We start from the raw sequence: 70,332 nt of genomic DNA, 5'->3' as shown, positions 1-70,332 counted from the left end.
CCCAGACTCTTTACTTCTGTGAGGAGCTGGCTGCCAATGCTGGAGTTCAGGGAAGACTTAGAAAGACTGCCTTGTCCAGCTAGTTAGGAGGAGCATGCTCACTTTACTAAAGGAGGAAGACAATGGCATCTTCTTCCCAGAGGTAGCTTTCTGGACAGAGGAGAGTAACATCATGCTTTGTCATAGTAGGCCAACAGACTGTTATTAGCTTCATTTTTACTTTACCTTTCCCTTTTCACCAAAATTTTCTTCTCTTTGTCCTATATAGAGTGAAAGTGCTGCCACGATGGAAGCTGCTACAGAGATGGCAAACTCTGAACAGGATGCTACAGCTGTAAGTGAGGGGAGTGCAGCAGTGCAGACCTTACTAGGGACATGTTTTTATCCCCTCATCACTCCTCTTTTATCTACCTCCTTATGCTAGTTTTCTAATCGAAATGTTTGGTAAATGATGTGCCACTTTGGTATGTGCTGCCTTTCTGTGCTCTTATTTGCTCAATGAGTTTAAGATCAATAACCTCTTCTCACTTCTGAATATCTAATCTTTATGTAAAAAATGAATTTGAAGTGTTCTGCAGAAACTATGATCACATAGTTAAAGAGCTTTGGACTGGCTTCTGCAACTCATTGCTGTGTCTCCTCCAGGAAACAGAAACAGGCCAGGATACCAAGAGATCCTCGGGTGACTTCACCACTCAACATGCCCTCCGTCAAGCACAGATGTCCAAAGAGCTGCTTGAATTGAATAAAGCCCTGGCTCTGAAAGAGGCACTTGCCAAAAAAATGACACAGAATGATAGTCAGCTGGAGCCCATTCAGTCCCAATACCAGGTAACCTCTGCTGAAATAGTTCTTGTAAGATATGTTCAGTTTATTTTTCCCAATTAATGCAGTCACTCCATGCTGAGGAGGGAAGGGAGGAGATCTGTCCTCATGAGCATGTTCTTATTGGGTCTATCTGTTTCCTTAAGCTGGGTCACTGCCACCTTGGGCATAGCGGGGGGAGTTAACTACAGGTGTCAGTAGAGAAGGCTGGGGGGGGATGACTATGCCCGACTATGCCCAGCTATCTACAAATAGCTCTACCACCAGAAGATGGTCTTTTCCCTGAAATAAGCTATTAGCCACTACCTGTTCTATGTGAAATGGGCTTCTCTGCTTTTTACTCGGAGGTTTGCTTGGCCACACCAAGCCAAAATGCAAGTCCTTCATTGTTAACTCTCATAGTACAGCCAGCTGATCTGCTTTCCCCTGTTCACTAGTTGTGCTGGGATCTCCCATCTCTGAAATTGTTCAGTCGTGACTTTAAGTTTGTTATAATGGTTCTGTGGACTGACTAAGATTTTGGTTTATGGAGGACTAGCCCTCCTGACACTCATGCTGCTTTTTAGACAAGGTGGTTTACAGCCTGTTGGAAAGGAACGTGGCTTCTCGAGGCCTACTGTCTTAAAGCTTTGTCTCGGAGTGGAGTTTCAAGACTTTTATTTGGAGGCTTACTACTCTTGTCCTTTCTAGACTAACATCAAGGATCTGGAATTGGAGGTCACCAGTTTGCAAAAAGAAAAGGAGGAGTTGATCCTTGCTCTGCATATGGCAAAGAAGGATGCCAACCAAGCCAAGTAAGGGTGACTGTGCAAGCCGTGTGGCTTATAGCACTGAAAATTGTGTTAATGCGCCTGTGAAAATTCATTGTCTTGCACTCACTTCTACTATTTGTAAAAGCTCTTTATTTTAATGCAAATGCATCCCTTTAACATGCAATGTGAGTTGTGTGAATTGCAGAGAAGCCTGATAGTGGGTTTTCATCAGTGGGAAAGACGATAATACACAATTGCCTCATTTGTCATAAGGTGTTGCTAAAGTTGGAGAGTACTTGCTTGAGAATAACCGTTATCTGGGGGGACTGTTTTTAAAGTGTGATTTCTTTACAGACTGAGTGAACGGCGTCGGAAAAGACTTCAGGAGTTGGAAGGGCAAATCAATGAGCTGAAGAAGAAGCTGAATGAACAATCAAAGCTCTTAAAGCTGAAGGAATCTACAGAACGCACTGTCTCCAAACTGAACCAGGAGATCAGGGTAACTAAGCCTAGCATGCAGTTCTCAGGTTTGTGCAGGCAAAGCAGCTTCCAGGCATAAGGCACTCGCTTTCTGTTTTGTTAGACTGAGAACATCAGTTTTTGGCAAGATTCCTTTGCTACATGACCACAACTGTAATACAATAGGCAGGTGACTGCTGAGACTTAGAGGAATAAAAGAAGTCCAGGTGTCTTCTGGCTATTCTGATAATTTATTACCTCAGTCAAATCACTTGACTGCACTTTGATTTCCTTGCGTATACTGTGCAGGTGTTTGTCTTTCCTTTATCCCTTAAAAAATGAATTTCTGGGTTTTAGTACTTTGAGAGTGTCCTTAGGCATGTAGTCTGAGTGGGCAGTGCACTGTAATATTTCCCATCTGCCACTCCCCACCCCTGACAGACATGCTAGGGGAATGTAGGTTGAAACTACCCAGAATGCAAGTACTGGACAGTTCTTCCAGCCGTTTCTGTTTTTCAGGAAATGAAAAGCCAAAGGGTACAGCTGATGCGCCAAATGAAAGATGATGCTGAGAAATTCAGGCAATGGAAACAACAGAAGGACAAGGAAGTGATTCAGCTGAAAGAACGGGTGAGCAAACAATAAGCCCCCAAACTGTACCTCCCTCCGAAGAGTGAAACAAATCATTAAAGTGTTTGCTGCAAGGCTTTGTTTAACTTGCAAGCATCTGAAAAACATCTGGGGAATGCTTTGAAGAGAACATTAGTTCATATGGTTGCCACCTTTCACCAGCTGTCGAAAACCGACTCGCTTGCTTGTGTCTGGCAATCTTAAAGCTATCAACGCGGTCATCATGATTCGGCTCTAAAGCAGAAGGCAAATATATTTAATATTTTTAAGTATTTAAAGTTGTAGGGTTTGGCCACAGAATGGGAGGTATTTAAACTTTCAAAGGAATGTTGAATCTGTAGGTAAACTGAGAATTGTTAATGAAATCCAGCTGGCTTGTAGCATTCAAGTGTAATGGGCAGCAAACATCTGTACCTCTTGAGTTCTGGTCTCACAGGAATTCTTACTGTATGCAGCTTGCTCCCCAGTGCTTTGGGACACTAAGTCTTTAACTTTTGGTTTGCAGCTCTTGCAACCTTTGGGCTCCTAAACCTTTCTGAGAGTAAGTGTAGAGCCCCTTCTAGCCACTTTAAACCTAACAGCCATTTGTTCTCAGCAGCACTATGTGGCTTAAGCTTGTAATGATCAGTGAAATTATTATCATGAAGCATTCGCATTGCAGAACAGTAGATGTAATTATTCTGTTCCAAGAAGCGTAAAACTGGCCATAGGTATTAATGTGACGTGATTTTTTCCATCTGTCTTAACGCTGTTTCCCTGCAGGATCGCAAGAGACAATATGAGCTGCTTAAGCTAGAACGAGACTTCCAGAAGCAGGCCAATGTACTTCGGCGCAAAACAGAAGAGGTAAGGAGCCAATATCTGCTAGAAACTCCTGATCAGTTCCGAAAGGTTTGCAAAGTGTGGTTGGAGGTTGTAATAGGATATGCAGAAACTTCTTAAACAGGGTTTGGAGGTCTGGAAATAAGTGCTTTTCTCTCTGTAGAAAAATATCATGCTTCTGTCATGTAGCCTTTGCGGGATTCTGGTTAAATCTGCTCCTTAAGGGGTAAATTACCCTTTGAGCATCAGGCTGCTGTGGCAAGTCTATAGCAGATACAGCTAGAAAGTGTAAAATGAGCTTGAGTGGATAGGCTAGATTGCAGCTCAAAATTCTTTCAGGATGACTGTATAGAAGAAATGCATCTTGAAACCATTTTGGATGCTTTCTTCTACCTTTAGGCCTAGAAGCAGATTTTTTTTTTTTTAACTGGGAATCTCAGCAAAGGAAACTAAGTCAGGGCTTCTCTAGTCTTTGATTAATCCTGAAGTTTTATTAACCTTACGCTCTCTTTGCCATGTCTGGCTTGCGTTGTGAATACCTCATGTTTTCAACTGTTGCAGATTAAGTGAAGTAGCTACCGTTCAGCTTTTGTGTAAAATATTTTACAGGCAGCAGCCGCTAACAAGCGCCTAAAGGATGCTCTGCAGAAACAACGGGAGGCTGCAGATAAACGGAAGGAGAATCAAAATCGGGGAATGGAAGGAGTTGCTGCACGAGTAAAAGTGGGTGACGATGTGCTGTGCATTCCAACAAACAATGGGCAGACGTAGCTTTGCTAACTCATTAGGTGCTGCTGGGGTTGATGGCTGGAGAGCAGAGGGGAGGAACATGGAGTTACATATTAAGGGAGGCAATGTGATTATTCATTTTATGTGAAGGCGTTCCAGAGAAGGATCCCGTCCTGAAGTTGAGACTACAGCGAACCACTATACTGTTTTTTTGGTGTTTTGATGGTTTTTTGGTATTTTTTCTTTTCTTCCCTCCAGAGCTGGCTTGCAAATGAAGTAGAGGTTCTCGTTAGTACTGAAGAGGCTCGACGGCACCTTGCAGACCTGCTGGAGGACAGAAAGATCTTGGCACAGGAGCTTCTTCAGCTTAAAGAGAAGAAAGAAGCTGGGGAAAACCCACCTCTAAAGCTCCGGGTAAGAGAGAGAGATGCCATTTCCCCTGTCCCACGCCTCTGGCTGTTCAGCAAGTACTGTCACTTACTATTATTTGCTCCTATTTGACCTTTTCCCTCAGAAGGTAGGGATGGAGATAGTTCCCTTTCTGGAAGGAAGGGCGCATGTTGTTACTGTCCTCTGGCATGTCAGGGAACAGCGTTGCTGAAGTAACTTGTGACTTAAGGCGGTGTATCTGATGGATGCGAGCGGGTCACACCCCTTATCAAAGACTTTGTGCTTTTGGGAAGGAGCAATGGAATTTAAGCTACAGAGAGATACTTGGAGGCTTTTATAATAGTACGGCTCCTCTTTGCTGAAATGTCTAAACAAAAGCCCAGCCCTGCGTGCATTTCTTCACCTATTGCTCACTTCTGCCCATTGCTGTAATTCTTTAGAGGCGCACCTACTCCCTCGCAGATTTGCAGGCATCGGAGATGGACCTTTCCATATCAAAGCAGATAGAAAGCCTGGAAACTGAGATGGGGCTCAGGTAAGGCAGTACGACAAAGCTGACTTGCACAGCCTTGCCTTTGTTTTTTCTTCCTCATCTCTATCTACAACTCTTCTGTGAATCGGAAGAGAAAGTAAAATAACTTACACACTGACACTAAAAGTTATGAAATAAGACCGTGTGGTTTTCCTGGTTTGAATTTTTCCAGAATGTGGGGATATGAGGACACTACTCGGTCACTAAGATTGCTTTGTTCTTAGCTGTTTGTGAGCATGTCTGTGTGAGGGGAAACACTGCACTTCTAATTGGAAGTGTGGAGGGGAGGAGAAACTCCCAAGTATAGCATTGCAGACTCCAGCTGTTGTACTAAGCAGTCAAAATTTTAACTTGAGCTGTTTTATCTGATATTCTGGTAACGGTAATTTTAGCTCAGACACTAGCCCAGGTTTTCTCCTGTGTTGTAACATCAAATACCTGCGCTCTTCCAAAGGAGTGCCCAGATAGCGGATCTACAGCAGAAACTCTTAGATGCAGACAATGGAGATCGTGTGAAACAGCGCTGGGACAGTATTGCAACAATTCTAGAGGCTAAATGTGCTTTGAAGTATCTCCTTGGAGAGGTAAATTCTGAATTTTCCTATTTTATCACTAAAAACAAAGGCTCTCTAAGTGCTTAGCCAGGAATGAAAGGAAGTGACTAACAGGCTGATAGCAGAGATGAATTCAAGTGAAGCACTGCTGTACCAGATGAGGTTTATTTCCCTCGCAACTTCTGATTAAAATATTCTGATGTGTTGTAGATCATTTTGGGGAGTGAAATCCAAAAAGAACAGGGAAGAGGGGAACAGAATAGACGCAGGTCTGGAGATGTCAGCTAAAGCTGTGCTTACAGAAGGCTTGCGTGGGATTAGTAAAGGGGAAGAGACAAACTTCAGAAGTGGAAGAGAAGAGAAAGTACCTAAAAATACTTACTGTACAAGTAAGCAATCTGCAGGGAAACAAGGGGACCACTCTGAGGTCAGAGTGGAAGCAGTGGAATGGATGTTGGGATGGGAGAAGCTTGAACAAGACTGGTGGTAGGAGAGCGCAGGAATTAGGCTAATGTGAAGTCAAGGAAGGAGCAACCAAATGGCAGAATCATATATCAGTCCCTGGTGCTTGGAAACTAAAGGAAAAGAATGAAGGAGCTAGTATGAGAAAGCAATTCATTTTTGGGGTTCCCCCAATACTCAGATTTAAAGTGCTGCAGGAAAGGAGATTAATCTAGAACTGTTAACAAAACTTCCTGCTATCTGGTTTGCACTTTGTTGTGGAAACCAGGACAACTTCCATACTGGCTGTCAGAGGTCTTGCTCTGTCTCATCCAGCCTCCTTGTGGCTGATGGCAAGTCCAATTCTTAGGGTGGTTGGAAGCTAGGCAGAAATGCTTTGCCTTCAGACTGAAGCATGTCTGCCCCAACAGACCTTATGAAATGTGGAACTCGCTGACCCAAGCAATCATCTTGCTTTTTTTTCTTCAGCTGGTCTCCTCAAAAGTGCAGGAAAGCAAGTTGGAGAGCAGCCTTCAGCAGAGTAAAGCCAACTGTTCAGACATACAAAAGATGCTGATTGAAGAGCGAAACCATGTAACGGAGATGGAGGCTGAGTTCCAAAATCAGCTTTTGGTGCAGGAACAACAACACCAGGAGAAGGTAAAATATAAATTATAGAAACCTTCTATAGAGAGCTCCTGTGTCTTGGGACTCTGATTCCCAGATCTGCTCAGAGATAAAGGCAAAGTGTTGTGCTGAAACCAATCTGTTGCTGTACCTCTGATCAAGATTTGTTAGGCTCTTGCAGGATAGCTAACAAAAGCTCAAGAAATCTCCTTATTCATCTTCTGTCCTATGCAAGGTGTTTTATTCAATAACTTTTTAGCAGTGCTTTAAGTGAGGATGCTATGCCTGAGCACAAGATAACCTTTAAAGCAGATCAGGGCAGAATCATGCTGGAAGTGGCACAAAGAATCTTTCTGCAATTGTCAAGGTCTTTGTCTGAGCTGCCAGATGTCTCTTTTTAGAAACTCATGCCTGTCTGCCTCTGCTATATTAACTTGCTTTTAGGTTCTGTACCTGCTTAGCCAATTTCAGCAAAAAGAAGCAGCAGAGAAGAAATTGGAAGATTCACTAAGTGAGCAAGAGAAACAGCTACAAGAGCGACTCAAGTTCCAGGTAGAGTGTCCGGATATGGCTTGGGGACGTGTGCTCGTTACAGCTACCTGTTACTTGGAATACTAGCTCTAGAGTGAGGAAGGTGCAGAAGGATTGAGAGCAACTCCATTTGTAGATCTGGTTGCTTGATTTAATGGGTTATAGGGGACAGTTGCTATACAGGCTTGAATAAGCCTGTGGGGTTTTTTCTCTTATGTATTTTCTTCCATTAAATAAATGTAAATGCAGCAATGACGCCTGCCGCAATCTGACCAGCTCACGCAAACTTCTTCCATGCTCAGAACACCTTTAGGATATTCAACGTGCTGTCACTAATCCTTTGCTGAGGACAGCTCCACTGTGCTATTACCAGTGGAAGAACTTTAGCTTGATCGTATAAACATGTCACAAGCTGCACCTTGTCTTGTCACTGAGAGAATTAAGTGGTGTAGCAAGCTCCTGTGGAAGGGCGTGTTCAGTGATGTGTTAAAGCAAAATCTGTCCTAGGTGCACCCCATTTGAAGATAAGCCTTAGAAACGGAGAGAGGTTTAGATTTTAAATGGTCACTCTGAAAGGATCAAATCCCCTTTCTTGTATTGGCAGTTATGTGTAAACCAAGGTAGTAGCACTAATGATTTCCCTGATTAGTCAGAGCTGATCCTCCTGTTGAAGAATACAAAGAAGCCCCTTTGATCTTGCAAGAAAGATCCAACAGAAAAATCTGTCCTGAATAACCGCTTGTGCTGCCCCCATGTAAGCCTACAGATTTCATCTTGTCTGGCAAACAGGAGGAAGAGCTGGAGAAAATGAGGGAGATCTGTGAGAAGAACCAAGAACTTCTCCAGGAAAATGACACTCTTAAACAGGTAGAGATCTGTACAGACATAAGTCATAAGAGCTTCTTGGCAGCTGGGTTAATGTATTTTGCAAAGCTAACTCTTTTTTGTCCCTCTTAACAGAAGCTGCTGCTCCTCCAGGTTGCCAGTGGACAGAAGCTCCGTCACATTCAGCAAGTGCCATCTGAGTCCCCAGACTCTTCTTTTGATTATATTCCACCCAAAGTAATGACTCTGCATACCAGTTTTCATGCTTGTATTGTACCTGGGTTCTTTTCAAAAGTTAATGTTGGCTATTAATAATCTCGGCTGCTTTCTCCCAAGTTGCTTTTTACAAGGCATCTTGTTCTGCTTATTGAAGTAGGCCTGTTCTCTACTTCAGACAGTCCTTAAGGTTTCTGTTTTCAGAATACTTCTGAATTGCACTAGTTCTTCAATCTTAAAAGAAAAAAGCAAACAAAAAACCAAACCTGTTTTCTCAGTCTAATTATGTCTGACTCTCTATCTTCCTTAGTAATCCAGGTGTTGTCTCTGTAGCATTTCCAGTCTCTGAAACATGGAGTGAGGCATCTGTTGTAGAAAACTTAATCTTTGCCTTGCAAAAGAGCTAAATCTTCGTGCTGGGAGGAGTAAATGATTTAAAGCTATTCTGTGAAGACTGTGACACTAATCTATTTAAATCTCTAAGGATTTGTCAACTGTAGCAGTTGAAATGGACTGATTGAACTTTTAATCCTGACAATTTGATCTTTTGCCTCCTCCCTAACCCTACAGCCTTCTTGGCTGTCTGTGGTGGGACTCTGAAGTGCCTTAATAAAATGTAAAACCACTGTTACTTCTTTTGGGGCCTCAACCCTTGTAACTTCTGTGTGCAGCCAAAGACTCGGCGGCAAACGACAGCAAAACCCCGGGCACCAACCCCAGAAATGGATGTGGAAGAGCTTTTCTCCGACTCGGGGGAGTCTGGAGGGGAGATGGAGGATGCAGAGTGGGTTCCAGTAAAAGCAGTCAAAGGAGCAAAGAAAAGTGTGATGGGGGTAAGATCCAGTTACCTTTGACTTGTTATTACCTATGTGGGAATCGCTTGCCTGAATCCCTAAGGATCCAGTATGTGTACAGAGCAGCAGTGAGGTCGTAGCGTCTCCTGCTGTTCTGAACAGCCTTAACAGGATGGTGCTGCTGGCGTTGGTTATTTATCATATTCTGACAGACAGAGCAAAAGTTGCTTATAGTCAGCAACACTTTCCTAAATAGTTTTTCAGCAGACAAGTCATCTTCTACCACGGGACACACGTGTTCTGTCCTGCTCCCTGTGGCTGAACTGGCCTACGTGTTTGCGACAGCAGCAAAATAGCGAGCCCTAACTGCAACCTTATTTCATGGAGCCTATTTTAGGGGAGAAAAAATAAAAAGGGATGGCTTGTCATGTACCCCTATGTACTGTTCCCACTGTGGGGTACTGCGGCTACTGGTCCTGACAGAAGCCTCAGCTTCCATCTTCTGTTTGCCTCTGTCTGCTGAGCTTGAAGCTTCAGCCTGCTGCTCAGTTAACCCCTGATGGGATGGAAGAGACGACATGAACGTGCTGAACACAAGTTGCTGTGAACCAGTGGGCCTCTTTGGGCTTGAATTGCTGTGAAGATAGACCCCCGTTGGGAGGCGTGTTCTTCCCCTTTCACAAAGGGGTAAATTATTACATACTTTGCTATTGAGTGACACTGAAAATGTCAGCAGTTACCACAGAAAAGTGTATGAATTTAAAAGTCTAGTTTTGGTTCCTCTCACTGGAGCTTGCCAACCTGATAAATTCTGAACTACAGTACTATCGGTGGTTTGGGGAGTTCTTTTGGGCCACGTTGCAGGAAGGAGGGCTTGTGCTTGACACTTGGCTCTTCTGAGTTCACTTACGTAGCCCAGTGGAACTCCAGTGCCGATTACTGCTCAGCTCAGAGCTGTAGCTTGGAGCAGCTGGTCCGCGCAGTCTGCTACTGCTTCACTTACCCAGACTAGCAAAGAGATTCGTTGCTCTGATAGGCCATGAAGTAGCTAAATCGCGTCACCCCCATCTAGATGGAGGGCCCTACATGTGGTGACTGGGGTTTGCCTCCTAGTGCACAAAAACAGCTTGTTTGACACCAAAACTGGCGTCCTTTTGGATAACGTGAAGGCGGGGACTGAGTAATTGAAGACGCCTATTTTGGGGATACTGAAGCAAGAGATGGCTCTGTAGGTGGAAAGACCATTTTGGTGGTGTGGTTTTTGGGGTTTTTTTTTTTCTTCCCCTGGGATGCAGGACCGACAGTGAAACAATAAAAGGTCTGTGGCAGCTTGGGGGTGGTACTGTCCTTTAGATTGCTTCAGGTGTTGACAATCTAGGTGCAGCCTATAAAACACAGAAGCTCTTTCTGCACAGAACTCTTCTCTTGCTTAGTGCTCCTGCAAGGGCCGGTGTGGAAACAGGCAGTGCGGCTGCAGGAAGCAGAAGGTGGGCTGCACCGAAGGCTGTAGCTGTGACTCTGCAAAATGCAGGAATAGAGAGCCCAGCTTTCCGGTGAGTAGTGCCGTGTTTGCGGGTGCGGAAGGGCCTGTGCCCGACGGCCAGACTACACGGTGCGTTTAGGCAAAGCTGGATGGGTGGATAAGCGGTTATGCTGTTAGCGTACGTGCACAGTTTGTCAAGCTAAAGCTTGTGCGCCTTTCTGAAGCGTTTGTAGATGTCGCTGTGATTCGGTGTTTATCTGTGGTAACAAAGTTTTCCACTGCAGTACCAGCACTAAATACAGAAATTTGCATGATGTCCCGTCATGTAGATTTACCTACAACTGGCAAGTTGTCAGCCATGAATCTGAAGACAAACAATTTAAGTCTTTCTTTTGCACTTAGTAAATAAAAATTGTACCTTTAGCTTCAGATGGCACAAGAACTTAACTCATTTTCAGATCTTTTTTTTTTTTTTAAGAATGGAAGAGATAATTTGGGGAGGAGGTTGTAGCATCAGGAAGGTTCATGAGCAACTGATGGTCATTAGAACTCTTGCTAGAAATGTCTGCCTTGCTCTTGGATCTTAGAGATTAGAAGCAGAGACCTCCCATAGTAAGTCTTTAATTATTGACTATTTTACAAAACCAGTTGCCTGACAGAGGCATCTAGCATCCTGTACTATGAATTACTTTGCAGCTGGAGAGAAGGTGGCTCGGGGACCCCTAGTATTTCTTCAGCTGTTGGTGGGAAAGGAAGGGATGGATATTGTAAAAGTGCTTCAAAATAGTATTGCCCCTCAGGACACCACACTGTGTGAGAACCAAACGAGGGACTCTGAAGGCTCCTTCAAACTGGAAGACCCCACTGAAGTGACTGCAGGAGAGACCTTCTTCCAGCCTGTGTGCGTCACACCAACCACAAAGGTACTGCCTGAAGCTAGACAAAAGAGCGGTGGTTCTGAATGTGTGCACACCCTGTTTACAGCTCGTGATGGATCTTAACAAGTTAAAAAAAAACCCAAGATGATAGACTGCTGCTAGAAAATTCTGAACAGGCTACAGCTGTTGAGCCAGCTTGTATTTAAGTTTTGAGTCTGCTGAATTCTAAGATTTTCATACTAGAACTTTGCCATGCAGGCTTACTGTGCTTGCCTGCTGCACCCTCCAGCAATAACAGACTGGTAATTGAGGAGCTCATAGGACAAAATCTTATCTGTCTATGTCCAAACTTACTGTTCTTAAGCCGTTGTGTGCTCTGTCTTTGCAGCTGTAACTTTGCCTCAGCTAAACGAATTCACTGATCCCATGTGTACCCTCTGCACACTATTCCAAATGCTGTCTCCTCCTGCTCTGCCCGTGAATTTGTCCTTAGAATTTTGACTTGAGTAAAGAAATTAAGCAACTCTTGATGCTGGCCTGGTAACTTCTGTATGTGCTGCCTCTGAGCTGCAGTGCAAGCTGGCTGGCTTCTTCGGGGCAGTGACTGATGCCAAAATTGTCTTCCTTGCTCTTCCGATAGGTCCTGAAGGATATCACAGACCAAGAGGTGTTCATGAAGAAGCCCAGCACTGCTGCCTCCCTGCTCGTGAGAGATGAGGAGTCCCAGGAGAACCAGATGCCATTTGTAAAGAGAAAGAAGAGAATTCTGAGTAGCAATACCAGCTTCTTCTCAGGCTGCACCCCCATCAAAGAGGAGTTTGACTGAGCCCAGAAGGTGCCCCGTGACTGGGTTGTGTTGTGCTTCTTTAGACCACGTTGCTGGTGACCTTTTAAAAAAGGGTTGGGGTCTCTTCCTGCAGCAAAAGCCTGGTGACTGTTGTGCCTGACAGCTGCTGGCTTCAGCAAGGGAGTCAAACACTAGGTCTTGCTAGATTGTCTGATTCTTTGTAAATATTTGTATGTGTGGGTCTTGGGAAAGAAACTCTTTCCTCTGAAATTTCTGTAGCGAGTGGAGGTGACTTACCCAGGTTAGTCATTCCAGCTGCCTTCCTCATCCTGAGCTGTGAACACATTGGGTACAGTTTAATCCGTAATCTTGAAAGAACTTTGCATTTGCACTGGAAATTTGCCCACTGCCTCTTCCACTACAGCATGAGGAGCTGTTCCAAGCTGCTGTGTGAGATCCCCTGGTGCTCGATCCCGAGGAGGCACTGTCTGTAGTCTTAAACTAGCTAGCAGTGACGAACTGGTCAGTGTTTCCTCTGGGGTACTGGTCATGCCTTGTTCAATGAAGTTAGAAACTTGCTAGCTGTATTGTGAATATTGTAGTAATTTTAACTTGGTTTTGTAGCTCTAATAAAAAGACCGTGACTTTTAATTTTAGTGTTGTGTACAGTGAACCATAGGCACTCTGCAATTAAAATTGGTCTCAAAACCATTCTGGCAGCACTGTACTGACTGCCAGTAGGCTTAGCTCTAGAGTTCTTCCTGTTGTACCTTACTCAAAGAGTAGGCTACTACTGCTTTCCTTTCCCCTCCTTGCTACTGCATCCTAATTTGAGTCACAGCATGAAGAAAAAGTGAGGCTGTAATTTTTTTTTTCCCTCCAGTGATAGCATTGACCACATCAACTTATGCTTGCAGATGGATGATATGCTACCACTCTACCTTCCCCGAGCTCCGAGAGCCCTTGATGTTCATCATCTTGGGCTTGGTGCAATATTATGGGGCTTCTGGCTCAGTGCAAGCTGAGCAGGCTTTTTCTCATGTCCAGACATGCCTTTAATAAACATAACTGCCTGATTTCTCCTAAACAAAATTAGTAGCAATGGCAATGAGCAATCTAACTTTCTTATGGGGCCTGGTCAGAACAGAAAATGAAACCCTGTACCTGGCAGCGCTCTTGCTGATAGAACCATGCTGGGTGCTCTGTGTGGCACAGGTGAGCGTTGCCTGTGAAAGCAGCAAGCCAAGACCCAATCCCATGTGGTCACGTAGGGTCCACTCAATAAAGAGCTATGAGATGGCTGCTCTTCTCACTTCAGTCCCCTTTTTGCTTTCCAAGCATATGAAAGTCCCTGATAGTCATTGAAACAAATGCTTCAAAGTGATTTAAACAAGCTTGTAAGTTGTGAGGACTTCACCCAGTGAAAGGGCATCCACCTCAGCCTACAAACCTTCCTGTTCTTTACGCAGGGGTTTAGAAACTGTGAGTCAGCATCATTTCGTATTTGAGGAACAAAGACACAGCACAAAGGCAACAAATCTTGGTGCAGGTGAAACACCCAGTAACACATGCCTGTGGTTTAAGCAAACTTGTCCTACTTGTAGACAGGATTATGAAATAATTCACCCGAATAATTCAGGCCTCTCTTCGCCTTTCCCAAACGCTGCTGCCTTGCTGGAAGACGAGCAGCAGCCTGGGACAGCAGTCCGCTTTGCCCAACCGGCTTTGGTCTGCCGCTGCTGGAAGAGGATGTTTTGTGAACGTGAATCCAGGTAGCGCAGAGCTCACCTGCCCGTGCCCTGAGCCCTGCCACACCTCTGATGTGACAGGGCAGGGACCGTAAGAGAAGCTGTAAAAGAAGCAAAGCTGTAAATCAGAAAAATGGGGTGTTTAGGTTTTTGGGGGTTTTTTTTGCAGCATTGTGTTAATCTGGTCCCCTCGTACTGCCCGGCTGCTCCTGGTTGGGCGCTGGGTTTAGCGAGGGCCGCGCTGCGTCGTGCTGGAGACACCGGCGAGGTGCTTCTCCCACCGGGACAGGGAGCTGGCGGAGCCGCTTCCCCCCAGCGCCGCAAAAGCCCCAAGGCCCAGGATGGGCCTGACCGGCAGCGCCTGGCACCCCGAGCCACTGCCTGGGCCAGCGAGGGCTGTGCCGAGCCATGCCAAGCCATGCCAAGCTGCACCGAGCTATGCCGAGCTGGGTCAAAGTGTGCCAAGCTAGGCTAAGCCATGCCAAGCTATGCCACGCCAAGCCAAGCCGTACCGAGCCATGCTGAGCTGGGTCAAAGTGTGCCAAGCTAGGCTAAGCTATGCCAAGCTGTGCCATGCTAAACTGCACTGAGCCATGCCAAGCCATGCCAAGCCAAGCCATGCCAAACTGCACCAAGCCATGCCAAGCTGCACCGAGCCATGCCGAGCTGGGTCAAAGTGTGCCAAGCTAGGCTAAGCCATGCCAAGCTGTGCCACGCCACGCCAAGCCATGCCAAACTGCACCGAGCCATGCCAAGCTGCGCCGCGCCACGCCGAGCCGTGCCAAGCTGCACCGAGCCATGCCAAGCTGTGCCACGCTAAGCCGTGCCAAACTGCACCGAGCCATGCCAAGCTGTGCCAAGCTGCACTGAGCCATGCCAAGCTGGGCCGAGCCGTGCCACACTTCGGCCAGCTGGAGCGGGCGTGGAGCCACGTGGGCCACGGGACGCGCGCGGGGCGTGAATCCAGCCCAGCGGCTGTGGGTGCTGTCGGTGCGGTGCCAGGAGCCCACAACAGTCCTGAGTGCTGTGGGCAGCATCATCCCCCCTGTTATATATGAAATAAAATTTAAAAAACAAAACAAAAAAACCCCCAAACCAAACCAAAAAACAAGACAGACAGACAGAGGAATTGTAGAGCAGACTTATATAAGAATGGGTGTCACTGCGTGAACAAGAGAGTGCATGTATGTGAGACTATAAATTTATACATATATTAGCATGTTACATATACTTAAAAAAAAAAAAAAAAAGTATTTGTGAGCATTGAGTGTGGATGTGTGTCTATATTTTATATATATACAATAGTATATTATAGATTGTGTTATCGATAATATAAGAAGATATATGTTTTAGCTAGCTAAAAGTCTGCTCTGTATGTATAGACACTCTCAGCCCCATTTAGGCTGGAAAAGAAAGACCCTTAAGAGCATCAAGTCCAACTGTGGGGTTTTTTTTTTTTTTTGTTGTTTTGTTTTTTAAATATATACACACCAAAAATACGCGTATAAAAATGTGTGTGTTATATAGAAGCTGTATGATATATCAGCATTATATGATACTGTTATATGGTCTCTATTGTGGTATGGTTTATGTTATTGTATATATTGCATATTGAATATATTTTTTTAATATATGTGGGGTGTGTTTTTAATATATATATATATATATATATATATATATATATATACAAACACACGAGGGGGTGTGTGCATAGGGTATAAAAAAAGCATATATGTATGTAAAAGCATAGGTTTCAGTGTGTTTTAGCTGCACTATATATGTATTATTATAGATGCTAGATAATATATCATATATTATATGTTACACCACATTGTAATATTATGTGCTGTGCAGAGTGTGTATATAGAAAGGTTCTCTGAGCTGCGTGTGCAGAGTACAACTACAGATGTATTTAAAAGAATACATTATGTGCGAGCAAGAGTGAGTGGGGGGTGGTTCATAAATATTTAAATACAGAGCCAATATAATACAATTTTTGTATACCTATATATTACAGTATATAGAAGACCAGGGGTCTGTCAGAGCGAGTGGGTGTGTACATACACACGAGCTGCGCTCTGTAGTAGCTGTTACCCATGAGCTTTACGTATCCCATTGTAGCGGTGAAAACGGGCACCTGAGAGCACAAATATCCATAGGTGCATAAAGGGAGACTGGGGAGGGGTTGTGGGGGGGAGGTATATGGCTGTAATATATAATTATAAATACTGTTCTAATATATAATAATAAACATAGGTATGTATTATTTAATATCAAGTATAAATATGAATAATAGGGTACATGATACATAACATATATAAAATACGCTGTCTATATATATAAAAAATGTTTTGCTATATATTATGTATTGTTATTTTATCCTTTTATATAAAAATGAAAGAGTGGCTGAGCCCATGTGTGCCTTTACAGACAGCGTGTTTAAGTGTGTGCATGCATGTGAAATCGGTGACAGCACGTGCACGCATAAACTAAACCTACACGTGTATGTATGGCTAAATACATATATACACTAAGTAATTTAAGAAGCGGGGGAGAAACGATATCATGTAGTTTTATTTATACCTATGTATTTGAATAGTATATATGTAAGAATAACCTCTGTGAGACTGTGGATGTGTATAATTGAAAAAAAAAAATTACATGTGTTATATACGTTGTCAAATGTTGTATGCTGTGTATGTTACACATCTATATAAAAAGGGTGTATAAATACATATATGTACACACACTTATATATATAAAAAGAGTGGCTGAGTGTGTTTATGCGTATAAATACATATATATACACACACTTATATATATAAAAAGAGTGGCTGAGTGTGTTTATGCGCATGCATAATTAACTACACCATAGTGTCTATGTACACACTATGTTCTATATATACTGTAGCTATATATATAAAAGAATAGCTGGCTGGGAGAGTTCAAGAGTGTATAATACAATTTTTTATATATATATGTTTGTGTGTGTGTGTATACATACATATATATAAAAAACCACCTGCCACATACACACACATATATATGTGTGCGTGTATAGAAACCCCGCCACGCAGGCGCGGTGCCCAGGAGGCCACGCGTGTGACACAAGCGCACGTCTACGTAGGGGGTCTGCGGGAGGGGGGCTGTGGCTGGGACCCCCGGCCCCGCCGCCGTGCCCACCGCCTGTTTCCCCTTCCCCCCACGCTGCCGAGTTGAGTTTTTCCTCCCCTCTTCACCTAAACCTTCAGGTGGCGAAGTCACCCGCGCGCTCTTCCTCTTCCCGCAGCGCCAAGCCGGTTTTATCGGGCATTTCTTCAAGCCCAAAATAAAAAAGCAACCTGAAAACACGGCGGCGGCTACAAAGAGCGGCGCGGACGCGGCAGCCTCAGGAGCCAGCGCGGGGCAAAGCGCACGGGGCCGACAGTCGACTTCACTCCTGAAAAAAAACTGTCACAGAGGCAGGATGCGTTTCTGCCTCATTTTAAAAGCCGGTCCCTTCGATTACTTGTGAACCTCTTAAGGGCCATCATGGGAAATCGGTGATTTTGCATTTGCAACCGAGCCGCAATTTGTGCAAGCGCTCCTCCAGCCTAAGTCACGTCGAGCTCTGCGTGAGAAAAGCTGCATTAGGGAGGGCAGCACAAGCTACAGCCTTTACCGCCAGACATCGTTAAAAAACACGCACCGCTTGATTGTTTCATATATAAAACCACATTAAATTTATTCAGGCTTTTAGCAGAGCAGACCTGGGATCTCGCTACACCACAACAGCAGCTGCAGGTACCCGCGGCGTCAGGCCAGACACTCGCCACCGAGCTCGGGCCCCCTGCCCTTCGCCCCACGGTGACGGCGACGTTTTATTCCATACACGCATCAGCACAAGCTTAACGAAGCGGCGACTGACAGAGGCGCAGCTCTTTGGAAATAAATAAAGAAATCGTGGCTGGGATTTTACCTCTTCTCTAACTTTTGAGTTGCGGGTACTGGTGTAAGCCAACAGAAACCCTGGGTGAAGGATACCGGCGGTCAGCTGAAGTAAGTGTTCCCCAGAAAGCCCCTCCTCTCCCTCTGATCCACATTTCTACTGTTAAAACAAATAATCTTCACGCCCACTGGAACTGCACAGGGAGAACAGCGTACGCAGCTAACGCAACCTAGAAGCAGCAAATGTATTTGGAGCGGAAAAAAAAAAAGAAAAAAAAAAGGCTGATATTCCCCAGCTACGCCCCACCTCCCCCAGGACTCTGTTTTTGCTGTTATTTGAAGTTAATATCTACATCACACCAGCCAGTGTTTTCTAAAAATTATCTGTACTTGGCACGGGGCAGCACTACCAGCACCTGGCGCAGCAGGCTCGAGAGACACGGACACGTCTGTCAGAAATAAGGCGGCGGGAGAGATGCGAAGACCGTCCTGTGCGACGCTGACCAGCGCTCACCATTGCTGCCGAGGTTCCGAAGACATTATGGGCCACGGGAGAAATAAGTTGGCTTTTTCCTCTTTCCACAGGCAACGCTCGCTCCCTCACTCCACACCCAACCGCGTATTAATGGAGTATTTACACGCTCTCACACCGTTTACAAAGAACTCTTGGCAAAAACTTTATCAGACTCAATATGAATCACTGCAGAAGGGAAGGGGACCGGACAGTCTCTTCACAAGTTATCATAGTCGTCATCATCTTCATGCTTCCTTTTCAAGGGATTCGATTCATTAGATGTATTCTGTGACGACACCATATTTGTAGTAATGAGAATGTTCTTTGGTCCAATTAACGAAGGATTAATTAGAACATTCTGAACTGTTGGAGTAGTTGGTGTGGCTGTGAAAAAAAAAAAAAAGTCATTGAGTGAAAAGCTTGAAAAAAATGACACTTGGTTTTCCCACACCAAAACAGAACCTCCAACCCAATAAAGCAGTGTGCTACTAGAACATTCTGGGCTGAAAACCCCAGAATGATCCTGAGTGTGAAGCAGAGAAGACAGGAAAATACTGGTGGGGTGAGCACAGAAGAGCGAGAGCACAAAGGTGGCAGTTAAGGCGTCAGGGAAATCCGCCTGAAACGCTGCGTGTTCGGTTGACACCACCGCGCTAGAAATAGGAATTAAAAGTAGAAGTGACCAGAATGACCAGAGAGAGGCCAGCCTGCTTTACGTCAGGAGACACAAAAGGTTAGCAAATATTAAAAAACAGAAGAGGTGAAGCCATTTCCCACATCACTACTGTAAATTAATTTCCATTCTGCTAAAAAGGACGCTAAAACGCGCTGCTGATCTTCACCGCTTGTGTTTTACCTGACTTGACTGCTGCCTGAGAAGACGGGATCTGTACGGTGAACCTCTGACCGGTCAGCGACACGGGAGTGCCAACTTTTGTTGAGACGGATACCGTTTGTGCTGAAGGTGTACCTGGAATTCAAAACAACTCAGTCAAAAGATAGATTAAAAAAAAAATGGCACTCATAAATGTGGAACCTATTATTTTCAAAGCAGAGGGAACAGACAGGAACATGCCGGATATGCAGGAGTCAGATTTTCAGGCAGAACTGCAAATTTACCCAAGACCTAGAAAATTCTAGGCTACAAACACACATTAATACGTAAGTGCACACGCTCAGACATAAATGTGGTGAACCTTTAAAAGTGAATTTTTTTTAGTGCTATTTTTTAGTTCAGTGTGGTGCTTACGCTGAGGAAAAAAACCTCAAACTTATTTAAGTTTCTTGAATACTCTCTTCAGGTATAGAAGTTATCACAAATACAGGAATAAAAATACAGGGTGTCAGCAATGTAGGCATGTATCAAAGATTACAATAATCTTTTGGAAATTAATTTAATTTTTCCGATGCTGTCAAACGACACTAAGTTCAGGTGGCACCCAAGATATCCTCAGCGGTTGAAGCACGCTTTAAATCGCTCCTCATTATTTTTTTCCTTCATGAAATCAACGTGGGAAACCCCCCCCGGAGCTGTTGCCTACCTAAAGTAGGAGTGCTGGGCCTGCTGCTCACAGCACCAACGCTCAGGCGAGGGACTGTTATTCTGCCTGCAGAGGAAGAGACCTGTCGAGAGAGAACGTTCAGTTTAGCATCCCGTGAGAAATTAACGGTTCTTAACACGAGAAGAAGAAGCGGTTCTTGCTACGAAACCACACAGAGCCTATTTCACAGCGCCAATACACGATCTGTATTCCAACACAAAAGTTCTCCAACTCTTCACGGCGCCGGCGTCACCGGCGTGAGCTGGATTGGCGTGCCGCAGTGCCGACGCCCGGTAGGCGGCTGATCTGGCAAACAGCGCTCGGGTCGATCGGGTTCGTTTCTACCGGAAAGAGTAACTAGAACATTCAAATCGACAGTTATTCTTCTGCTCTACAGCTAGCACCCAGACACGTCCCCTGTCACCACCTGGAACCTAACCTTAAGCTCAACTTTTCAAATTCTTTCCTTAAAATGGGGGAAATACAGATGGAATCCTACACGACAAGACACGCAGCATTTTCCAGCAAGCAAAGTAAATCTCTTCTCTTCCCTCTAAAGCAGAAACAGCTAAGGTCTAAGTACAAAATACCCTTTAATATCTATACTAAAGCCTCACTTTTGCCTTTTTACAATCTGATATTCAACTCATCAATTTTGCTTTAACGCTAAAAAGATTCAAAGATGCATTTTTTAATACACTTTGCGTTTGAAACTAACGAACAGTAAGAATACTTGCAAATTCCCGGAGGTAAAGGCCACCGACCCAGTTTCAAACACTCTTTTGACGTGCACAGGTCAGCATTTGCCCACACATATCCCTTCAGAGGTGCGGAAAACTCTCAATTCCAAGAACATTCCTGACAAACAACGTGGGCGTAAGGAGAATCCCTCCCTACCCAAACCCCTTACCTTCTTCTGCAAGGACTTCAGCCTGTAGTTGGGAGCTGTCAAGCAGTATCTGTCAGGCGGAAGCCTGGGGCCGGAATAAGGCTTTATCAATGGCAGCGGCGTCTGATTTTTCTGCCTTGCAATATCTAACAAGAACTGGAGAGACACGGTTATGTTCCCACCTGCAGCCTTTTATGGCGTTCTGTTGTTATCAATCCGGTCTTACTCACGTCTCGTGGAGGCGGAGATGTAAACGACTGGTCTGTCCGACACTGGATTGCCAACCTCACGTCGTCCGCATCGACGCTGGATTTCTTGGCGTGGCTCGAGTAAATTTTTGCATCTTCCAGTATAGTAGTCACGTACCCTTTGAAAAACAGAACCTTCCAGTATAGCAGTCACTTACCCTCTGAAAAACGGACCTCTCACTGAGGCTGGATTAAGGAAATCAATCTTTCCCCCCCGATGCCACTGAGCTGTCACTGGAAAAGACAACGCTGCTTTCCCCGGGGTTATTTTTAAGGACTGACAGGGGAGCCCCCCACGGAAACCCGGCCTCAGCGCTTCCCCTCTCCGCCCGGCGTTTCCCTGCGCACCCCCCTGCCCCGGGGCAGCGCTGCTGTTCGCGCCAGCCCCCGGCCCAGCCCTCGGCCCGGCCCCGCCGCTTACTGTAGGCGAACTCCAGCATCTGGTTGATGACGCGCGGCTCGTACTCCGTGATGCCCATGTCCTTCAGGATCTGCGCCATCACCTGCAGGCCGGAGAGGCACCGCTCAGCTCCGCCGCCCCGCCCCGGCCCGCCCCGGCCCCTCCAAGCCCCCGCGGTACCTGCGCGTCTTTGGGCGCGCTCTTGGGAGACGCCATCTTGGCCGGCTCCATCGCTTCCGCTTCGCCCCCGGGCGGCCGCTTCCGGTCGCGTGACCGGGGAGCCCGCGAGCGCGGGCTACGGGGGCCGGGAGGGCGGCGGCGGCCGCCGTTGCCATGGAGACGCGGCCTGGCCGGCGCCGAGGCGCCACAGCTGGGTAAAAAACCGGGCTGGGTGCCCGAGCCCAGAGAGTTGTGAATGGGGTGACATCCAGCTGGCGACCGGTCACCAGCGGTGCTCCCCAGGGCTCAGTTTCGGGGCCACTCTTGTTTAATATCTTCACCCACGATCCTGATGAGGGGATCGAGTGCGCCCTCAGTAAGTCTGCAGATGACACCAAACTGGGAGGGAGTGTCATAGAATCATTGAATCGTTGAGGTTGGAACCGACCTTTAAGATCATCCAGTCCAACCATTAACCTCACACTGCCAAGTCCACCACTAAACCAAACCAATCGATCTGCTGGAGGGTAGGATGGCCCTGCAGAGGGACCTGGCCAGGCTGGGCCGATGGGCCGAGGCCAACTGTGTGAGGTTCAACAAGGCCAAGTGCCGGGTCCTGCACTTGGGTCACAACAACCCCATGCAGCGCTGCAGGCTTGGGGAAGAGTGGCTGGAAAGCTGCCTGGCCAAAAAGGACCTGAGGGTGTTGGTCGACAGCGGCTGAACACGAGCCAGCAGTGTGCCCAGGTGGCCAAGAAGGCCAACAGCATCCTGGCTTGTGTCAGGAATGGTGTGGCCAGTGGGAGCAGGGCAGGGATCGTCACCCTGTGCTCAGCACTGGTGAGGCCGCACCTGGAATGCTGTGCCCAGTTTTGGGCCCCTCAGTACAAGAAGGACATTGAGGTGCTGGAGCGTGTCCAGAGAAGGGCAGCGGAGCTGGGGAAGGGTCTGGAGCACAGGGCTGGTGGGGAGCGGCTGAGGGAGCTGGGGGTGTTCAGCCTGGAGAAGAGGAGGCTGAGGGGAGACCTCATCGCTCTGCAGCTCCTGAAAGGAGGGGGCAGTGAGGTGGGTGTTGGTCTCTTCTCCCAAGTAACAAGCGATAGGATGAGAGGAAATGGCCTCAAGCTACGTCAGGGGAGGTTTAGATTGGATATTAGGAGAAATTTCTTTACTGAAAGGGTAGTCAAGCATTGGAAGAGGCTGCCCAGAGAGGTGGGGGAGTCCCCATCCCTGGAAGGGTTCAAAAAACGGGCAGAGGTGGCACTTGGGGACATGGTTTAGTGGGCATGGGGGTGTTGGGTTGATGGTTGGACTGATGATCTTAGAGATCCTTTCCAACCTTAGTGATTCCTAGTTTTACTTTCATTAAAAAATAATCCAGCCACCAAGCCAGGAAACATGAAATTAATTATTCTTCTCCCCTTAATTGGTTTAGCGGTGGACTTGGTAGTGTGAGGTTAATGGTTGGGCTGGATGATCTTAAAGGTCTTTTCCAACCTAAACGCTTCGATGATTCCATGATTCTAAGCCGTACCTGGCAGCGGCGTGGGTGAGGCAGGCCTTGCCATTCCTCCTGTCCATGCCAAAGCAAACAAGCCCTTGAGGCCTTTAACAGCTGCGGCACAAACGGGGGTTTCAGCGTCCGGCGGCCGCTACGTGCGGGCTCCCTCGCCAAAAGTGGGGTGGGGAGGCCCAGGGCTCAAGGTCCGTGGCGTGAGCCCCTGAGCTCCCTCCCCAGGTCAGACCTGTGTCGGGTGAGGCAGGGCTTTTATCGTGCTTTTTAAAAACTGTGACGCAGAAATTCTTTTTAATAAAAAATATTTGTGGAGGCAAAGCGATAGGCGAGGGCACAGACCAAGCCTGATGGGTTCAGGGAGTTGTGCCCTGTCCCCCGTGCTGCAGAACAGTCTTAACGCCAGCCGTTCGTCCAGGGATGAAGCAGAAGGGGATGTTACTTCATTAACGACTCTGATGGCCACTTTTAAAACTGTCAGCGGTCCCCAGATTAAAGAAAAATGAGAGCATTGGCAGCAGGACTTTTTAAGCTTGTTTTCCCAGCAGCCGAAGGATCTCTACATACATTCCATGCAAGTCTCATCAGAAGTTTCTCTCTCGCTTTCTGAGGCAAAACAGAACCAAAAAAAAAATTGTTTTCTTGTGATTTCGTCAAGCAGAGGGATTAGCAGCATACCAGAAGAAGTTGGAATAATGTTGTCATTTGCCGCAACGGTCCAAACGAAGCAAGGTCTGGAGGAAGATGCAATATCCGCAGTAGAGCAGCTGATACAGCGGGGAAGGGAAGCCAACCTCCTTTGAGAGCAAGAAGAAATAAACAGCTGTTAACTTGTGATCCCTCTGATTCATGCCTGCGACGTGTTGCAAAACATTCCAGCAGCAGTGAGCCTCTCTCTACTTCTCGTCTGTACCAAGGATGATGTTTGACACCTGGAAGCCATACACTCAGCCTACCTAGATGGAAATGCAACGTCCAAATCCAACTTGGCCCCCGTATATATGTACTGAGGTGGTGGCTGGCCCCCCATGCTGCGGGTTTGCCGGCCGTGGCGGGTGCCAGGCTCGGCCTGGCGGGGGGCAGAGGCAGCCCCGCGGCTGCGGCGGCGGCTGGAGGAGTTGGAAAGCCGGCGTCCAGCACGTGCCAGCGCTGGAGGTGCAGGCGGCCGGAATGCCTCTGCTGCGGCTCTTTGGCTGGAAGCACTGTAGCGTTATAGTCCAAGTCATTTGACTTTCATGAGTCACAGTATATTACACAAAAACATCCTGTGAGGAGGGAACAGAGGATGAATTCCAGACACTGACCTTAGACAACAAACAAAACCCACTTTTTTTTCCCCTTGTTTTAGGGAAGAGGGGGAGGGGAGCTCTTCCACCGTGGACTGGATGCAGGCTGAGGAGCGGGCTGAAACTTGGCATCGTCAAGCTGTCTGCCATCACTGCCTTTATTCCCGGTGCAGTAAAAAAGAGAGATACTTTGCACTGCTGAAGGGCTCTGGGTTTACCCCCAAGAGCAGGCAGAGACCCTTCTGCCCCCCAGCCCTCCCGTCCATGCTGTGACCGCCTTCCCCGCCGACCCTGCTGCGCAGCGGTGACTCCAGGCTGAGCAGCACGACGAAGAGCTGCGGCTACTTGTAGCATTTCTGCCTGGAAACCAGCGGCGAGGAGGAGCGAGCCACTTTCCACAGGGGAGATATTTGTCCCCGAGGCCACAAATGCCTTCTGTGCGGGCAGCTGAGCTGGAGCGGGTCTGCCTGGCCGTGAAAGCTTCCACCCCGCTGCCAGTCCTCCGGGGCACGGCCGTGCTGTGAAAGCCTGCGTTCAGCTGGCTGCGGAGGCACCGCGCGTCGGCCGAGTGCAAGAGCAGTCACCCTTCCCCTCTGCCCAGACACTGGGGTTTCTTTCAGCGTCAGAAAACAGGAAACTGGGTCACGGCGTGGCCAAGCCGAGCGCCGACGACTCCGTCTGCCACCGCCGAATGGGGAGCGTTTATCCAAGGCAACTGTCTCTCAGCTGCGACCGATCTGCTCGAATAAATAGGGATGCCAGCCGCATGCTGTCCAGCCCGCGTGAGCGTGCGCCAGCCGGGGCTTAGCTCCGCTCAGGCTGCACCGTTTAAATCACCAACGCGGAGTTAAGTATTGGGGATTTCTTCTTAGACAGGTTTTGTAGAGGTGTTTAAGGTGCAGCAAAGTAAAGCCTTGGCACGCAGACTGCTTTTCTTTTTTTGAGGTGTTCAGGTGCCTAAATCTCTTGGAAAAAAACCCACAGCCAGCGCTTCTGCCTCTTGCAAATGGCAGCAGAGATCTGCCTGGCGTTAGAACCGGGGATCTGTCAACACAATGCAGTGACTGTTCAGCACTGACCTTTCGAGCCCAAATCCCACACTATTTGGCTCTACAAAATGCTGGCTTTTGAATAGTTCTTTGGACAAGAAAAACTGCAAAGAGCAGGACTCCGAGGAGAAGGGAGGAGGTTTATTTTGTACTGGGTACCCCGCTCACTTCTGCCAGCACCCCAGTTCCTGGGTTATGGAGGATTTTCCGAGGACTATGGCCGGACACATCCCGCTGTGGTACGCAGCCTCTCCGGTGCCGAGTATCCCTGCTCTCTCCGGCTGTGTGCAGTTAACCTCCAGCTTCCCGGAGCCTTTCCTTGCCTTTTCCCTCGTGCTGGCCTCTTTTCCCCTCGCCTCCCCCGTGCTTTCCAGCTCATAATCTCTGATCTTTTTTGAAGTGGAAAGTAAATCAGGGCTAAGTGTCAGACTGTCGCATTTTGAAGACTGATGGTCGAATAAAGGCTTTCTCATCCTGTCTTAATAATGTCCTTAAAGCACCATCAGTAGAAATATCTCACTCGGCAGCATATGCTGGGGAGGAGCTCGCGTGGGGAAGGCCCTAAGTAAACACAGAGCGATGGGAAATTATGTAAAACTGGCCCAAATGGGCTAATTAAATTTCTAGTGTCAAAGAACTGTTCTACCCTACCTGGTAACTGCAGGCCCTCTTCGCAGGCTAAGGAGAAAAGCGGAGGGGGGGTTGCGTATTTAGCGCGGTGTCATTAGCGGTGTGGAGGTGGAGGGAGGAAGATGGATGAGCACAGAATGGGCAGCACGGGAAATGGCCGCAAAAAGTCAAGCGGCCCCAGCCAATTTCCTCAGAAATTGTGCCGCGTGCCAGGGAACGCCGGCACGCCGGGGACCTGCCGGCACAACAGCATCGTCGTCTCCGGTGGCAGGAAAGCCGTCCTGCGGGTGCAGCGTCCCGTGTCTGCCAGCTGCGGTGACCGCCTGCGAGCCCCCCTGTGCCCCGGTGGAGCCTCGAGGAAACTTCTCAGCCTAAAGATTTCCACTCGTGGTGCTCGCAAGTGCTGGAAGGGTCTGGCAAACCGCTGAGCGCATCCGAAAGGCTGTTCCCGTCCGGCTGTTGGTGCGGGGTTGGCCTCTCCTTGCAGCTCCTCCGTGATCGATCCGGAGCCCTGCCGCCAGACCCGGCTCTACGTGCTTAGTGGGATTCACAGAACTTGAAAGGAAATGCAAAAAAACGGCCCTTTTCCAAATGCTGCAAAGCTAAGGGTAAATATCAGCATGGTAAATATTGTTTTACAGTGGTCAATATTGTTCTTAAAAGGTTGAGTCGGGCAAATGCTGGATATGTGAATCTAATATTCCTTTGCTCCTTGTAAAACGGACTGATCAGCACTTGGGTATTTATCTTCATCGGCTAAATGGTTATGAATAATTTTGATTTTTTTAACGGATCACGTAAGAATCGTTGCGTAGACGATCGGCGCTTGGACACTCGCTTCGAAACATGCCTCTCTCTTACTGCGACTCAGGTTTCTGTCGCAGGGGAAGATGAAGCCAGCCCTGCCCTCGGCTTTGAAACCAGGCATGGGGTCCGTCTCGACTCACAGCTGTGTCAGAAATGGCATGGACTCCTCTGAAGATCCGCCTTTTTCTTCGTTTGACATCCATAGTTGTGTCAGGAATGGTGTGGCCAGCAGGAGCAGGGAGGTGATTGTGCCCCTGTACTCGGCGCTGGTGAGGCCGCACGTGGAATGCTGTGCCCAGTTTTGGGCTCCTCAGGGCAAGAAGGACACTGAGGGGCTGGAGCGTGTCCAGAGAAGGGCAGCGGAGCTGGGGAAGGGTCTGGAACACAGGGCTGGTGGGGAGCGGCTGAGGGAGCTGGGGGTGTTTGGTCTGGAGAAGAGGAGGCTGAGGGGAGACCTGATCGCTCTCTACGACTGCCTGACAGGAGGGGGCAGTGAGGTGGGTGTTGGTCTCTTCTCCCAAGTAGTTAGTGATAGGATGAGAGGAGATGGCCTCAAGCTACGTCAGGGGAGGTTTAGATTGGATATTAGGAGAAATTTCTTCACAGAAAGAGTGGTCAAGCATTGGAAGAGGCTGCCCAGAGAGGTGGGGGAGTCCCCATCCCTGGAGGGGTTCAATAAAACGTGCAGATGTGGCACTTTGGGACATGGTTTAGTGGGCATGGGGGTCTTGGGTTGATGGTGGACTGATGATCTTAGAGGTCTTTTCCAACCTAAATGATTCTATCATTCTACAGTTCTACTTACCTGAGCGAAACATGCACATACTGCGCCATCCTGCACATCACCACGGTGAGCGTGGAGAGGTCCTTTGCCATCAGCTTTCCTCTGAGATCCAAAGCGACCATCACCAAGCGAAACGGGTCATCCTGGCACCAGCCCCATCCTCTTCCTCTTCGGGGTGGAACACCCCAATGGCAGCCTGCCCCAGGAGAGCCGGGAGCGCAGGTCCATCGAGCACGTGGGCGCACGGGGCTGCTCGAGACGATGACCTGGGTCTCCACCATTTATTTCTTCCTGCCGATGCTCTGCTTGACTCTGCTGTACGGCCTCATCTGCAGAAAGCTCCGGCGGAGTGGGCAGCAGGCAGGAAAAGGTCCCACACGCAGACTGTCAAAATGCCGCATAAGAGTATTTTAGAAACCCAGTCTGAAGAGCTGCCTTTAATCACTCCCACGGGGCGCGTAGCGATGCGGGGCATGGTGGAGAGGAGGGAGAAAAAACACACAGGGTTAACACAGACTTAAAATCAATGGATTTACACTTAATTTGTGTTCCTGGCTCTTTCTGGTAAGAAGGGGAGGCCCTGGCCACACGGTATTCAGGCTAGGGATCTTACTGCACGGTGGGGAAGCAGATCAGCGTGGCTTTTGGTGGTTTTGAGATCGCATTCCTTGTGTGTCCACCCCCCTGCATCTCTGACCTCATGGGATTAAATGAAGGAAATTGGAAAATTTAAAACCAGACCAGGCACTTCCCCTGCTGGGGCAAGGAAAGGTTTTAAAGCCATTTCCCCTGTAAAATTTCTCAAGCTTAGTGACTGTAGCTTTGTCCAGGATGGCAACAACCAACATGTCCGGGCTTACTTACTGTCCCGTGCCAGCTGGTACCTGTGCCTTGGTGCAGACACCAAAACCAGGAGGGTTTGGGTCCCCTCCCCTCCTCCCCATCCCTCCCACCGCTCCCTCCCAAGCCCCCTCCCCAGAAATCCTTCTCAGCAGGGAAGCAGCAGCACCCACGACTGGAGATACCACCAGCAGAACATACCACAGCTATCCACCGGCTGTTTCCTGCGAGGTTTTAGTTGCTTATCCTGTGCATCCTCTTCCTCAGTGCCTCCTGGTCCAGTTTGCTCCCCTTTTCCACCCCTCCGCTGCCCAGAGGGGCCCCCCACCTCCCGTGTCCCTGCTCCTTCCCCTCCGATACCCATCGCAGGATGCCAACGGTGACTCAGATTTCCAGGCCAAGAGCCTTTTTTAAGCCCTTGATTTAAGCACAGGCTGCTTTTGCCCCAGCCTGATTGGATTCCTTTATCTCCACCGGACAACATGGGTGTAGAGCGCCCTATTTTAATTACAAACAATTAATTTTGTGCGCAACCTTAAGTCCTCGTTGCTTGAGATTACCAGTAACCACAGCACAAAAGCAGCTGGGCAAGGCAGCAGGTCTTGTCTTTGCTGGGTTAAACTTAGCTCATGTTTAAAGAGGCAAAATAAACTCTGCTCGAGACGACTGAAGTGCGCTCTCTTCCTTTGCAGTCTTGGCCTTTGTGCCGGGTTGGCTCCCGTTCCACACCGGCTGAATCGTCTTCGCTCAGAGCAAAGTCATCCTGTATGACCTCAGGCAGTACTTCAGCCTCATCACCATGCTCTTCTACCTCAAGGCTTCTATAAACCCCATGCTTTACATCATGTCCACAAATACAGGAAAGCGACGAGCAAAATCCCGCACCACAAGCGAACTCGGCGCTGCAGGAGCCTGACCAGGAGCGAAAAGGTTTCTTTTCAAGGTACAGAACTTGGTTCCTTCACGTCAACTGCTCAGCATTGACTCCATTCTCACAACCCAAGCAATTTGCCAGCAGTGTTGTGGGTTAACACCTGGGTAGACGGTGCACATGGAGACTGGAACAAGAATTAAGGCTGTCCTGTTGGCTACTCGGTGTTTCCCCAGACAGGTTTGGAACGTTTTAGGAAGGCTGGAGTCGATTCACGTTATTCCCGCACAGAGGAGCGGGCACGGGGGAGGCTGGGCTCTTCTCTTCGGTGAATTTAGCAGCCACGTCATCGGCCTCAGCTGGCCACAAAGCTCCCGTGAAGGCATTTGTCTCTGTGTTTGAGGACCAGACATCTTGTTAATCACAGACCTGTGAAACATAATTCAAGTTACTTTCTTCCCACAGAAGCCGAGAGAGAAAGCGGAGGCTAAAGCCAGGCCAGCTGCTTGCTCTCAGCAAATAAACACAAGAAATACAATCTGTAAGGTATGTGAAAGGAAAGCGGTAAGAAATTCTCATTCAGTGGGGCTATGAAGCATCGCCTTCTTCCTGCAGACTGATTCATTGCTCACCCCTCCCATCTCTTGAGCCGCTGCCCTCATTTTCAGTCTTTTATCTTGTTCTTTATTGAACTATACCCAGCTTTCTGCAAAGTCCGACCCCATCTCTGCTAAGCTCTATGGTGAGAAACCATCCTTGCCTTTAGAGCTCAGCTGGACCAGGGACCAGTTCCACGTGTGGGCGATTGCTGGGGAGGGAAGCGAGAGCGGAAGGCATTTGCCCATCTCCCTCGTTTGCAAAAGAGCCAACACGGAGTCCAGATCGCCAGCCGAGGGGCCGCCCCGACACCCTCCTGACCTCGCGGAAAAGGGTTCGAGAAATCGCACCATTGGGTCCCTCGGCCTGACACAGCTCCTGGAAGAGGACAGTGCTGCGCTGAGGTACCCACAAATAGCTTTCCTCCCAGAAAGATTTTTAAGACAGCTCTTAACGACACTTAGTAACAAGGCTGAACATGTTTCTTCACCTTAAATTACATACTACACAAATGACTGCTCCGGAGTGAGATTAACATCCAGAAAAGAAAAAAACACACAACCACCCTGTAGTCAAATTTGAATACATTTGTATTATTTATTGGGTGTATTAAATATATTATCTGTTTGATAGTTACAATTTAGTAATACAATGCATGGCAGCTTTAACATTAAGTTTGATACACCTCAAAATTACGATACAAGAAAACTGGATACCTAATACATTAATGCCACTAGGGTATATCGTTCTGGAATGGGTAACAGCTGATGTAAAAATCTGTATTGCGGTAGGTTTCCACGGGTATTTTCTGGAAACGTGAATATTTCGTGGCAATTACAAAAGAACTTACTTTCACTTTTTAGGAGTCATGACTTGTTAGTATTTACTCTGCAACCCTAATTTAGCTTTTAAAATTATCAGAAATATTATTGCCAAATAAGCCTCTACCAACTCCGTTCTAAGAGTTAAAGAAATAACCCTTTGGCAATAGAGATTTGCTGAAGGCAGTCTTATCTGCTAAAAGTAGACTATGAAAAGAAGTAAAGACAGATTGTAAACTCTTCTGCAAACTACAGACTAATATCTTTATAAAACTCTTTCCAACACTGGAGGGAGAGATTTCTATGATATAATAAATGATTAACTTAAAGTTCTGCTACAAGTAGAACAATACATTCAAACATACCTTTTCCAGGACTTTTAATCAAAATAAATAGAGTACAAAATGAAGAGTACATTTTGAAAAGATTAATTTCAGATTGCACCATAAATCTACTTTTAAGAGTATTAAGCGATACTATGTCATAATTTAGGTTTTCCACATCTGAAATACAACACAATGCCTCAAACTATAACATTATTCATCAACTGCCATAGGAGAAAGACCCTTAAAGTGATTAATTACTGGAAATACTTAGCCTGTAGCACTATCACATCCAACATTTCCACGTACAAGTGCATCGCTCTGATGTATATAAAGTGTAGCCGTAGTCTTTGCAAAATACGCTAAGTCTACCTTTCTATGGCATATTCCAAATGCTATTGGGAAGACCCATTCTGGAACACGTTCAAAATCTGAGAGTTCCAGCTTTCGAAATATTTGATATAAAGAAGACGGCTGCCAGACTCATCTTTAGGTATTCGCAAGCAGATTTAACAAGAACAGTCATATGTAGTGCACAGTGTCCACAAAAAAATCCCCCCAAGACAAACAGGACGAGTTTCAGGGAAAGTTCATCGCAGGCTGAACGTTCCCATCTAGAAAACAATGGAATGTGAAGCTGCTACCACTGGGGTAGCAAGTCATTTAAAACATTGTAGAAATGTTATCTAAAAAGAGCTCTTTCATGTACAATTTGATAATTCAGGTTAAGTTAGAAGGGCATCCAAAAGCAGTTTGAACTTTTTAGGTTAATAATAGTACAAAAACATTTGCTCAGTTTGAGCCAAATAGTGTAACATTTATCATAAATGCACTCTTTCTCCTTAAAGACAATACCTGTGCTTTTCTGAAAACACTGCAAAGATTTAATCAGAAGCACAGGAAATTACTTTTCTCTCAGGCACTGAGAGTGAAATGTGGATTGGGCCAACAGCTGCTCACCAACAGCAGAAAGCATTTCATTCAGAAATGTACAATACAAAAGGGGCCTTTTCTGCAATGTTACATACGAGCGCCTTTGCTGTATATACATTACGTCCTGCTCACGTTTTGTCTAGCATTTTGATTAAAATTCTAAAAATGCTGGCACCCTCTACTTTAACACTTGAAATGATTATTACTGAATCCGAAATAGTAAAGTAACTGTAAAGTAGTAATATCACTAAGTCAATATTCTGCTTTCCTTCTACAGTATATTAAATGTGGTATGCTCTAGTAATGTTTTGCAATGCAGTACTGCTCTAAGCTTAAGCATTTGTGCTGCTGTATTTCATGTATACCAAACTACAACAATACCTGATTAAACACTGCGGATCGGCTACCACTGCTCTAGTTGTACTTGAAAAGGACTTGTTCTATCAATGCCTTCTCTCTCTAACTGGCCAAGGGGCCCCGCTTTGAATTTGGAGAGAGGAAGAGTGCGCGCATACACCAGCGTGCGCGGTAAGGCAGTTTTTTTGCTGTTTTATTAACAGCTAACCCTGATTGCAGAGGACCCAGGATTACCCTTTCTACAAGAAATCTGTGTTCAGTATTTGGGAAGGATCTGCCAACCCAGCCTCGCTGTTAGCCAGCAGCAAAAGTGGAAACGCACGTTAACTATACATTTCCAGCTAGGATTTTAATTAGAACTAACCATAAATACCCGAAATGGCTTCTGTACAAAAAGCTGAGTACTGAATAGGCTCTCGTCTACTTGATTACAAAGTACTGAATAACAACGGCAAATAAAATAGCAACCGCTGTAAATCCGCAGAGAAGAACGAAAGCGATGAAGCGCTCGTCACGTAATGTCTTCTTAGACTCTGCCGACTCCGTCCTCGTATTAGCGCACGGTGGAACCTGCTCTTGTTTCTGAGATGAGAACACGGTACTGGGACTGTAAGGTCCATACAGTTCTTGTGATCCAGTAGAGTCTTGGGACTGACGGCCAGCGCAGACTCTGATCCGATATTCACAGTTTGTCTGCGAGCTTGTGAGACGGAAGGAAGTCTCTGGTCCCTTGTATACCTGGTCAGAAGGAGAAGACGGGAGAGAACCGCTTTACACGGGATTTGTCTTACAAACGGTACGCGATACTTTCCGTTCTGCTTTACGAGCACATGCAGCGCTGGACGCTGCCCGAAGTCGTTCTCTTCAAGCCAACTTAATCTCAGCTTTTATTTCTGAAGAATTTACGATTCCTTTTCTTGTGAATAATCCAAAGCTTCCTGCTATGGCCCACGCCGGCAGACCTGGATTTTGAAGCTCAGGACAAAACCAAAAAGAATCATTCTGCACAACTATCGTTCTGTATAGCTCCCCCACTGAAGCGGGGCAAGCGCGCTCTATGACTAACAAATGTAGCGGTGCCACAGACCGTACGATTTAAGGATCAAAAGAGCCAAGGGAAACGCTGGGAGAACGGGATAAAACAGTGTTAACCTACTTCTAGAGAACCAATTCTCTCAACGACTCTCAAGCCCACCGTCGCAGTCATTTGCTGTTACAGTACAAGCAAAGGCTCAACAGGGAACTGAAACTTGATGATCTTTAATCTGGGGCAACCTTTGCTGCCATGAAAGGGCGGAAGAGCAGGACCCTACACTGGAAGCTGTCCTCACCCATCACGGGCTTAAAGCCTCACTGAGAGGAAGCGACCGAGACGCTGAATGAAGTGCCTTGGGAGTCAGGATCGTAGATTGAGTCCCTTGCTGAAATGAAAAGGATCCCTGCCACCAGCATCACCAAACAGGATTTGAACCTTCAAGTACAGACACCTTTTTCTGCAGTAATTTTTCAAAGTAAAAAACCCTCGAGTGCATTATGTTAACTAAAAGGTACCTGATCAAACTCTCTCCCAGCAGCAAGCTGAAGGATGTAAACAATGGAATCTCCTTTCATCGGCTGTAAAGGTTCCCATGTGATTTCATAAGTGTTTTCTTCCAGCTGATTTACTTTGGGTGCTAGAAAAAAAAGTCATTTGTTGGCATTTTTGAAAAAAAAAAAAAGAACAATGGTCTCTACAAGTGTTCTTGCTTTTTCAATGAGAAGAAAATGGCCAAAATCACCAATTATTACAGTGACTCATTTTCACAGCTAATGTAGCAAATGGGCATTAGCTTCAGTGACAAGGAAGTTCTCACTAAGGCTGAAGGTATGCTTTGCTTTTGCACATTTTTCATTGAAAATGTTTCAGTTCTAATGCGAGTGACTGGGCAGTGTAAATCTAAAAGCTTAAGGTTTTTGCAATATATTTGTTAGCGATGTAGAGGTAACAGTCATTCAAATAATTTTAAGCAATTAAGATTTGTTTCATTCTTTCCTTCTTTGCTGTATTTCATGACATAAGCTTAAGGAATGATCACTGTAATATTTGTAGGTTACACCTGACTTTCTTTTCAAGCTGACAAGATAAGCTTCCAACGTCTAATGCCTGTACAGATGAGCAAGCACTTTCAAATCACCAGAGAAAAGAGCATTTATTTATGTCCATGTATCTCCAGAGCTGAAATTACATGTTATAAACACGGTCAAGCCAACTCCTTGTCCTGCAGGTAATTAGCATTCTGATCTTCAGAATGACTTTCTCTAATGGCAATCTTCAACATTCATATTAGAAAGCGAAGATCAGGGGAATTATTTGTGTTCTCATTTGCCTACGTGCTGTTGTAGCATATCGAATGATAGATAACCCTGAAAAATTACTTCCCAGTTGAAAGTGGGCAGAGGAAATCCTCACTGTCGGGGTGGAGCAGCTATGGTGTAGATGACCACACGCTGGTCCTACACCAGTAGAGCCCTTCTCACACCACGGTAACGCCTATCACAGCTAGTTTCTGTTCTCTGTCCCACAAAGGCCCTGCAAAGAGGCCAGGTTGGGAAGAGAGTCAGGTTTTAGCATTTAACCTAGTCTGTAAAAGCTTGCAGAAGTCCCTAGCGCAGTGTAAGCTCACCTTTAAGAGATGCGGGTGGAGACTTAGTTGTAGTGAAAGCGTAAACGTCAGAAAACTCTCCCTCTCCGGCATCATTATACGCCTGGATTTTAAAATAGTATGTAGTGGATTCACTGAGTCGCTGTACCTTGTATGTATGGCAAGGACCATTATAAACAGTAACAAACCTGGAAATAAAACCAGAATATATACAAATTAGTATTTTTCACTAATCACAGATTTGTATGTCAATATTGTAAGTGGAACGTTTTCATATTTCAGTACAAAAAAGTGACAATACATTCTGGGTGCCCCAGCTTTCTACAGACATGCCCAACGAATTTTAGGCGGCTTGAGCTCTGCTGCTGTCCTCAGCAGTTCACGATATGCATTACATCAGCAACACACGTCATTCATACCGGTGAGAGTCTTAATTTACATTCACAAAGCGTTCATTCAGCCTGTCCGGGTGCTAAGCTACAGCCATACACAGGCTACCACTGAAACTACCTGACCAAACTTTTGATTTGAATCGAGAGAATAACTCTTGGATATACTAGATACGTTGTAATTTCAAGTTAAAGAACAGCTGTCAACCCCACGTTTCTTATATGCAAACTGGACTTCATTTGAGAATTCCCCAAAAAATAAAAAAACTGGCAGCAAAGGAAGACGGTAAGATATTACTCTTTAAATAGTATTTACTGTTTACAAGTAAATACTAGTGCAACAGCTATTAGCAGCATTGCTGGTTGAAAGCTGTGATGCAAAAATGCAAACTAAGGGCCAAACTCTGGGATGCCCAAATGACTTACAGAAAGCAAACGGAAGTGAGAATACATAAAGTGCCTTAAAAGCTTGATACTAAGTCATGAAGCCACAATATCCTTCATGTTCCGATTATCTTACCTGCCAAACCTGTCCTCCATCTGCAAGTTGAATTGTGTAGGGTTGGTAATTAAAGCTCTGCTAGGACCTTCACCCCATTTAAGTTTAAGGCTCTGGTAGCTGAAGACCACACATTCAAGATGAGGAGGGTCAGGAGGTAGTGGTTTCGTTTTGGCTTTAATGGAATGACTGAAAGGACCAACTCCAAAGCTGTTTACAGCCTGTATTCTAATTCTAGAAATGCAAGAAGAGCAGCTATATGGTTAATTTACCGAGGTCCTGGAAAAAACGCTAGGTAATAAAGCAGGAGTTAAAATTTGTAAAGAATATAACTCCAAACAATGAAGCAGTTAAAATGCAGTTAGAAATTAACTATAAAAAGAATCTACTTCAAAACAAGTCAACATAATTACATCGTTTTCAACATAAGGAAGCTTCAGTGTTTCTCAGTATTGTTCAGGTTTATTCTGTTCAGTGAACAAGCGCCCAGGTCTTCCATGTTAACCTGAACTGTTTGCCTCCCACTGACACTGAAGATCCATAACCTGAACTAAGCTTTGACCAAGCCTAAGCATGCAACACAGGAACAGCTATGCTGCTCTTAAGTGTACATTCATCCTCTTTGGGCGAGATACCGATCATCCCATTATATGCATTGCTTCAGAATAAAAACTCTAAACCCAGAAAAATTAGAATAAAGCCTTGGCTGCAAGACAGAATGTTAATCTTAACACCACAATCTTAACTCTTGCCGCTAAAACATCATGGTTTGATTCCGGATAAGACAATTTTAAGTTTTTCAGAGTTGCAGAGTAGATCAAGCAAACAGTCTGTAAGCCGAACGAAAAAATTGCTCTAAAAATGTGAAACTCTACCCTCAAAGCTATTGACTGAAAATCCTACAAATGTGGTTTCAGAATAAAACAATTGATTATTACCTGTACAGAGTGTCAGGCAGCAGATTGTCAAGAACATGGCTCGTACTTCTTCCAACAGTTACAATCTGCTTTTCCCAATATTCTATATTATATCCAGTGATCTCTGACCCATGACAACAGGGTTCTTCCCATTGAATTGCAAGGCACGTTGATAAAGGAAGGGAAGTTTCCATTTGATCTTCTTCAAGTAAATGCAGTACTGACACTGCTGCAGGCACCGACGCAGGGGTTGTCACCACACCAGTCTCGCCAAACAACCCAACTCCAGCGGCGTTCACAGCCTGGAAGAGAGAACACGTATTGTTTGCCGAATCGACATTTTTCTAACCAGACAGTCACATCTATCGTGCTTCCTTTTGCGTGTTATTAAAAGCAATTTGGAAGAGAATGGAAAATCTCCAGAATAAAATGTGAATTCAGCAAAATGTCTGGTACTTAATGCAGTGCTAGATCTCAATTTCATTTCTAGAAACATGTAGTTAGGAGGGACTGAGGGAGAAGGGAAAGCATTTTTACCAATTACCTTCTATACTGCATTAGTAGGTGACAGTACATAGTTTTATTCCTCTCTAGCTGAAGTTTTTCTTCAAGCCGTATGCACTCGTTCATTTGCTCAGTAACGCTTAACAAAAGGCTTTTCATACCTGGACTCTGCAATAATATGTGGTTGCAGGTGTGAGACCTTTTACTTCATAGCTCTGGCAAGGGCCAGTGTAAATGATATGCATCGATCCTTCCACCTGTCCCCAGTCCAGTCTGTATTCACTGATTTCTGCACCATTGCACACAGGACCCTGTGGGTTTAAGGGATAAATCTTCCTTCAGCTATTGCACATACACACGTTCACCACACAAGCGTCATCTCTCCTCACACTGAGCAGAGACACTGGAACAGAAGCACTGGGGTTGAAACCTGAGGTCTTTTCCACCACAGCCAAGCGCACGATTTTAAGTTCAGCTTGTTAAAAGGTTTCCATCGAGACACATGTCTGCAACAACAACGCAGTTCAGACCAGCATTTTGAATGACTCACAATTTCTTACCACTTGGATGAATTAAATGTATTATATACTAGTTACCATACCACGAGGAGGATTAAATGTCACCCAATTTATTCAGTTAAGCTGGAAATCCATAGCTGGCAAAATTTACAAAACCAACATATACCTCTATAAAGAGATGCACTCAAAATATTCCACCTCAACATTTGTTGTTTCTTCCATTTCTGTCTCTCTCATGTGTGTCACTAGAATTCTAAAAGCCAAATATTCATTTATGTATTACTGAAAATTAAATTAAAACCTACCTCCCATGAAACTACAACACAAGTTGCACTTTTACAAGTTATCAGGGGTTTGCAACATTGATCGGGGGGTCCTGGAGCAGTAGAGATCTCCGCTTTGTCAGAGTGAGGGCCAAACTGCAAGAAAATACGATTGCATGAATGCAGCGACAGCAGTAGAGCCAGAACTGATGTGCAAGCATATGAGCTGAAGAAAACAAATTATTTTTAACTTGATAGAGAAATAGAAGAGTTCAGTGCTTAGTTTCACAGCACCATTTAAAATTCCTTTCAGGTAGTTTACTCTCTAAACTGGCCCTGTGCCTGCAGGATATCTGTAATCCTCCCTCTGCTATGGTTTTGTAACTCCTCCTTTTCCTCTAGTCAGGACCCGGCTTCCAGAAGCAGCTGGGCACTGTTTCAGACAGACTTTTATGCAACCAACATTTATCCCAACCTTTTTCAAACCTGGCGTTATTTGAACACACCCCTCTCCACACAATGCTCTTCCCACACCACCAATCTGCAGAGTCTACGCTGATTGTAAAACATAAGGCAGCTTCTTAAGGCACAAAACATTAAGTGGTTACTCACAGCCAGAAATGCAGGGTTTACACTGCAGTCAAAGAAATGACTGAAAGCTCTAAGAGAATACCTAGCATTAACTTTGGACTAGTTACCTTCGGTGCTGACAGTAATCCAGTAAACAACAACAGAAATGCAACACACAGCGAACATCCCCTTAGTCAGGGACATCCGGTCCTTCCTTCAGCCCTGATTTATTGCGTCTTCTTTTAGATCATATTTTTTACGCTGTAAGAAAGTTTGGTCCTTCAACAGAACTATGGCAGAACGCAGAAGCTACAAAATATCATCAGGCTTGTAAGACAATAGTATCATTACTCTCTCGTGTAAAAAAAAAAAAAAAAAAAAATTATCTCATTAGCACAGCGGTTACCCCAACTTTATTTGCTGCTCGTATCCAGAAGCAGTACGTTCTCCCTGGAAGTAGACTGTTTACTACGTATTCAGATGCTGGACCCTGATACACTTGTCTGCGTTCATCTTGTTCAGAGTTTGCCATCTCTACAATATATTCTGTAATGTCGGAACCTCCGTCCACAGATGGTGGGCCTGTGAAATAAAAAGAGAATTTGTTTTTTTCCTATTCATTTCACAAAGCACTTTTCTTTTAAAAAGTTTCTGATCAGCCTCAAGCTAAAAGTTGAATCAATCAATTCTAAAAGTTAAGAGTGCAGGCTTTTATCATATATCTGAGCAGAAACACTTTATGAACCTTGCTTTTTCTCCCCCCCCGATACCGATTAGTTTAAGATGGCCTTCACCAGTTTTTTTCAGATATTTTCCACGTATTTCCTTCAAAAACCACTGTATCTTCATTACTTTTTGATTATCTCCTTTACCAAGATAAAAATGAGAAAAGGAGGGTTGATTTTTAAATTGCCAAACACGTGTCAGTAATGAGGCAGTCAGCAAGCTTTCCAACTGGAAGACATTTATGTCTGCTTAAGTCTCACCGTATCGCTGCACGTGCATGCATCACCCAGTCAGAGGGGGTTAGCAAGCTTTGGTCTTCTTTAACAAAAAAAAAAAACAAACCAACCCCAAACCAACTAAGGACGCAGACTACATTTATCTACTTTTATTTTTTTTCCCCTGAAGAGTTCTACAGATTTTTCATTTCTGTTCTGACATTTAAAATCAGAAAAATATTTTGCTCAGAAACACTGGAGCTTACCCCACTGTAAAGTGATTTCCTTGGGCTTAGCTTTGCCTGCCAGGCACGGAGCGTGACACGGTCCGGGAGGAACGGCTGATGTCGTAACAGTCATAACATCAGAAGCCTAGCAGTAATACATGTTATTTTAGAGTGAAACACAAACCAACATTTCACTAAAGCATAGCTAGAAACGGTTTTCAGAAGCAAATTTATTCTCATTTTTCTCACCTGGCTTTCACCACCTTTACTGACACAATAAACTCTCATTCTGTATGAAGTGCCAGGCTTGAGATGGTCACACACGTGTTCTCTCTGGGAACCAGTGTATATGGTGTCCCATTTACTTCCTGAGGAAAGAGAGAAAATACTTTACACTCCAGAACTTTTGCCAAAAAATCAACCTTGAAAATTCTCCCCCACAATTAAGAGCTAATCAAGCCACGGAATCCAACTGGAATGAGCAATTATGCAAAGAACAGGTACAACACAATACACACGTGTGAAAAGAGAACAGTAATTGCTAGAGCGAGTAGTGAATCGGTGCACTGAATTAGCACACGAGCTGAATTAGTATTTAAGGATGACTGCTTACCAACTGACGTTTCTGAGATTTCCAAAATGTATTTAGTAATGTCTGATCCTCCATTATCTTTGGGTGGTTCTGAAAGAAATCAACATCTTAAAATAAATTACAGAAGATTTAAACCCAATGCGTTATTCTGTTACCAGCTTTTTCAGAGAACATATTCATTCATTGTAGAATACATTCAAGTAGAAAACTTAATTCAAACAGAAACAGAAAACAGCGCACCTATATCTTCACAACACGTTTTCCAGAATAAGTTTTTTTTCCTATTATTAATTGTGATTATGCCAGGAAGAAGAGTAACTAGGAAAATACTGCCAACTTCAGCTATCATCTCTTATTTTTTTAAGAGCGCATGAAAATTATTCAAGCATCAAAGTAAATCTAGAGGCTATTACAACACCCAATAGTGTTGACTGCTTCTCTAAAATGAATAAAGAAAAACTCTACTTCTGCGCTACAGCCCCAAAACAAACCATGTCACAATTTCTTTGGCAATGCTAAGTATTTCTCCTGCAATAACAATATCTGCAGAGACAAATAATTAGCCTGAGTTTGCCTCTGTTTTTTAATCTGCATTACTGAGTGACTGTACATGTAGCATTCAAATTCAGCGTTAACAAGAGGTAACCTACCCCACGTAACTTTCACGCTGTGCGAATGGATCTTGCCCTTTACGGTTGGTTTACTTGGTGGTCCAGGTTTGTCAGGATTGGTGCTGTGTTCTACCACCTCACTAGGACTACTTTTTCCTTCATTGTTGTAGGCAAAGAGCTGTTTCAGGAATGAACGGAACATACAATAAATGCTTGATTTAATGACAAGTAATACACTGCTGATTTATAAAGTTCTTCCGTGAAAAAAACAACCCCCACAACAGAAAAGACAACGATTTAAAAGAAAACAAAATTAGCTAGGGGGAAAAAAAAAAAAAAAATCTGATTTGTATTATGATTCCACCAAAAACTATTATAACAACAAGAGTACTGCAGGTAATTTTCTGCTGTCTCCACGGAAAGTGTCTTAGCTCTATGAAAATGCTAAAACTCCAGAAAAGCATATAGTCCTAATTAAATTAGAAACAAAATATAGTACAAACCCTAAACTTATAGGAAGTACTCCTCCTAAGATTTCTTAAAGTGCATGAGAGTTCATCTCCATTGTACTGTGGTTGGAAACCATAACCCTGTAAAGGAGGGAAAACAAGAACAGAATGCAGTCACTAATTTTCCACAATAAAAAAAACAAAAGATCAGATCAATCAAATTTTTTTTTTTTAGCTTGAACTTCATCTTTGTTTCACTAATACATGCAACACTTGCCAACTGTTGCAGTACTTTGCAGCATTTTATTTGAAATCAAATACAGAGTATATTTTATTATTTAAGTGCTGCTGTGTATCAGGCTTTTGCACACGTAACAAAACCCGGCACTTACAGAACCTTCTTCTTCCATGTCTAAGCTGTAAATGACAGAGTCGTCTGAAGACACCCCGTTCGGTGGGCTCCACTTGACTGACAGCCAGGTCACTCCTGCTTCAACAAGCACTGGGGGCGATGGGGCTGGTGGGACAATTCCTGCTGTATAGTACGTCACTGTCTCGCTGAACCCACTGAAAAAATATTTTTAAAAAAATATTAACAGCAGGGAGACGCAGTTGGTGAGAAAGTAAGCGATACGATACGGTGTGTTCATTACCTCATTCCAATATCATTTTTAGCAGCTAATCTGAGTGAATATTTTGTAGAAGGAGAGAGTTTGGTAAGTTTGTACTGCTTCAGGTGCCCGTAGTAGCATTCTTTGAAGGGTCCATTCCTCCCCTTTAAAAAAGTGAGAACAACCTGAGTAACGTTTGGCATGGCAACTGTATGCTCCCTGCTAAGGTCAACCTCTTCACTCTCAAATTTCCTAAATTTCATTTCACTAATTTAATAATAATTAAAAAAAAATGAGTAAGCCTAAAGAATGTAAAAAGCTAATGTCATCATGGTCACACTGAGTATGCAGCTAGTACTATCAAGAATGCTCAGGATTAAAAACCACATTTTGATTGAGATATCTGTACATTTTTTGGCACTGTAGATTTGACAAAATGGTAATAAATGACTGCAGTTGAAAACAAAACATATTTTTGAAGTTTCTTATCACTTTGGAATATATTTCAGTAAGAAGTTCAAAAGCTGAGTGATATTTGTGACAGCTACCAAACACTCATCCATTTAAACAGCGTAGGAATGAACGATGCTCTGAATGACAAGAGCCAAATAAGGGAGTTTTACACTGTGCTCTCAGAGGATCCGAAAGGATTGTCTACTGGAATTGCTGCAATAACAGTCATTTGATTCAAGCTTTTTACTTGGCCTGTCCCTTTAAAACTGCCTGGACAGCTGCACTGAAAATAGCTGATGTACCTAAGCAAAAAGTATTTTTAAGTATAATTGGTCTACAGATGTCATTATGATTTCTTTTTTTTTTTCTTCACTAGAAAAGGTCTTACCTCATCCCATTCTAAAAGAAAATTAGTTATTTTGGAACCATTGTCATTTGAAGACTGAAAATAAAGAAACAATGAAAAAAGTTAAAATCAAATGGTTGTACTTTTATATATTTTTTTTCACATTAAAAAACATTTTAACCATTGAATACAATATACTCCAACTGCCTTTTAAAACAAAATATTTAATGTAGGGCTGAAAGGAATCTGCAGTAGGCATACAGAACAGCCCTCTTCCACAAACACACTTGTGACAATCTGAAACTCTACTGTGGGCACAGATGCACGCATTCAGTAAAGTGAGTTAGAAAGGCTAAATACTAGCAGCTATTTTAACTAGTTTAATTGCTCATTCCTGATGGCTCTCCAGGCTGCTCTACTACTTCTATTAATTCTGATAGTTCAGAACTTATGCCTAGTTTTATTTTATGAGTAATGCAAATGATATTCTTACAGCTTTTTTCCTTGTGTCCTTGCACGGTGTGCTCACCAACTGTCTGAGCAACATAAGCATTCCAACGAGCAACGTTTGTGTTTGTTATGACACATGAATTGGGGACAACCTTTGCTTTCCGAGTACAGATTATACAAATAATTTAACTAATTAAAGTTATTTAGCTATAAGCTGTTTTCTAGGTAAAAGCGTTGTCATAAGAAAAACATGAAGAGAGAAGAAAACACCGTTACCAACAAGCCTTCACAGATACTGTATATATTCGTAAGTCTGATTCAGAAAGTTAAAACTACAAACTAGCCGAAGAAATTCACTATGAGTTGGTGAGAATGAGACCACTGAATTATAATGTTAAGTTATACCCAGGAACCCCAAGCGAAAACATAAGTGCTCTATCCTTTCCTGGGCTGCCAGTTCAGAAGAGAACTTTACTACCAAATAATTCATATTCAGAGACCTGCTACCAACTCTGCCCCACTAAAGCCATATGCAAGAAACTAAGCGGGGGAAGAAAGAGGAAGAAGCCATCATGATTTCGGTTATCACTCTTAACCGAGCAACTTAAAAGCCAACACCTAAAGTACACACTGAATTATTGACAAAGCTAATTTAAACATACCATACATGACTGCATCAGACTGCTTACCTTCCACTGCAAACTCAGGCTGGTTTTGGTTCTGCTAATTAGCTTCGGTGCAGCTGGACAGTCTGGCTCACAACTTTCTGTAGTGAAACTCACTAATTCCGAAATGGATTCTTTTATGGAGCTGCTGGTTGCTGAAACTCTGAACAAAGGACAATTAATTAGCACCTGAAAATGTAAGGAAAGAGCTGTCAGCTTTAGAAATGCGTTTAATCGCCAAATTGTTACAGCAACAAGACCAGCCTGCTTCACGTTACGGGAAACAAGTGCCCACTCCCCCTTCTTTCAGCTCATTGACTCTAAGAGACAACAATTTCATGCCTTATTCAGGAAGAAGTAAAACAAAAGTGAGTTTACGATGTCGCTCCAGGTTCTAGTAACTGATGCCCACCATCAAAAGAAACACTACTCTCCGTTCTCTGTTCAGGGAGACAGGGGCTTGCTGAAAGAGTAGCGTGATGGAGATCACATAGGTACACTTACTGATCTTAAAGACTCCATTTGGCATCCTTCATTTACTTTACAATTACTATCTTTCACAGTGGAGATATTTTAGTGATGAAATACATGTGGGAAGCATGATGAAAACTGTATCCAGTGATACCAAATGGCAACAAAATACCTGACTTGAAATTAACCTTTTGCTAAAAAGACCCTTGAGATTCAAATACGGACAACACTTACTTGCGCAGGAGTACGGATACTAAAACGGGCTAAGTCAGCTGTTCAGGCAATAAAGCCACATTTATTGGTGGAATCGTTCAAATGGGACAGAATCGTGGCTCATCGTGACAGAACAGCCACGCTCATTTATGTTTGGTTTTGAAGAGCAAGGACTTGACTAATTTTTCAGAAATACCATCTGTCTTGTCAAATGAATTGTAGGGAAAAGAAAGTTGGCCTGTATGGAAAGCAACGCTACAAACCAAACACACGCTGTGCTACACTGTGCAAGTGGAGCTGTGCCGAGCGTTTAACACGCTCGGAACTCTTTTGCAGTTTGAGCACAGGAGTTGCCTTCAGTAAGTCTTAAAAACTGTCTCCTGTGCCCCAGCACTGAGGCGCGCTCTTCCGCTGCTGAATCACGGTGTTCTCCTGGCTTGTTTAACCAGCTTGTCTTTTTCCTGACCAGTTAAACACCTTCTCCAGCAATGCTTATTTACTCTGCAGGGCAACTCTTGAATGTCACGTCTTGTTCCCTCGTAACACAGCATCTAACTTCTCCCCATTTCAACCAGTTTCCACTTCCCTTCTTGCACTGCTGCGGACGCTTGCAGTTTAGAGAAGCAGCTTTACAAACCAAGCTGACAAGTCAGACTTGCAAATCCATGTTAAAGTCTAAATTATTTTATTTGCCACTGCCTTCAGCCTGCAACAATCTCTTTCACCAAGTCCAATCTTGTCATTCTAACAAATACCAACAGAGGATAACTTAAAGTTTGTATTTCAGAGAAAAACGAAGAGACAGAGGAGATAGTAGGGAAGAAAATTAGGTGAAATTTCATTAAATTAGAAGTGGGAATTTAGATAGCAACAGTAGTGTCCATAGCTACGGTATTTTTGCAGAATATTCCTCAAGTTGTGTGTGATCACACCTTTTTCATGGAGCCACAGTAATTTTGTAATTAACATATCAACAAAGGCATGAAGTATTTCATTCCCAGCAACATACCTGGCATGATAATCAGTTGCTGGTCTGAGATCAGGAAGTGTAATTGTTAATTCTTCCCCACTGTGAAAAGGGAAGGGGAAAAAAAAAAAAAAGATAAAAACAGGTTACAGCTCTTCCTTATACTTTAAAGGATAAAAACTTATTGAAAAGCAAAACCATGTAGCGCACATTTAATTTTCATGTTTTCCATTGTCCATGTAACTCTTAGTGATATTATTTAAAATTTATTTCATGTGAAGTAGGTAGGTCTGCAAGTCAACAAACAGCTCCTGATAGAGAGATTGCTGATTGGTTAATGTTTTTAAACATCGGTATTGTGCTTAAATGAAGAAACTAAACTTACACATAGACAGATTTAAATTTTCCATTTTTACCACTGTTGGATATTGCTACTTCAAATGTAAATGCTGCTGGACTATGACTATGGCTCTCTCCATTCTGTGAACTAACTGGGAGATTCCAGGACAGAACGGCTGATCTTGCTTGTATATCAGAAACCTATTAAAAGCATAAATAATGCAAGTAAGTTTGCTTTCTGTAATAAAAGGTATATTAGTCAATAACATGGTGTCGCTAGTTTGCCTATGAAGTTCCTCACTGGAGGAGTTCTTTACCTTTGTAGTGGAAATATTGAGTCATTATCTGAATTTAAATGATTTCCTCTTTTCATTTCTAAAATATCATATCAAAGGATTTCCCTTCAAATACTAAACAAACGTCTGTACACACTACATTGTCTCAGTGTATGAAGAGAAAATTTCTATTTCACCTGCACTGTTTGCGTCACTCATTTGGAGCAAATTTGCAGATTTGGAGTCTTGAACACTGACACCAGATCTATATTTAGGCACAGTCAGATGGCCTAACTTTCTAACTCTATTACAACTCCCTCACATAATCTTTAAACACTAAACTATACAATAGCAATAGGCTCTGATTTTAAGTGCTTACAACCAACATTTTTGGTCTAAGTTTTTTTGCTGCTTAATTCCCACACTCCCAATCTTCTTTGACAAAGTCAACACAGCCTTCTGTTCACATTAAGTACAGATGTCAGAAGCAGCAATGAAAAAAATACGACCGTAACAAAGAATCGCTAGAAACCTGGAGCAAAAGAATACAACCTATGCTTACTGTATAGATAATGCAAAGAAGAGTTTCATTAAGCACGCTCAAGATCAAAAATATCAGTGCAGTTTTAGCCTTTAGACTTTTAAATTAACGTCACCAGACTCCAACTTCCCAAATAAGTCTGTAAACACTCAAATATTTGCTCCAATTTCTAAACATAACAAAAAAAGATGATCTATTTTTGTAAATTCCATCCCCAATATTCTTAAATCCTCTACGCTGAATGAAGGATGGTTCCAAGAGTGGATAGACTTCCATTAGTTTAGCAGGCCCTTGGTTTGCAAGGTACTCAAGCCCTCACATACACTAGACAACTTCAACAGTGGATATATTCTTGGCTTACAGAGTGGGAAACCGAGTCAGACAGACTGTTTCAGAAAGCTGAGAAATAGTGGGTTTCCATAGTGCAGTTGCCCTTTCCCAGCTATAAACTCTGACAACTAAAATACATTTTCTCGATTAAAAAAATAAACCATTAAGAAAAAAGAAAGAGAGATCAATAAGACACATGTTATTTTATAGAAGGTATATGCACAGAAAATAATGGTATTTTAAGGATAATACTTACGACTGGCTTGCCAATGCTCAAGTGAATATCACATTTCTTGGATTCTGTGTCAGATTCTGAAATTTCAAATACAAAACAGATTACCGAAAACCCCAAGAGTAAACCAGTCTGTTACAAAAACGCCACCACAAGATGGAGTTCGCCTCATTAAGAGTTTAACAATAGTACTTATTGTGCAAAGTTCATTTCCCCTGTTTGTTTTGGCTGCATGAGGGCTAGAAACACCGAACTATCCAAAACTAACAGTGTTACAAGAACCCTTTTAGTACATCCTGCACAAAGGGTATATTTTCCTAATCTGAGCATAAATAGGTTTTCTTTGACAACAGAAAAAACATTCCTCCAAAAATGAAAGGTGTTTAAAAAATTACATAAGATCTTATCTCTCCATTGTATGTGCTTTCCTTCATTTTCAATTGCAAAACACTTGGTCTAGGCATAATTTGGAAGAAGCCCGATCAAAACTGCACACTAAAAATACCTACAGGTACCAAAGGGGTTACAGCTGTAAACTGAATCCTACCTTTACAATTGTCCACGTCAAACAATTCAGGATATTACTCTGTCTGCAAATAAAATCATCCCCCCCTCCATTAAATTTGTATTAAGACAAATCTTTCATCAAGTATATTTTTTGCCCTTGAAACAAGTTGGATAAAAGCTTCCACCTCTATTTACTTCCCAAGATACAAAGTCACATTTCTTTTTTATTTCTCTAACCAAAGAGTTAAATACAATAGTGTCACAGATGAGGACTAGACCTTGCAGCCTAACGAGACCATTTCATTTAAGACACACATACAAAACACTAGAGGATGCACAAATCATGTAAGGAATCATGATAAGAAACTGTCTGCAATTTCAGCGACACCGTTTCAAATCAACAGGGGAGACAAAGGTGCTGTACACAAGGTATTTTAGTACGCAAGTAAATAGCCACAAGCTATTAAAAAGCTCGAACATTCATTTGAGCAAAATAATGTGCTGAACCGAAATTACAACTGATCAAATAGCAACCTGTACAGACAGTTGCTCAAACCTTCCTATTTCTTGAAGTTTTCAGTAACTCCTAGTTATCTGAAAAGTACCACACAGAATGACACCAGAAGTTTTTTTATGGAAGTACCCACAGGTCATCCTCACTTGGAATACTGATCAGTCCTGGGTCAGAAAAGGCAGAGAAGTAAACAAAAGGTTGAAAATTAAATCTTCCTGAAGATCTTATTCGATAAATCTCAAATGAACAAACTTGACATTACTATTATTTCTAGAGGAAAAAAAATCCAAACATAATGAAAAGCATTTCAGGCTTTCTCTAATCCTGAATAGCCAAAGACATTTACAGATTCCATTTTTTCAGAAACTATTCTGCAATGAACTTATAGCATCTTCTGTGACAAAAGAATCTAGTTTTTTTTTTTTTTTTATTTTTACCCTTTCAATGCAACCTACCTCCCATCTCCGCATCCGGACTGCCCTTTGTTTTTCCTATCTGCTTCTGCTTTAGTGGTCCTCCTGCCCCTTGCTGTCCCTTTCCATTGCCATTCTGAATTGTTGCGCTGGAAGAATTAACAACTTTATGTGGTGAAGATGGAGGACTGTTAAGTTTATTGTTAGTATGACCACTAGCTTGTCTGTCTTTTAGTCTTTTCTTCAGGTGTTCTTGCATTTTGAGACTCCTTTCGTCTCGCTGAATGAAGTTTGTCCTTCCATGAGAACGAGGTTCTGCAAAGGAAGGAGAACACTTCATTATTCAGTACAATTTATCTGACATCTGAGAAACACTCTAGAAGTTAGAAGAATGACTACAGTAAAACCGGAACTTGAAAACCCATGGAACTTCACTGGGCTTGCTTTGTCAGCCTGCAGATGCAGGGAGCCGCACAGCTCGCGTCCCTCACGCTTGGTGCACCGGTGAAGCCCCGAGGAGCCGCACGGCTGATACCCGGGTGTCTGTGGGCACGTATGGCACTGCTGCCTGGCAGAGCTTCGCTAGACTGTCCGAGCCTCACCTGATAAAGAGTTTAGGGACTGGGCTCAAATCAGTGTATGAGCATAAAGATCGGGTAGTAGGAGAATGCGCCTGGAGGTTTAATTCTTGCTTTGAAACGTTGTCAACGTTGGCTAAATGCTACACTAAGACATACGAAATATCTGCAAGCAAATTTTCATTTTTCCTATTTAACCCATATCCAAATTGTTGATTTTTTTTTCCTTAAACATTATTTTTGATCACTTGCTGAGCTGAGGTTTGGGCTTTTTTTTTTTTTTGAAATGTAATTCTTCAGGCCTTTCTCTTTTGTTAGCTGCTCAAGATTATGCCTTACAGTTGCCTTTCTTCCCCGATATAGCCATACAGTCACATTTTCAAAAAAGCGCAAGCAAATTTAGGACCCAAACTAACTTTTTAAAACATAGCTTGGGTGCTACTGAGTGTTTTATCCCAGACATGAGCCAAAATAGCTTAATTACCAATTAAGCTTGAGAGAGAGAGAGATAGTGAATGGTCTTACATAGCCTAATTCCTTTCTGTGTTAAATGCTTGTTTATATAGTAAGGCTTACAGCCTGGTTTAATTCAGCAGTGACCCCAGTCCTCCACTGAAGTATTGCTTCATTCAGTTTATAAATAGAGAGTGGACCTGCACTTCACACTCCAACATGGATTACTGTGGTTTTTGGTTTATCAATGTTATTTTTATTTTCTTTCCAGTTGTATTTGGACTCTGTCTACCCCAAAAAAGACGTTAATGTATCAAATTAAATGCATTTTCAAAAAACTTAATGCCAAGGCTGTGACAAGACACAGCAGTTTTGGAGAGCACAATTTTAGAGAAAGGTAGAAGCAGTCATCGTGGCATTTACAGTAACAAAAGTAAGGATCCATGAAAAATATGCACAGCATTAGAACACTTCTAAGTTACTGCTTTTGCATTAAATCCTTAAAGACAGGTCAGCAGAAGATTTAAACTTTATACAACCGTACTTTGCACATGCGGCGTGCCTTCAGACCAGGCTCCACGATACCTCATACACAAGTGTGTACCCCATAAACACACATAAGGCTCAGGGCATCTAATAACTAGCACCAAAATCACAGAAACGTGCGTGAAAGAGCTACCGACAGAACTCAGCGCTCTCAATCTAGACGCACAGAGTGAAAGGCCTTCTCGTGTATTTAACCGTCACCTGTGCTCTCACCTTGTTCTTGGAAAACGTGTGGTGGTGGGTGCTGGTGAATGAACTGTGGTGGCAGCTCTCCTGTCCCAGGAACCGGAGGGTACACTGGGTGAGGTGGGTGGGGAAGCAAAGCATGGTGATGATGCATGTAATGTGGCACATGGGGAGGAGGAGGAGGAGGAGGATGCATGGAAGGATGGAATTCAGCTGAGTGTGGCAATACCACCACTTTACGAACTCCATTTTCTTCCACCACCTGTCATGCAACATAAGAAATGAAACGTCAGTACAAAACCGATCTTGTAAATATTGTACATTTAATAAAGAATCTCTATGCCTATATCTCTATCTTATTTAATAAAGAATCTCTATGCCTAAGTTTATACCCACAGTCTGACAGTCACGGACATGCACGCAGAAATAAATCCCAGTAGAAACCTGGGAAATCAATATATATTTTATTGCCCTTTGAATATCTAACAGAGTACAGAGTTGGACTTGATGACCTTAAAGGTCTTTTCCAACCTAAACAATTCTAAGATTCTAATCTATAATGCCCTTTTAGCAATGTCCTAACTGTTGCAGAAGTTATGACTATAACCTTATAGTGTGGTACGGATCTTGCTTGTTGAACAACAGTCAATATACTTTGCCTGTTGTCTTTCTGTTCCGTAATCTTTGCCAGATACGATTTTCACTGAATACTGTAGCAAATTATCATAGAATCATAGAATGGTTAGTGTTGGAAGGGACCTTAAAGATCATCTAGTTTCCAACCCCGCTGCCATGGGCTGTTTTCCTGGGGCTATTAACTGAATACTGGAAGAAACTGGAGTTCGAGGCAGTCAGTTTTAAGAAGCTGAGGCCCACACACCAAAGTGCTACGCCATCCATAATTTATGAATAATGTATATATTCTTTTAAACGAGTAACGTGAATTGATCGGGGCGTAATTCCCAGTCTACTTGTAATTACAGTCAGAAGAGCTGCTTTAACCATGTGCTGGCTGACAGCGCTACCCTACGTACAAGTCACTGCATGTCACCCTATTTGTGGTACACGTCTGCATACACGTTCTTAGCCTATGGCAAGTACAACGTATTACAAGTCAGCTCTGCTGTCTTGTACCACGACGCAACGCGACTCAAATGTCAAAATATTTCATGTTTGCCACAGGCTAAGAGAATTCAGACAAGGAACCTGTCTGTGCGTCTGAACTCTAGGATAAAAAGATGCTAAGACAGCGCATGCATATGTATGCACACACAGACTTTAAGCATGTGTCCTAAACTGGCGCTATATAGGCTCCTTCTGGAGTCTAATTCTGCCAACGTGAAATAACTAATAGCTCAATGCATTGCTTTTCCTACAGTAAATTTAAAATACATTAAGGTTTTATACAATAACGCTTCTCTAAGTCTTAAAACCGAGAAGAAACTTGGGACAGAACATAGGTTTTAGAAGACAAGGTCAAGAAATAGCACCAGAGTAGGATTCACAAAGAGATGTTAATGACGCCGCCGAGGCAAACCAACGCCCAGCGTAGCCCCATTTCAGGACACCTGGAACAGACAAGCAGAGGCTGAGGTTTCCAGGGCCCTTTCTCCAGGCAGGGTTCATAGTACAGACAGAGGACATCTACGCCGCTTCATTGTCACTCTGGGGTTACAGCCCCTTTTGCTTATCCGAGGGATTAAGTTTTCAGCACCTACAGTTCTGACGGGGTCAAAGGCTCCCGAGATGACCACCAGAGAAATGACCTGCTCATATGCCAGTTTGTTTCTTCTGCCACAATACAGAAATCCACTGGCATAAAATTCAAACTGTATCTAATGCGAAGTCTGACTCAGAGGCAAACTAGATTGTATTAAATCCTATTTAAAGGCAGAAAACAAATCAATTGTTTTCTCTTCTCCCTAACCCAAAAAATTAAACAGGTATGAGCAATGTAATTGGGGGGGGAAAAAAAAAAATCAATGATAGAAAAGCGTTCAATATTAAAGGCAAACTGACACTTCAAAAATTAATCAAGTCTCAGTAGAAAAACCAGGCATTTTGCTTAGACTGGTTTAAAATTAGTCTGCAGCTTTGTGCTTCCTTCCTTCTACGTCAGTCATCTGCTCCAAGTTGCATTTAAAAATGCAGATCACAAATGGTATTAGGCAGGGCCTTACAGGGCTTTAGTATTAACAGAGATGGATCACGTAGTCAGCAGAAAGTATTATCCGTGGATGCAAGTGGCTGCAGGCTGGCATACAAAATTGAGATTAAAAAAAAAAATTAATGCAATCTGTAAGGTAAATCATACAAAATAAAAACTGCTCTTAGAAGATTTCCACTTATTTATGTAGCCCTCTGTTACTACAAATATACACAACTTATATTTTCAGGCATTTAAAGAAAGCACTTACACAAAAGCAGGCCATATGTTTTATCCTGTTAGTTCCTTCATGATCCTCTCTTAAAGCATGTTTAGTTTGGCTATAAGAAATCACTGCAGCCTTTCCTAGTTGGCCAAGGAGGCATTAGGGATGTTGAAATACTGCTTAGGCCAAAAGTACATTTTGAAAAGCTTCTCAGTAAAAGATAGAGCAAAAGAATGAGAACTTAATTCTTCTGGAGGGAAACAGAATGTGTCCACTCACAAACTGCTATGACAAAGTTCAGCTGTGAGACGACCTCAGTGGCAGCTGTATTATTAGCAATTCTTAACAGACTTCAAATAGAAGAAAAAAAAATTACAGGGAGAAGTCACTTAAGACTAAGCTTATGCCGAACACACTTTGTTCTAGAAGCAATGTGGGAGGCTTTTTGGTTCATCAACAGAAAAATACACCACTTGAACTACGTTACATTGCATAACATTATAACATGCTATAACATACCCAGGTCAAAACTCATAGCAAATTTTGATGGCTATGCTAACTCTATTTTATGTATATATTAAGCAAGAACACATGGCAGAGTTTCGGGTAGAAGGGATACATTAATATAATAAGACTTTTACATGATTTTACAGTCTGAAGTGGCTACGTCCCCATTATCCACTACTGAATCTCCTCATTCCACATAGGCAGAAACCAACATAACTCATCTCCGGGCTCTGCCAGACAGTTTCGGGAACAGAAAGTTAAAGTCTTGTCTGCCGACAAGAACAGCATAAGTAACTCAAGCTCTGATTTAAAGTTGGTTTCAAACTTGTCTATCCCTGTCATAATGACCGAGGGAAAACAAAACAAACGCAAACCTCCTAGTTTCATGTGACAGCAAACACAGAACAAATGTATTTTTCAGTTTGTACGCCTCAGCATTTGCCAGTGCTTGGCATACTGTTTGCACTGAAGGCTCAATTTCATATTGATGCATAAATTAGCTGGGGGATCTTTCTTCAGGGTCTGCATGAAAGTACCTACTTATAATAGCAGAAGCACAAACTGCAGAGGCAGCTGTATGCAAAAAGACAACTGCCCGAGGAACTCAAGAACATACAGTTACACGGTTTTCAAGCCTGCTCAGAAAACTCCTGATTTTGAACATCACTAGAAAATGAGAAAGCTAGCCTATCCCATTTAACCATTTGTTTTTCATTAAATTAAAAATGCATTAATTTAAAAGTAAATCAAACTGGTAACCGGTAACTTCAAATATCTCTGATAACAGCTCAAATACCACACGCAGGTCTGATCTGCTATGACTTAACAACGCAGAGGAGTGGAAAATCAGTGAGAATGGAAAAGTAAAGCTGGGAGAGAAGCCCAGAGGCCTGCTCATTTCACAGGCACGTCACCAGCATTAACACTCCTCTTCACACTTCTGCTGTAACAGTACAGTGTTTTGCTGAACGTTGAGGAGATCAGAGCTGGTAAAGAAAGGGGCATTGAAAACTTTGATAAATAAAGTTATTTTGAATAGAAAAATCTGAATTAAGAGAAGACATTAAAGAGAAATATCTTATCCAGTCCAGGGAAAAAAAAAAAAAGACCTAAGGGATGAAAGAGACTGATGCTGGTGTATGACCCATATAACCTCAATGCAGAAACCACGAGTCTCGTATCCACAGTACGCGTGAGGCACGTTCAGCTCCGACGCTGCCCCCAGCTCTGTTCCCATGGGACTGTTTCTGGCAGAGCTAAGCGCTGTCTGTACTCATCAGTCCTCGGACACTTAGCAGGCTGCCGTCAACTGTGATGGCTCATGTCACCCAGGCACCTACTTTCACCCTGAAACCAGGACTGAAGAAAACTCAAGATGTGGATCCTGTTAACGGAGCTCAGACAGCCAATTCGGAGCCATCTACTATCTTACTAAAAGTAATCTTTTATTGCCTAGTAGTAGTATTAAAAAAACTCCTGAAAACCAGATCAAATTTTACTAAGCGAACAGAAGATGATAAGCCTGCAATAAAGTTAAAGACTTGATAAGTTCAATGGAAAAAAATATGAGAAATGCTTTTAACAGCTGTTCCAGATAAAATAATCAATAGCCTCATTGTTAAAAAGCCACACCCACAAGCATACTGAAATATAAGAATAAATTAAAGTTTACCTGAGATACGTAACCGGGAGGCACAAATATAGGCGGCATAGAACCATTTGGTGACATCATAGGAACATGTGCTGGACCTGTGAAGTAACACGGTGCCGCTTTTTAACAAAGGAGGCTTTTACAAACTCAAGACACCTTTTTTCCAAAGGTGGTGGCTCACTCTGGTGCCTGAAAAGCCAGCAACTGCATCCAACTCTGCATTTATGGAGCTACTTTTAAGATTTAGAAGCAAGAGAGAAACTTAAATAATAAGGACTGCGAGTTTAAAAAAAAAAAAAAAAGTGACTGTACCAAGTTTCCATCAAGAAAACTAATGCAGTTTATGTCACTGATGGATAACTCATTTTCACATTCAAAATACACATTAGGTATGATTTAACAACTTTCAGGAAGCATCCAGAATTTTAGATAATATTGCTGAATGCACATACGGCTGTACATTAATTCTACAAAAAGCACAGATTAGATTTATCCCAACCACCGTGCTTATACAGCCAACAGAATTTCTTTAATTGTACAAAAATCAGCACAGACAAATTTAGTTCTTATTTTGTGACAGAGTTACAAGTCTGTAGCAACAACACTGGCACCATAGTAACGCTGACAGCTGGTCTACCAACCTTTGTTTTCTTTTTTTAAATAAGAATATATTATTTTTCACATCAAGCTGAAAGAAAGTATTCCTGTCTGGGATGTGATGAAAGCAGAATGGACACATTTTATACAATATAATTTGAAATGGTGAAAAATATTCAAAAACACTGAAGCACTGATAAATTGAACTTGACTTACAGGAGCTATTTTGACCTGACTCACAACTTGCAGTTCTGTCACTTACCCAGAAGGTAAAGAGTAGTTTGTAGCCACACGCAGAGGGTGGCAATGCTTCCCTCAGTATCAGCAGGCTGCTAATGCCACTACCTCACAGTAAAGCGAGGTCACACAGCGCCTATTAAAGCTGTTTAGATTAGTGTGGGCTAAATACCATATAAATTCATGCATTAAGATTCTGAGAAGACAGTTATTCAAGGATCATTACAAAAACAGTTGGGATGCTGGCCTTTTATAAATGAGCAAAGTGTGCAGAGATGCAGGGAATCTTGGCAATTTCCCAGTGCTGTCTCATTTGTGCTTTAAGTACAAACTGAAAAATCTGATTTATTACATTGTAGAACATATAAAAACACATTTGACATTGCAGAAACAAATGCCGGTAGTAATTCTGTGATATTTGCAGAATCAAAATATTTGGATTCAGTACTTCAGTCTTTCCTTTACCTTGAATACATTGATAATGTCCATCTTCAGTTGTAATTGTAAATGTTTCACCTGGGTTTACCTGCACAAGAATAACCTGTAGAAAACAAAACACAAAAGAGGTTTGTTTGGGTTTGTTTTTTTTTTTTTTTTTTAATTTTAGAAATTACTTGGGGAAAACCCCCATCTCTTCCTTATACCCACATGTTAGATTAAAACAATATAGCTTTGGCAACCTTAGAAAGTAAAAAAGCAAGATGAGAAACACTGATGGGTAGAATAAAATTTTTTCATGCTTTGACATAAAATCATTAGTTTTGCATAATCAGTATTTTTCTCTGATTACTACCAGAAGTGCTTCCCTTGATACACTTGAAATAATTAACTAAGTTTTTATTTTCAAAACTTTCCATGCTGCTTTTTCTTCTTTTACTTAAACAATAAATTAGCTAAGATTCACCTTGCTTTCTAAGCTTTGCCTATGAGATTATTTCAGTTTCAGGGCTAAACTGGCAAAATCAGGATTATACACAAACATGCAAGAAAAAAAAGGAAAAGGAAAAGAAAAAGAGGGGGGGGCGGGGAAAGATGCTTTTCCCAAACCTCAGCCATGCTTTTTCATTGAAAGCATGCTGGTATGTATTTTGACAAAATATTCTCTGATGCTATCAAGTAATTTAATAGAAGTATGCAGTCCTTTAGGGGTGGAAGGAGGGTAGAAGAGGTGATAAAGCAGGTCATGCCTACCACCTCTGCTCTACAGCTCCTGAAAGATCAGGTGTATTTTCTCACACACGTGTGTGTAATCCTGTAGCTAAAGAAATACAACTAACAGTGAGATTCGGCAGGTCAGTTTGGACATGACCGGGTTCGCTTTCACACAAATCAGTGTGGACATCTGCCAGAATTATTCCTCAGGCAGTCTGCAGCATCGTTCCCCTTGTGCTGGAAAACAGAAACGATCACCTCATGCTACCCCATTCGCAGCACGTGCTTCAGTATTATTGCAAAATATTGGCAGCTGTGCTTCAGTTTTATTGTAACATTGACAACTTTACTACAACAATTTAACAGCGAGATTCTACTATATTACATAGACCCAGGTCTAATTCCGTTTGAAGGGTTTGACCATGTAAGAACTGCACAGTTACACAGTCAGAATTATACCCTGGTGACATAAAGAAGAAATGTCGACATAAAAATTGAAATAAAATATTTTTTTAAAACTAGCTATGAAACTCAAAAAGTATAACTTCTTTCATTCAATTTTTACAAAATATTTTTATACTGTTCATGGAATGAAAATTGAATCAGGTAGATAGGACCTGAAGAGATCACCTAGTCATCTAACTCCTGGTAAAAATCAACTACACATGACGTTAATGAATAAGCCTGTCTATTTTGTGCTGCTCGATTTCCAGCGATGAGGTTCCATAAACTCCTCGGGCACCTGCACCACAGTTTCATTATCCTCATCATTACAGATTTTATCATCTAACTTCAATATTCCCTGCTTCAACCTGAACCCTTACTCCATGTCTTAACCATCAGTGAAATAAAGAATAAAGCACCAAGAAAATAAAAGATTGTTTGCTGTGATTTAGATGCCACACCCTGTATATAAATCCTTTCTTGATTTTTATCTGCCTTGTTTTGGAAACGGTGCAACGCTGATGACTTCCACGTGCAGTCTTTACCCATCCCTCGGCAGATCTTCTTCTGAAGGACCACTACTAAACCCAGGCATTCCTTGTGATAAGCAGACTACCTAAACACAGTGCTTTGTACCTGTAATTTTCTAGATTATCTTTCCAGTAATCAAAATAATTTCAGGCTCCCAAGATACTTGCAATTCCTCCCATTTCATATCAGCTGCAGATTTATTAAGTACACCTCAATTCTATTGTACTGGTCATTAATAAGAGACTTACAAAGACCTTGTGGTCCATCATTTGACTTTTGCGTTTTGACCAATTCCATTTACTCTCTTCCAAAGAGTTTGCCATGTAGCTTATGCTGGCGTTTCTCCAGCTAATGTGTAAGAGAGTAAGTGCAAACACACCCATGTTTACTAAGTTACAGCTTATGTCTCCCGCTCCTCTCTCCCTCTACTCGAAGTGTGCCACTTCAGCACAGAAAGATATTGAAGTTTGCACAGATCTCTCAAATTTAAACTGTTGTGTGTAAAACAAAACCCAAAGGAGCAGACTGTTAAATGCTGTTTAACACTGATTTTGCAGCTTCTGCATACTGCTATATTAATCTTAGCTTTTATTTTTTAACAGGGGAAGTAGAAGCATCTATGAACAGAGACCCTGCTCCAGTGAGTTCACAGTACGGGAGACAATTTTACTTGAGGTAGATGGGTTGCTTCTGGACGTAAGTAAAACACCAAAAACCTCTGAAAAGACCATCTAGCCAGTCAGTAATATTTATTATGATTCCACGAGATGGACAGATGACAGATAATACTTTTCAAAATGGCATAATTAAAATGCTGAAACTTAAGCAGATCTGTTGTTCCAGTATATAAGCCAATTTATGGCTCCAACTCTACTGAATTTCTAGGAGTAGAAAGAGAGAAAGGATGTCAATTGTTTAAAGAAAATGGACAATAATGGGCTGGGGATTTGCCAGAGCAGAGAACCAGGAGAGATGAGGTCCGCTGCAAACAGCGGCTGCTGGGGATGGACACTAGCAGGGGACACGACTCCGTAGGCAGGTATTAAACCTCACAGAAAGTCTCATCTTCCAAGGCAAGAAAATTCAGAGGCAGGAAAGGGATCCTCTTCAAAATTCAGAGCATCGGAACATGTCAGATCTTCAGAACAGGTTTCAATTAAGCGAAGTTTTAACAAACAGTTCAGAGAACTATTAACTGAACTCAGTGAAAAGGATCATAAGCAAGCGGCGTAATCACAGTGCTGTAGAGCAGTTCAGAGACTGGAATTTCAGGAATGCATGGGCCAATGTCTCACAGGAATGACTGACTATAATTAACGAAGCAAATGCAGTTCCATCCACCTTCCACCAAGGAAAATTTCCAGGAAGCCTGAGTGTTTCTAATGAGTCAATCTAAGCCAAGCTAGACAACAGAGTAGTGCTCGGAGCCATAATGTCAGCACCGCCAGGTGTCCTGCACAACCATTTCAGAACTGGTGGGATCAACACGGTTTGAAAGCTATTTCAAAGCACTGGTGAGCATTTTGCTTTTATCCCTTATTCACGCACTTTCCATTGCTGAAGTTTTTTCCGAACAAGAAACCCTTCCAGAAAACTTCCAACTTACACTTTATGTGAAGTGAAACTGTTGACTTGGGTGCTGCATCTGACTGAAGCGAATGGCCAAACAGCACAAGTTTTATTTCTGAAAACAAAAGTACTGTACAATGCTCTGTAATTAGCCTATCCTCTACAGCACCGGCAGCAAAGTAATTAAAAAAAATCATCTGCATTAATAAAGCTTCTAAGTTAACACCCTATTTAAAAGCAAACTTTCCAATGTGAGACTGTGGCTGAGAAGCCTCCCCTCTCCAGAGAAAAGTGCCACAAAAAGAGCAGCGAGCGTATTTGTTAGGCTACTGAAGGATGGCAACATGACATGGTTGTTTATATACAGACACACTAGAATGAGAAATGTTGGCACATCAGCTTGAAATCACCTTCCTGGTCCTACGAAGATTTTCACTAGACAGACTTATTTGTTATTTCCAATATAATTCAATTATAAGTCTTGGAGACTATCAGTCTTTGAAGTCTACTCTTCAAATGCCATTTTCCCATGCATCTCCAAGATCTTAACCTCATCTGACTGCAAAGAGTCTGCACTGGGTTCTGAAAATTTCAACAACTGTCACCTTCTTTTGGGTCATTCAGTACACAGTAGCATTCTACACACTGATCTATACCAAGACATGCTATAAAAATACAGCTATGGAGAATGTCCCCAATTAGATCTACTTGATCTCTTTTCCTTGTGTAACATGAAACGCTAGCTACTGAATAACCTTACAGCTGGTCAGTGTCTAAAATTTCACATTGCTAATGCTAGAGCTTCAGAACTAGCTTAGAGACTCTACAGCCTTCCTTCTTTCAAAACACAGGGTTTCAAAACACTGTATGTTTAACTCCAGAGTCTGAGGAAAAAAGCAAAGTGGATGACTTCAACAACATGATTATTTAACTCCAGGCACATAAAGCCTTCAAATTTATGTTTTGTTATAGAATCCTAGAAGAGCCCAGGTTGGAAAGGACCTTGAGGGATCATCTGGTCCAATCTTTTGTGGGAAAGGGAGCCTAGATGAGATTATCTAGCACCCTGTCTGATCACAGCCGGCCAACAAACAGCTATTTAGCTATTCAGAACAAACAAACAAAACTTTTCTCTCCTATCAGGACCAGTCATGCTTGTAGCTGCTCCACAGCAGGGGAAGACCAAGCTTGCTCTTGGTCAAGCATTGGAACAGGCTGCCCAGAGAGGTGGGGGAGTCCCCATCCCTGGAGGGGTTCAAAAAACGGGCAGACGTGGCACTTTGGGACATGGTTTAGTGGGCATGGGGGTGTTGGGTTGATGATTGGACTGATGATCTTAGAGGTCCTTTCCAACCTTAGTGATTCCTAGTTTGTACTTTCATTATAAATAATCCAGCCACCAAGCCGGGAAACATGAAATTATTACTCTACCCTTGACTGGTTTAGTGTGGACCTGGTAGTGTAGGTTAATGGTTGGACTTGATGATCGTAAAGGTCTTTTCCAACCTAAACGATTCTATGACTCTGTAAGATGCTTCTTAAATTAATATCCAGTGTTAAAATATCAGGATATCTGTAATATTTCGGAGTGCAGTGAAAGTCTGTCTCCAAATCATGGGAAGGTATCTCACTGTTTGCCATACAAGGCACTCAGGTTCTACTACCAAACAGTAAATTCACTTCAAGTTTACTGACAACTTATACAAGCTTGTGCTGCAGTCAAATATTTTTGCTTTCACTTTTGTCTGTATTTCTAATCATACTAGGTACTTCTGAAGGGTTGCGTCCAATAAAATTCTAATGTTTCAACTAAATATACTCAGGTTTCACCAGTGCACTGTAATTATTAATGAAGATACTTAGTATCAGGAAGCCAAAGTCTTTCCTCTCATTTCCCTGCAAGAGGCTTCTTGGTTTAGAGCACTGCCGCCACTTGCCCATCTTTACTGATTATTTTATATGAGCTTTAAGTCGAGCTTTCAAAACCTTAGCGTTTCATTAAATCCATATATTATATTTTTCCTTTTACTCTTTGAACCTGTAGTTTAATATTAAAGCACTTACATGCGTATAACAAACATTCCTTTTAATTTGCAATCTTTTCACATTTCCACTATATTAATGTTGAATGATTTTCTTCCTCCTTATATTTGCACTTCTATTTTACTGGGGATACCAGTGCTGACTGAGAATCACATGCTTTTCTAACTGTTCAAATCAGTATCGTAGCTGCTTTATTCCAAGCCTCCTCCTCTTTCAGCCATCGTACAAGTTGTACAACAAATAGTTTTTCTATCTGTTCTGTTTTCTACAGTATGCTTGAATGTCACCTCCATACCACCACCGCTTGCACAGTAACATGACTTGTATGAAAGTGCAATGGATTTACTTGCCTGTTGTATGCTGTCCCCATTAACCATGTGAGGTAGAAGCGGCACTTCATTCAATATAGGCGTAGCTTCTAACGGAGGCGGCTGGTCGGCCATCATGGCTGAAAACCATTCATTGACAACTGCTCACGTTAACCGCCTGCTAAAACAGAAAGAGAGTGCCAATATTAGATATGTCTCTCCTCTCCCCCAAATAATGCTCTACTTCATTTGCCAAACTTGGTACCAATGTTTCAGAAGAAAAATAAAGCAGTGCCTTCAGGACACTGGGTTTGGGTTTTTTTCCTTCTCCACAAAAAAAAAAAGTCAAACACTTGCACTGTGATATTAATTGCATCCTTTAATGACAGCAACTCAAGAACATTTGAAAACTCAATAGGGAAATACCATCAGACTTCAACACTCCACAACTCTCCTGCAAAGATTTTCAAATAAACTGACTTCAATTGGAGACAAAAGTTACTATAAAGCATCCACTTCTAGCTTCATTGCACATTTAAAAACTTGTGCAAACAGACAGTCTTAAAAGCATGGAGAGGACCACATGTCATATACCCGAGTCCTTCACAATGGAGTACGCCCCAGCAGTCTAATATATTACCCGACTTTCGTTTTTAAGTACTGCATTTAAGCGATACATATCCTTCTTCCAAAAATACGCTCTTTAAATACGTATCATGCATATTCAACCCGACATGCCACGAGTGATGACATCGGTACGTAACTGATGGAATTACACCATAGCATAATTTACACTTATGCAGCACTTTATTCTTAAATTTGTAGGTACAATTGCTAAACCGCTTGTACTCCAGAACCTAAGTTTTAGGCCCGATAATTCACATACTACATGTACATTTCAGTCTCTATGATGATCAAAAAACCCCCCCCCCCAAAACTATAGAATTTCTCCAACGGAGCAGCATGTCATCAATACAAAAGTCTGACACAGCAAAAACAAAGCTTAAGGCAACACAAGATAGTAGAGTACTTTGTACAAAGTCTTCAACTGAGTACCATGGAGAACTGCATATGGAAAAGTGCTGCACAGTTTTGCGCTTCTAGTGAATAAACTGTAATTATAAAAGTCAAAACACGATCCAAATGTTAGTGAATTTTCAGCGCATAGTTAATTCAGCATCCATAAAAAGCACAAGATAACAGGATACAGGAAATGCTGACATTTCCTTCTCCCTTCCCATTACCTCCCATAAACCCAGACAGAAGACAAAACGCAGTTTTGACAGACCAATTCATTAAATTAAGCATAAAAAGCAAAAACAAACGAAAAAACATTCCCTCCCCAAGTTTGTGCATGAACCAAGTCTGTCTTTATACAACTGCCAAATCCTTGTTCGGTTCTCTATAACTAGTATGGAAATGACAGTGTTGGGGGGAAAAGAAAAAAACAATTTCTTCTGGCGTTAACTCATTTCGTTCAGAAAGGGTCTGTAATAAAAGTTGCGATTACAAGGATTTCTCCTGTATTACCACTACAAGGTAAAGAGGCTGGTAGCATCCATTGGTAAAAAACACATTCTTTCTTGTTTGCAAAAGCATGTCAAAATAACTGATACAATCACACAGCCACAAAATACAGAATAACAAAATACCAAAGACAGCCAAAGAAACCAGCTCATTCTGCATACCAATTGTGTTCCAGGTCTGCTCCAGTAACAATTTTAAGAGGCTAAATATGACTGCACATGTACTAGACATGACCTCCAAAGTTTAAATTTGTACCAGGTTTGTCCTAAATATACTGAACTACCTTAGCATGTTATTTATTTCCTGAATAAAATAATCTTCCGTCCTATTTGTCAGGTTTTGAATTACCTCTGCCAAGGAAACAAACTCATCTGATTGTATATAACTATTCCACTTAAAAATATCTGCATTGTAACACTCCAGTCAGTACGTTAAAATTAAGGCAGAGGCATCTTCCACTACACCTCTCCCATTTTTAGAGGTTAAGTTAGATCTAAGTCTTAAGAGCTGTAATAGGAATTCAGTATCACAGGCAGATTGAAAACACTTTATTTTATATATGCATATGGTCCCAATTTCTTTCCTGTAAGAACCTCAAAGACGACAGAAATTAGCGCTTAACGTAAAGGGGAAAACCCTTTACCAAGAAGCAACTACATCTGCAGTCAAATGTTCAACTAACCAAAATAACCAGCTGTAGAAGAGCGTGTTCTGAAACAAGTCCTAATACCACCTGCAATTTTAAATAAACGTTCAAAGTTTCTATCCTCGTCTCCTACGTTGGCGGAATATAATCCTCTGAGGCTTTGTCTACACTAGCGAGCAGCACAGTGTAGTTAGTACAAATTGTAGAGCAGAGCACCAACATCCACGTGGCTTTTAGAATCCTTCATCTATTGCCTAATGACACGGGTAGTATTTACATTTACACCTACGCACACATGTTCTACTTAGTGTTGTAACTTCACATTTTTCAGAGGAAGAACTTAATACTTGGAGTATTAGGAAACAAATGTTTTTATACAGTTCATGACAATCTCCAAAAATAGTAAATACAATTTCATGTCTTAGTAGGAGTCTCCATATGGTCAGAGAAAATAGAAGCACTTGCATAAATGAAACTATTTTAATAACTCTTGGGCAGTTTCACCTGGCTCAGAACGCTAACATTTTACTGTACAGGTGGGCTCAGATGGCTGCAAGTGGCAGAACACTAACGATAAAGAGGAACATCCCACCACATACTGACAGATTTGCAAAAACCACGGTTTTTTTGGTTTTGGAGCACAGCTTCATTCCTTGAAAATACTGATAAAGAGAGCAGTAAAAGACACTGCTGCTCTCAAAGGTACCACCTCTGCTGGTAAATGAGCATGGGACTCAACCCCTCCCCAGTTTAATGGGTAAAACTTTTCAAGGGAAATAAAGCACTCCCACTGAACATGGCATCAAGGGGTTCGCCTCCCAAAACTCCCCATTTCATTCACAGAAGCAGGTGGCATTTGGGTAAATAAAAAGAGAATTCCTGAAAAGTTATTACATACTCAGCACAATTTCCTGAAAAACAAAACAAAGACACAGAGCTCTATCTTGAAAAGCCATTACCCGCACCCTCCTGCTCCTAGCCTAGGAGCCAGGAACCCGGCGTTGATGTCCTCCAGCTCAGCCCCGCGACTCTCGGCAGCGGCAGGGTAAGCCACGCAGCACGGCGGCCGCCAAGGACCGAGGCAGCCGCTTCCGAAGAAAAGGCGGAGGGCAACCGCCACGTGGGCGGAGAGGGGATCCGAGGATCCCGAACCCACCTCCACCCACAACTCCCACAAAGTCCAACCAAGTCTCGCAGCTTCCCTCAAACGCCGTCACTTCTCCGAACCCTCGGTTTTACCCCAAACCGAGTTAGCTTGGACAGGCAAATCCAGCCGGCGAGTTGTACGTGGCTCAAAAAGGAACAAGCTACCTATAGGTAGGACTGCATCAAAAAGCTTCTCAGGTCCCCTAACGCTAGTGTGTTCCATCATACGCTTGGGAACAGAGGCTCAGGCTGCTATTTTCCACAGTCTGTTCTTGACAGCTGCGTGTTTTAAGTTTATCATCACTACTAACTATCCAAGCGGTCAGGGCAAAAAAGAAAAAGAAGAAAAAAGTGCTTGCACTAAGAATTCACGGGCTGCACTGACATTAAAGATGAGCTAATACACAAAGTGTTTAATCCTAGACTAAAAATAAACAAGAAAAATCCCATCTGCAAGCATTAAAGACTAGGCGAGTTTTGTAGTTTTCAGACTTGCAAAGGAACATACTGAGAATTAGTGAATCATTATATATGAATCAATATCAGAATTTGTAGAGGTATCTTCTAGAGCTTTGTCACCATGCACTGGAGACTTTTGAGTCAGTCTGGAATTAAACAGATTAATTTTTAGAAAGGTTACATTTTTCAAGGGTACTTCTGGCCTGATTCATTTCTTTACAGTGGTTTCTATTAGACATCAGCTAAAGGTCATTCCCCAGCTTTATTTGAGCTGAAGGATGAATTCAGCCCATATAGCATGATAGCCATTAAAAAAAAAAAAAAACCAAACAAAAACCACCAACTGGCACTAACCATCTCAGAAACAAACCTTCAGAAGCACTTTTTTAGCAAAGCTGAAAGAAGTACTAGTGGATATCGCATTTCTAAGTTAACAGAAATCTACACTGGAAACAGCTCGAGCTACTGCTTTCAAAGTTTATTTGTTCAAGACACACGCATCTAGAAAACTGAAATATTTTGTCATTTCACAACATAAAAAGAAGAGTAAATGTATTTTAAACCAAATAAAACCAGTTCATATTTTAAAAAAAATCTACCCTGAGAAGTGTTCCTGAGTAATTCAACACTGTGCTAATGTAATATGGTTAATCATGTTAACCATATTAAGAAAAAAAAAAAAAAAAAGGCAATATTTTCCACTGACAGTCTCACACTACAAAGGCTTCTAAGAAAAACAGAAAATCTTAATGACTAGCCTTCCAGAAAACAATTACAGTACACAGCGGCTGTGCCTGACCTCACTTCCTGACATAGTAAAAATGCCGAGACTCGGGAAGACTGAAACATTGGCCTTCCCTTTTCTCCAGCCCAAATTCTTCTCAACCAGTGCGGCAGTCATCCTGGACCCCGTCCAGCTCCCGAGGATTCGCACTGAACTCAGTGTTCATTGATTCATGCCTACTCCCGTCTGAAGTCAGCGCCTCAGCCGAGAAAGCTGGGCTCTTATTTACATACAAACCAGCTATTATGCTCCCTATACGGAGCCAGCACAGCAAAGGTAGCTCACCGAGGTCCGTACGATACCGCATCATCGGACCGTGAGTCTGGAAAACGCCACGCATTCCCATGAGACAGTTTGAAATTAAAATCTAAAATAGTCTAAAATAGTTTCAATCCAAAGTGAAATAAATAAGCAACCCTACTACACGGGGGTAGTTACTAACGCGTTCTAAAACCACTTACTAAAGCTTACTAAACCCACTAGAAACTACGCTTACTGCGTTACAAAGACTCCTGTAGCCATTTGCAGCTCCCAGTGAGGCAACACGTTCAACTCACAGTCACTTCCACTTGAACGACACAACAGAAACAACTTCAAAATTGTAACAGTAGTATCTCTAAGAAAAAGTTACGACTGGAATAATTTTCCTGTGTAAACGCACTGCTTCTGTTTTATCGAGAACTTTGGAACAGTCACCAGTGAACACCAACACCACATCAACAATTTTACAGACATGGTTTCTCTTAAGGCGGTAACAATAAATTTGCAACTATTTACGTGCAGGGCATGTAAAAACAAAGAAAAGTTTGTGTATTCGTTAAATGTGTCTTATAGTACTACACAAAATAAGAAAAATTTCATATAGTTAAAAAACTCCTTTTTTTCATTGGAGTTATATCCTTTAAGCTTGTTAATATGAGATTATTTATTGTGCAAATGTGTAGCAGTATTATGTATTTAGCAAGTTTTAGAAATCCTGTTATCTCATATTAAAATATTTTCCTTGTATATTAAAAACCTCTCTCCAGAAAGATATCGCACAGAAACTGAAAGGGGGGGAACGCTGTAGATAGAAACGGATCAGCTTCATTCCACTGTTCAGAGTAGAAGCTGAACACATTTCATGAACAGTTAAAAAAAAAAAGTTATAATCCCACACAGAAGCGATCACAAAGACTGTATTTTTATCACAGTAAGTGCTAGATTTAATATGAGAAAGTTCCTATTCCAAGGAGCTTATTACTTAAATGGAGGCTTTTTTTTAAAGAAAAAAAAATACAGTATGCCCAAGTTAGAAAGAACAATGTGTCCAGGACCAAAGAGGAAGTCTGATGGAGAGCTAGAAATTCAGCTCAGACTTTCTGATTTCTAGGTTCAATGTCTTATGCAACCTTTTAGCCTGATCATGTTTACATTTATTGCAGGAAGTAAACTACTACGATACTGCTGTTTATTAAAAGCAGTATTGTATAAAAACCTGAAGCTTTAATTATACCTGTTTATATTAATAGAATTACTAATTAGCATTTTATATGTATATTTACTGTATTTTTAAATATATTACATATATTTATTTTCTCTAAGTGGGGGGAAAAGACACCAATCTCATTACAAGCAACATACTTCATTAGTGTCTTACCTTTGGAAAAAAGCAACATCTAGAACTGGATCCATGGACACATACACATATGAACCTCACGTACTTTGATAAAGAAAACACTGAGACACCGCCGTGCCTTAAACTCCAGAAGATCTCTTTCAAACCGAGACTTCCGAGTATTTTAAACACACTCCAACCCGTCAGTTAAAGTTTGCATCAGTGATCTCCAAAGGTTGTTAAAAAGAACAACAGTAGATCCAAACAAGCGTCATCCCCAACCTCAGGCTAAGGAATAGCCTCGTCAAAAAGATCAAACCTTACTTACGAATTCTAAAAAAACCTCATCCCTCCAGATTTGAAATTTATGCCCCATGCAATTTTGAGGTAGGAAACATTTTGGGAAAAAAGATACAAGCTACCCTCTCCCACCCAAGTTTTTCAAATAAACAGTACTAACAAGGTGTTTAAGATATCATCCCAATGCTAAAATAGTTCTTGTCTGCCGCAGGACCACACATGAGACGTTCTAGGTGGATTGGTTTACTTTTAGCAAGATTAAGGGAATGAGAGACTTAACAGAAGCTCAGTTACAACTTGAGCTCTGAGGAGACCACCATCGCTCCATAACAGTCATCTGTTCAAAACTAAATATGTGTTTTGATTAAAATGTTGAAAATAATTTCTAATGACACCCAAGTGAATTTGTCTGCACCATCTTGCATGCAGTTTGGCTTCTAGCCAGAAGGGCGCCATGACTTTGATCCTGAAAACGTTCTTCATGACTTACTCGACAAACGTGCTCAAACATTTGTAATATTTACAGCTGTGAAAAGCCCCATGCCATTTTGATCTAGGTATTGCTAGAGCCTCGCAATTTTGACCTAGGTGAGGTCTGTGACCCAAGTAAAACAAAAAAAAAACCTCAACAAAATGCCCACCCCAACTCCACAGACACAGCGTACAAGGCTTCTGCACTCTGTTCCAAGTGTTTTCTTCTCGAAACTCTTTAAAAACCTTTTTCTCTTTTGACATCTAAAAGAAGTGACAATTCCAAAACATTCTGCCCTCCCAAAGACCACCTGGGGATCAAACACATCAGGCCAGTCGCCAGAAGAACCTCTAGTAACTTCCTAAAAGCTTGGCTTGCTCCCATGGCCATCAACAAGAGTGACCCATGGAGGGGGAAGGAAGTCAAGGTGTAAATGCTCTGTAGGAGAGCTGGGGGGAACCAACTAGCAAATTACAGAAGGACATTTTTTTTTTTTTTATGAGGACAATTAAATAAAGTATTAATGCTTATCTCTCAGGGTACTGTAAGACCTGATTGGCCATAGAAATTCTCCCTGAAGGAGGAGTAAGTTTGGGATGGAAAGCTCTCATACCACGGACACCAAAACCCCCTAAAAACACAGAGGAACAGCAGATACAACACACTAAGACACATGGGAACTGACATAAGTGATAATATCAACTTTCATCCTCCCTTACCAATCTGGGTCAGGTTCCTGATGTGACTGTGCCAGGAAAGCAATAAAAAAAAAAAAATAAATAAAAGGCTCCCCTCCACCCTCAAATAGAAACCACACCAGCAATCACCCACAGCACTTAATTTTCCCAGTGACTGCAGAACTTCTTGCTGTTCTTCTCAAGAGAAACTCCACAGTTTCTCCACAAGAGAAACTGCGAGCTGGGAAGAAAGTATCTGTCAGTGCCCAGAGAACATTAGATTCGACTTGATTTGGGCTGTTATTTAACAATATGCTCACTGGTCACATTAAAGCCATGTCTGTCCTCTTAATTACTCATTTATGAGGTCTGTAAGGTTTGCATTAACAGTTTCTATAATGCAAGCATGACATTACTTTTAGAAATTGTCCTTCATTGTTTTGGTTATTTTATGTCTTTACTCTTATTGCCAGAAAAGCAGTCATACCCTAAGCACTTCTGGGCTGCTTCCTGAGTGACCAGCCCCATAAATCGAAAGCCAGTAGCTCCTGAAAGGTCCTATTCCTGCTTCTAGGCGTGTTCAACAGAA

General features: G+C 42.9%; 3 protein-coding genes and 1 pseudogene across 5 annotated transcripts in view; 2 read left to right on the top strand and 2 right to left on the bottom strand.

Annotated features, from left to right (window-relative positions):
• The window catches only part of KIF4A (kinesin family member 4A), a 20,852-nt gene extending 8,211 nt beyond the window's left edge, over positions 1–12,641 (top strand). Inside the window, exons 13-30 of the mRNA XM_075720524.1 lie at positions 269–334; positions 646–831; positions 1,516–1,619; positions 1,932–2,076; positions 2,556–2,666; positions 3,429–3,512; positions 4,098–4,211; positions 4,476–4,631; positions 5,048–5,142; positions 5,594–5,723; positions 6,624–6,794; positions 7,206–7,313; positions 8,082–8,159; positions 8,253–8,354; positions 9,005–9,166; positions 10,561–10,680; positions 11,411–11,533; positions 12,129–12,641. Coding sequence (XP_075576639.1) covers positions 269–334; positions 646–831; positions 1,516–1,619; positions 1,932–2,076; positions 2,556–2,666; positions 3,429–3,512; positions 4,098–4,211; positions 4,476–4,631; positions 5,048–5,142; positions 5,594–5,723; positions 6,624–6,794; positions 7,206–7,313; positions 8,082–8,159; positions 8,253–8,354; positions 9,005–9,166; positions 10,561–10,680; positions 11,411–11,533; positions 12,129–12,314 — 2,241 coding nt within the window. The 3' untranslated portion in view covers positions 12,315–12,641. The remainder of the gene's footprint in view (positions 1–268; positions 335–645; positions 832–1,515; positions 1,620–1,931; positions 2,077–2,555; positions 2,667–3,428; positions 3,513–4,097; positions 4,212–4,475; positions 4,632–5,047; positions 5,143–5,593; positions 5,724–6,623; positions 6,795–7,205; positions 7,314–8,081; positions 8,160–8,252; positions 8,355–9,004; positions 9,167–10,560; positions 10,681–11,410; positions 11,534–12,128) is intronic.
• Positions 12,642–17,948: 5,307 nt separating this feature from the next.
• On the bottom strand, positions 17,949–21,773 carry TAF9B (TATA-box binding protein associated factor 9b). Of its 2 annotated transcripts, none has more exons than XM_075720654.1 (7): positions 21,723–21,773; positions 21,564–21,645; positions 21,125–21,261; positions 20,903–21,050; positions 20,006–20,071; positions 19,321–19,434; positions 17,949–18,848 (listed from the first exon to the last, which is right to left on the bottom strand). In XM_075720654.1, exons 1-7 carry the CDS (start codon positions 21,771–21,773, stop codon positions 18,682–18,684), a joined length of 765 nt encoding a protein of 254 aa, XP_075576769.1. In that variant the 3' UTR covers positions 17,949–18,681. The 2 variants fall into 2 exon arrangements, with proteins under 2 accessions (XP_075576769.1, XP_075576768.1); XM_075720653.1 differs by having other exon boundaries at positions 20,006–20,087; positions 20,916–21,050.
• A 5,332-nt stretch (positions 21,774–27,105) lies between these two features.
• On the top strand, positions 27,106–29,594 carry LOC104029083 (growth hormone secretagogue receptor type 1-like; annotated as a pseudogene).
• A 3,191-nt stretch (positions 29,595–32,785) lies between these two features.
• On the bottom strand, positions 32,786–62,273 carry LOC104029082 (fibronectin type-III domain-containing protein 3a-like). 2 transcript variants are annotated; one of them, XM_009480281.2, is made up of 25 exons: positions 62,178–62,273; positions 56,554–56,629; positions 55,276–55,352; positions 50,752–50,986; positions 49,004–49,276; positions 47,552–47,607; positions 46,196–46,350; positions 45,853–45,912; positions 44,184–44,322; positions 43,087–43,140; positions 42,288–42,409; positions 42,027–42,201; positions 41,689–41,775; positions 41,225–41,363; positions 40,596–40,664; positions 40,232–40,350; positions 40,022–40,127; positions 39,221–39,396; positions 38,287–38,400; positions 37,625–37,774; positions 36,981–37,261; positions 36,064–36,276; positions 35,176–35,342; positions 34,064–34,185; positions 32,786–33,250 (listed from the first exon to the last, which is right to left on the bottom strand). In XM_009480281.2, the coding sequence occupies exons 1-25, from the start codon at positions 62,271–62,273 to the stop codon at positions 32,933–32,935; spliced, it is 3,579 nt and encodes a 1,192-aa protein (XP_009478556.2). In that variant the 3' UTR covers positions 32,786–32,932. The 2 variants fall into 2 exon arrangements, with proteins under 2 accessions (XP_009478556.2, XP_075576511.1); XM_075720396.1 differs by having other exon boundaries at positions 56,554–56,642; positions 62,176–62,270.
• Between the last annotated feature and the right edge of the window lie 8,059 nt (positions 62,274–70,332).

Source organism: Pelecanus crispus, chromosome 13 (genome assembly GCF_030463565.1).
Source record: "Pelecanus crispus isolate bPelCri1 chromosome 13, bPelCri1.pri, whole genome shotgun sequence".
Taxonomy (NCBI): Eukaryota; Metazoa; Chordata; class Aves; order Pelecaniformes; family Pelecanidae; genus Pelecanus; species Pelecanus crispus.
This window is presented reverse-complemented; position numbering and strand designations above follow the sequence as displayed.

What these genes read in the sequence shown, in the direction of transcription:
- LOC104029082 (XM_075720396.1), bottom strand. Translation starts at nt 62,270, where the DNA reads ATGGCCGACCAGCCGCCTCCGTTAGAAGCTACGCCTATATTGAATGAA. An exon ending in GGGGACAGCATACAACAGGC is followed by an intron (nt 56,643 to 62,175) that starts AAGTAAATCCAT and finishes CTCTTTTGTGTT; the next exon opens with TTGTTTTCTACAGGTTATTC. An exon ending in ACATTATCAATGTATTCAAG is followed by an intron (nt 55,353 to 56,553) that starts GTAAAGGAAAGA and finishes GTTACTTCACAG; the next exon opens with GTCCAGCACATGTTCCTATG.
- TAF9B (XM_075720653.1), bottom strand. Translation starts at nt 21,773, where the DNA reads ATGGAGCCGGCCAAGATGGCGTCTCCCAAGAGCGCGCCCAAAGACGCG. An exon ending in GCGCGCCCAAAGACGCGCAG is followed by an intron (nt 21,646 to 21,722) that starts GTACCGCGGGGG and finishes TCCGGCCTGCAG; the next exon opens with GTGATGGCGCAGATCCTGAA. An exon ending in GATGCTGGAGTTCGCCTACA is followed by an intron (nt 21,262 to 21,563) that starts GTAAGCGGCGGG and finishes TGTTTTTCAAAG; the next exon opens with GGTACGTGACTACTATACTG.